The sequence below is a fragment of the Hyperolius riggenbachi genome, chromosome 2 (assembly GCF_040937935.1).
Source record: "Hyperolius riggenbachi isolate aHypRig1 chromosome 2, aHypRig1.pri, whole genome shotgun sequence".
NCBI lineage: Eukaryota > Metazoa > Chordata > Amphibia > Anura > Hyperoliidae > Hyperolius > Hyperolius riggenbachi.
The window spans coordinates 534,139,871-534,211,959 of NC_090647.1; the positions used below are offsets into that span (position 1 = coordinate 534,139,871).

At 45.2% G+C, this 72,089-nt stretch overlaps 2 protein-coding genes across 6 annotated transcripts in view; both read right to left on the reverse strand.

Annotated features, from left to right (window-relative positions):
- Positions 1–12,220: 12,220 nt before the first annotated feature.
- LOC137545058 (cell cycle control protein 50C-like) lies at positions 12,221–39,894 on the reverse strand. Of its 2 annotated transcripts, XM_068266161.1 has the most exons (7): positions 39,602–39,894; positions 36,557–36,667; positions 30,052–30,162; positions 26,225–26,321; positions 21,263–21,406; positions 13,989–14,198; positions 12,221–13,104 (listed from the first exon to the last, which is right to left on the reverse strand). In XM_068266161.1, exons 1-7 carry the CDS (start codon positions 39,803–39,805, stop codon positions 12,905–12,907), a joined length of 1,077 nt encoding a protein of 358 aa, XP_068122262.1. In that variant the 5' UTR covers positions 39,806–39,894; the 3' UTR covers positions 12,221–12,904. The 2 variants fall into 2 exon arrangements, with proteins under 2 accessions (XP_068122262.1, XP_068122263.1); XM_068266162.1 differs by lacking the exon at positions 30,052–30,162.
- Positions 39,895–64,375: 24,481 nt separating this feature from the next.
- CMSS1 (cms1 ribosomal small subunit homolog) overlaps positions 64,376–72,089 on the reverse strand; it is a 426,354-nt gene continuing 418,640 nt past the window's right edge. For all 4 annotated transcript variants that reach the window (XM_068270691.1, XM_068270694.1, XM_068270693.1 and 1 more), the window contains exons 7-10: positions 71,009–71,069; positions 68,203–68,290; positions 66,184–66,272; positions 64,376–64,590 (exon numbers count right to left, since the gene is read on the reverse strand). In XM_068270691.1, the coding sequence (XP_068126792.1) occupies positions 64,507–64,590; positions 66,184–66,272; positions 68,203–68,290; positions 71,009–71,069 (322 nt within the window). In that variant the 3' untranslated portion in view covers positions 64,376–64,506. The remainder of the gene's footprint in view (positions 64,591–66,183; positions 66,273–68,202; positions 68,291–71,008; positions 71,070–72,089) is intronic.

The window sequence follows — 72,089 nt, forward strand, 5'->3', positions numbered from 1 at the left end:
TGTGCATGTCACTGTTAACCACACTACCATTCGCCCTACCTCTCAAGCCCGCTGTCTGGGTGTCACCCTGGACTCCGCACTCTCCTTCACTTCCCACATCCAAAACCTCACAAAGTCCTGCAACTTCCACCTTCGTAACATATGTAAGATTCGCCCTTTCCTGACCTCTGCCACCACCAAACTCCTCATCCATGCCCTCATAATTTCCCGCCTTGACTACTGCAATGCCCTGCTGTCTGGTCTCCCTGTGACCCGAACAGCCCCACTGCAGTCCATCATGAATGCGGCAGCCAGAATTATCCACTGCTCCCATCGCTCCACCACAGCAGATCCCCTCCTAGAATCCCTCCACTGGCTTCCTATCCAGTCCAGAATCAGATTCAAGATACTGTGTCTGACCTACAAATCTGTCCACAAAACCTGTCCAACCTACATTTCCGATCTTACTCAGAGGTACACACCTAGCCGCTCACTCCGCTCTTCCAATGAACTTCGCCTAACCGCCCCCCGCATCACCCAGTCCCATGCACGCCTCCAGGACTTCTCAAGAGCTGCTCCAACACTATGGAACTCCCTACCTCCACCCATTAGGGCAGCCCCCTCCTTCAACATCTTCAAGAAAGCCCTCAAAACTCACCTTTTCACTCTGGCCTACTACCCCTCACAAGTGCTCTAAACCTACAGCCGAACTCTGGTCCCCTACCATTCGTGTCCTTACCTCTCCCTCTAGATTGTAAGCCTTTGGGCAGGGTCCTCCTCCTTTTGTGTCCTACCTGATCTTGCACCTCCATTACTGTGAACCCATGCTATGCATCTGAGTGAACCTAACTTGCCTAATCTCCATGCTCCATCCAGTGACTGACTAAGCATTACCTTGTACTAATACTGTGCTGTGTGATCTGGTTTTCTTGTATTCCTGTATTGTCATATTGCTGTATGTCACCCCTAAATATTGTCTGTAACCTAAATTAATGTTCAGCGCTGCGTAATATGTTGGCGCTTTATAAATACAATAAATAAATAAATAAAAAAATCAGTGAGGGTCACACTGTAGTCACTTCCTGCCTGAGTCAGGACTGAGACAGCCACTTGCATACCTGATATTTAACTCTTCCAGACAAAGAAAGAAAAAAAGGAACACAGCATAGTTATTTGTGTGCTAGGCACTGTACATACACATGTCTATCTCATCATGTCACATGTCAGTTCGGGTATCCTTTAAGGCCTCTTTTCCATGAACTGTTCACAGGCAGTGAAATGCCTCTCAAACTCTCACAACTGCTCACTGCTGCCTGGTAACTGCTTGTTGCTGCCTGGTAACTGCTTGCTGAGCACACAGTTCAACAGTTCGTGAAAAAAAAAGGCCTTACCGATTTCAAACTAGCAGCTTTCCCTGGTGCCCAAATGACCAGGGTGCCCTTTTTACATGAATGTGAATCAGGTATGCCCACCTTCCGATAAATTGATTCCGTGGCTACCGACTCCGCGGCCGGGAGTGCGCGTGCACGCGCGCGATAGGCCGCGGGAGCGCGCGGGAGCGCGCCTGTCCTCCTTGACGTTTTTATACGTCAAGGAGGACAAAGTGGTTAATGTTTTATTTCTTAGCTGTGCTACACATACAAATCATAATATCATCATTTTTTTTTTTCGCTTCAGTGTCTCTTTAAGGGCTGTGCTTGCTGGACTTTAACTTTTTTTTTTAAACACTTTTTCATGCGACCTTTTTACCACATGATTCCCGCATGAATAATGGCTGTTTCCGCATCTTTTTTCCCGCATGCGGAAAATATTAGTGAATGTGGAAAAAATGCGGAGTTTACCGCTGGCGGGAATATAGCGGTAACATTTTGCGAAAAATTTGGCTCTTTGAGAATAGAGCCCATTGTCAAATCTGATAAGATTAGCTGCGTGCTTGTTTCTGGTGTGATTCAGACGCTACTGCTGCCAAATAGATCGTCAGGGCCGCCAGGAAACCAGTATTGTTTAACAGTAAATACATATGGCAGCCTCCATATACTTCTCAGGTTCTTTTTAAGTCTAGTACACACTTTTAATTATGATTGGCCAATCACTGACCAATTTTACCACCTCCATAAAGTATGAGGGCTCGTTTCCACTATAGCGAATCCGCATGCAGATTCGCATAGGCAATACAAGTGGATGGGATGGTTTCCACTTGTGCGTCGTGCGGGTGCGTTTTGGTGTGCGGGGGAAATCTGCACGGCAGAGCGAATCGCCTGCAATGCTTTTAACTTAGAGCGCATACACACATTCAGTTTTGATTGGCCAATCACTGACCAATTTTACCATCTCCATGTACTATGAGGGTCAACAGATTTTGAATACTAGGAACAGATTGTGCAAGTAAATGGTAACATTGGCCAATCAAAATTGGATGTGTGTTTGCACCCCAAGGCCTCTTTTCCACGGACTGTTGAGCTGTGTGCTCAGCAAGCAGTTGCCAGGCAGCAGTGAACGGTTATCAGGCAGTAGAGAGCAGTTGCTAAGCAGCAGTGAACAGTTATCAAGCAGCAGCAAGCAGTTGTTTTGAGAGGCATTTCACTGCTTATCAACTGTCAGTCGAAAAGAGGCCTAAAGCCTGGTACACACTTTCAATGATGGTTGGCCAATAAATTTCCAATTTTACCAGCTCCGTGTAGTGTGAGGGTCATCAGATATTAAATATTATAAACAGATGTGTAGGTAAACCATCATACTACATGGAGGTGGTAAAATTGGTCAGTGTTTGGCCAATCATCATTGAAAGTGTGTACCAGACTTAAGTACTGTCCTGCTGATCCTCTGCTTAAAGCAGGGGTGTCAAACTCCGATACAAAGTGGGCCGGAATTGAACATGGGGACTTAGCCGCGGGCCAACCTCAAAGTCTACTGGCCACCTTATAAAGTTCCCTGGTGTCTAATTGCCCCCTCCAACTCCTATACAGTTACTTGGTGGCTAGTGGTCATCCTCCCTTCCTTATACAGTTTCCTGGTGTCTAGTGGTCATCTCTCCCCTATACGGTTCCCTGTTGTTTAGTGGCCCCCACACTCCAGTATACAGTTCCCTGGTGTCTAGTGGTCCCCTCCATATACAGCTCCCAGGTGTGAAGTGGCCCCCTCCCTCTCCTATACAGTTCCCTGGTGTTTAGTGCTTTCCCCCTTCCTTTCCCCATATGGCTTCCCTGGTGATCTAGGGCTTCACATCTTGGTGGTCTAGAGGGGACCAAACATAATGCAAAGTGAGGAAACCCCTTGAGGGCCAAATTGAATGGCTCTGAGGGCCAGATTTGGCCCGCGGGCCGGAGTTTGACATGTATGGCTTAAAGGATACCCGAACTGACATGTAACATGATGAGATAGACATGTGTATGTACAGTGCCTAGCACACAAATAACTATGCTGTGTTCCTTTTTTTCTTTCTCTGCCTGAAAGAGTTAAATATCAGGTATGCAAGTGGCTGACTAAGTCCTGACTCAGACAGGAAGTGACTACATTGTGACCCTCACTGATAAGAAATTCCCCTTTTTTTACCTCTTTCTTGCTCTCAGAAGCCATTTTCTGCTAGGAAAGTGTTTTATAGTTGGAATGTCTTATCAAAGCTGAAGGTAAATACTCCATTCTCCTCCTCCTTGACCTGTCAGCAGCTTTTGACACAGTAGATCATCCCCTACTCCTCCAGTCCCTCCAGTCCTTGGCCATTCACGATCTCGCCCTGTCCTGGCTTTCATCCTACCTCTCCAACCGCTCCTTCACGACCACCTTCAATGAGTCCTCATCCACCCCCAACCACCTCTCGGTGGGAGTCCCCCAAGGTTCGGTCCTTGGCCCACTACTGTTCACCCTATACACATCCTCCATTGGCAAGGTTATCTCCTCCATGGGTTTTAACTATCATCTGTATGCAGATGACACCCAGATCTACCTCCACACCCCTGACATATCCACCACTACCATGGACAAGGTCTCCTCCTGCCTATCTGCCATCTCCTCCTGGATGTCTGCTAGGTTCCTGAAACTAAATCTAGACAAAACGGAATTTATGATCTTCCCACCCCGGCCATCCACGAACCTCCCAGATGTGCATGTCACTGTTAACCACACTACCATTCGCCCTACCTCTCAAGCCCGCTGTCTGGGTGTCACCCTGGACTCCGCACTCTCCTTCACTTCCCACATCCAAAACCTCACAAAGTCCTGCAACTTCCACCTTCGTAACATATGTAAGATTCGCCCTTTCCTGACCTCTGCCACCACCAAACTCCTCATCCATGCCCTCATAATTTCCCGCCTTGACTACTGCAATGCCCTGCTGTCTGGTCTCCCTGTGACCCGAACAGCCCCACTGCAGTCCATCATGAATGCGGCAGCCAGAATTATCCACTGCTCCCATCGCTCCACCACAGCAGATCCCCTCCTAGAATCCCTCCACTGGCTTCCTATCCAGTCCAGAATCAGATTCAAGATACTGTGTCTGACCTACAAATCTGTCCACAAAACCTGTCCAACCTACATTTCCGATCTTACTCAGAGGTACACACCTAGCCGCTCACTCCGCTCTTCCAATGAACTTCGCCTAACCGCCCCCCGCATCACCCAGTCCCATGCACGCCTCCAGGACTTCTCAAGAGCTGCTCCAACACTATGGAACTCCCTACCTCCACCCATTAGGGCAGCCCCCTCCTTCAACATCTTCAAGAAAGCCCTCAAAACTCACCTTTTCACTCTGGCCTACTACCCCTCACAAGTGCTCTAAACCTACAGCCGAACTCTGGTCCCCTACCATTCGTGTCCTTACCTCTCCCTCTAGATTGTAAGCCTTTGGGCAGGGTCCTCCTCCTTTTGTGTCCTACCTGATCTTGCACCTCCATTACTGTGAACCCATGCTATGCATCTGAGTGAACCTAACTTGCCTAATCTCCATGCTCCATCCAGTGACTGACTAAGCATTACCTTGTACTAATACTGTGCTGTGTGATCTGGTTTTCTTGTATTCCTGTATTGTCATATTGCTGTATGTCACCCCTAAATATTGTCTGTAACCTAAATTAATGTTCAGCGCTGCGTAATATGTTGGCGCTTTATAAATACAATAAATAAATAAATAAAAAAATCAGTGAGGGTCACACTGTAGTCACTTCCTGCCTGAGTCAGGACTGAGACAGCCACTTGCATACCTGATATTTAACTCTTCCAGACAAAGAAAGAAAAAAAGGAACACAGCATAGTTATTTGTGTGCTAGGCACTGTACATACACATGTCTATCTCATCATGTCACATGTCAGTTCGGGTATCCTTTAAGGCCTCTTTTCCATGAACTGTTCACAGGCAGTGAAATGCCTCTCAAACTCTCACAACTGCTCACTGCTGCCTGGTAACTGCTTGTTGCTGCCTGGTAACTGCTTGCTGAGCACACAGTTCAACAGTTCGTGAAAAAAAAAGGCCTTACCGATTTCAAACTAGCAGCTTTCCCTGGTGCCCAAATGACCAGGGTGCCCTTTTTACATGAATGTGAATCAGGTATGCCCACCTTCCAGCCAGATGCACTGTCGCTCGCTGTCTGTCCTCGGGGGTCTGCCTGTGTTCTGAAGTGTGGGCTGCTGGCCTAATGAAAGGGGGTGTTGGGATGTTGGAGTTGCCCCGGACTGTCTCAGATCCGAGCGACGCCCCCAAATCAAAATCTTGGTAACTGTATGTGGTTCCTGAGCTAAAAAACCACCCGCCTGAACTAGGACTGAGGCCTTGTTCTCATTGCGTTCCGTTCGCGTGCCTGTCCACGTTTGCCAGTTTTTGAAGAATTTTTTTTTTCGGTTCCCGGCGATTACCTGCGCGCTGTTTTTTTTTTGTGGACCGCTTTTCTAAGCAGTTTTGCCGAACGATTGCGTTTTTCACTTCCTGACGTCAGTCAGGAAGTGAACTCTTCGATCCGAAAAAGAATAAATACAACATATTTATTCTTAAAAACGCGAACGCAATCGCTGCACAAAGCGTTTTTGTGAGCGTTTGCGTTTTTCCTATAACTTCCATTGAGGCAAAATCGCCTCAAAAATGGCCCAAGCACCGCTTTTCTGAGCAGATCGGAAAAGAACCGCTCAGATGTGAACTCTCTCATAGAGAAGCATGGTGTAGCTGCTTTCAGGGCGTTTTTGAAAAAAACCTCTGCGCTTAAATTTTGACAAAAACGCCTTTAGTGTGAACGATTTCCATTGGGCATGGATCCAGGCTAATTCTTCAGCTTTATCTTGTCAGTGGCTTGCCGTTCAGATCACACTGCGGTGCTCATCTGGATGGCATGCTTCAGATTTCTTGTAGCTCCCAACTGTCCCTCTTTCGGAGGGACAGTCCCTCTTTGGGAGCCCTGTCCTTCTTTCCTCCTCATTTGTCCCTCTTTCAGGACTTTGTCCCTCTTAAAGGGAACTTAAACTCAGAGGGATATGAATGTTTCCTTTTAAACAATACCAATTGCCTGGCAGTCCTGCTGATCTCTTTGGCTGCAGTAGTGGCTGAATCACACAGCTGAAACAAGCATGCAGCTAATCCAGTCTGACTTCTGACCTGATCTGCATGCTTGTTCAGGGGCTGTGGCTGAAAGTATTAGAGACACAGGATCAGCAGGAGAGTCAGGCAACTGGTATTATTTTAAAAGGAAAAATCCATATCCTTCTCAGTTTAGGTTCCCTTTAATATGTAAATATAAATATTACTCTATTAAAAATGTGCTTGATTGACTTTAAACTTTATTCCCATCCTTTAAATTGATATATTACTAATTTTAAAATGTTGATATGAAGGAAAATGAACCAGGATAGAAAGGACCAGTGTGGTTTGAATTATAAAACAACATATTTTTCTTATGAAATCTTTATGGTATGTGTGACTAGAGGTGTGACGGGGGAGTGATCAGGGGCGTGGCTTAAGTGTCCCTTTTTCTCATTTTAAAAAGTTGGGAGGTATGGTGCAGCACGCAGCCAAAACCCTATAGCTGTTCATGGCATGGCTGAGCGATTCAGGCTGCCGCTTAGCAGCAGAATGGGAGCCATAGCCGAATCGGAAACAGCTACCCCTCCTAGTGGAAACCGGCCCTTAGGGTCTGTTTCAGCACTGGGCAAACTATGACCCCTGCGGGCCGGATACAGCCTGTGTGCAGGGCCGGATTACCGACCAGGCAACAAAAGCAGTCGCTTGGGGCCCCATTCAGAGTCAAAGGGGCCCCATTAGCACATAAACCAGCCCTTGCCATCCTGTCAGCGGTGGCCGGATGGTATAATGGTTAAAGGGACTCTGAGCAGTGCAGTAACTATGGAAAGATTCATATCATTTTAAAGCTCTCTTTCTCCTCTTTCCAATGATATATAAACAGCTGCTCTATGCCTTTTAGTTTTCGATATTTTCGTGATCGAAATCACAGCCACAGGACGACTTTTCTCCAAAGTCAGCGGTGGCTGGATGGTATAATGGTTAAAGGGACTCTGAGCAGTGCAGTAACTATGGAAAGATGCATATCATTTTAAAGCTCTCTTTCTCCTCTTTCCAATGATATATAAACGGCTGCTCTATTTTGATATTTTCACGATCGAAATCACAGCCACAGGACGACTTTTCTCCAAAGTTGGCAGCTCGATTCAGCACAATGCAATGAAATATAAGGAACCCAGGGGGATATAATTACAAACATCATGCTGGTAGGTGTGAGGATGTAATGAATTAGTTGTGGGTATGCTTAAAGGCATATCCACAGGCACTGCTTGGAGTCCCTTTAAGGGCTCTGCCGCTGACACAGGAGACCAGGGTTCGAATCTCAGCTCTGCCTGTTCAGTAAGCCAGCACCTATTCAGTAGGAGACCGTAGGCAAGTCTCTCTAACACTGCTACTGCCTATAGGGCGCGTCCTAGTGGCTGCAGCTCTGGAGCTTTGAGTCCACCAGGAGAAAAGCGCGATATAAATGTTATTTGTCTTGTCTTGTCAAATGATGCCGTGCGCTGCTGATTGTCTTCAGAGCCAGGCTCTCCTCCTAGGTCCCCCTCCTGCTACTGTGCGCTCTGCCGCTGCCCACTCCATCCTCCCTTCCCACAGAGAACCACAGCTGCAGCAAGAATGATAGCAGCAGATGGCAAACGCTCACTCACCTATCCATGATCCAAGCAATAGAGATCCCGTCATCTGAAACCCATCTGTCTCTTCTACAGTGCAGCCACTCGCTCTGAACTTCCTGATTCTCAGATCAGACATGAAGTAGGAAGTAGTAATAGTAGTAGTAACAGAGCGGCAGCACTCTAGAGGAGACAGGTCGGCTCCGGATGACGGGCCCTCTATTGCTTGGAACGCAATAGGTGAATGTGATTCATCTGGTGCTGTCATTCTCCCCCACTGCGGCTGCCTTCTCTGCTGGACTATCGTATTCACTGGGATGGAGGCTGCATGGTGGCTGTCTAGTTTGGGAGGAAATTGGTTGTTCGGTGGTGGGAGTGGTTATGTAATTCTGTCTGGGGAACGGCTTCCGGTTTGGCGGTGTCCAGAGCTTTCTGCTATTGCCAGGCTGGAGATGCAGGGGGAAAGTGCTGCTGCTGTGATATCTGGCGCCCTCTTCACAGGGGTGCCCCAGCCCCTGAGTGCAAATGTCCCAGCCATTCATCTCTCACTCTGCATTGTGCACCCACAGAGGAAAGCGTGTTGTTGCCCATAGCAACCAGTAGCTCGGCTGCCCGGTGTGTGCGACATATTGCTGTGCAACTGCATCTTCTGATTCTATTACGACATGATGGGGGGGGCCCAAATCAGTTACTTTGCTTAGGGCCCCATTTAGCCTTAATCCGGCTCTGCCTGTGTGCAGTGTAAATCCATCCCGCCGATAGCTGGCAGTGTATCATGTGACGTCATGGGGATGTGACGGTGGAATCGGCGATCAGGTGAGTTTTAACCCACTCTTATTACTCTGCAGGGAGGGAGGAGGGAAAGTATTTTAGGAATGCGGCATGCGGCCCGGCCCGCGTAAAGTTTGCCTAGGCATGGTCTATTTCCACTAGCATATTGCATTCCGCATACATATTTCTGCATGCGGATTTCCACATTTTTTCCACGCATGTTAATGCAGAAATCCGTATAAGAATACCCATGATTATTTGGTAAATAGGAGACACACACTGGCCCCTTATGTAAGCGCTCCTGCTCCCGGGCTGGCCGCTATCAATTACATTGTAACCGGCAACTCTGACATAAAGTCACGCTGTGACCCAGCACAGGAAGTCTGCGGGTCGTCCCTGCGCATGCACAGAGAAGCTCCGTACACTTCCTGTTCTGGGTTACAGCGTGACTTTATGTCAGAGCCGCCGGCTACAATGTAATTGATAGCGGCCAGCCCGGGAGCAGGAGCGCTTACATAAGGGGCCAGTGTGTGTCTCCTCTTTATCAAATAGTCGCGGGTATGCTTATATGGTGTCTGCTCAGGGTCCCTTTAGGTCCCGCTAATCGCCGAAGCACCAGCGCTTCTTAAAGCGCTAACACAATTATAACTATATGGCAGTGATCTCACTGCCGCAATTGCCGTTCCGAGATTAATGGCAATCGCGAAATGTGTTGCCTGCAGCATTTTGCCGTGATTCTGGAGTGATCGCGGTACAGTGCTTAAACAAGCGCTGATTGCGATCGCTCTGAATCGCAGGGGTATATAGTGATCTTACCAAGCTAATCACAGTAAAAATCACCCGCGCAAAACGGTACTGCTAAGTGCTACCGTTTTGCACTTTTAAGTGTAAATGGGCTCTTAAAGGAATCATCAGCCAAATTACCTGAAACCCTTGTACTTACTTGGGGCTTTCGCCAGCCCCTTGCAGCCGACTGTTCCACGCTGACAGCTCCATTCACAGCCACCGGCCCGGGGTCCCCGCACGGTGCAGAGGACGACCTCGAGGTCGTCCTTACTTGCCTGCGTGAAGTGCCGCTGTCAATCAAGCAAACATTGTACACGACGTACAGCGCAGGCGCAGAAGTTCTGCACCTGCACGGTAAGGACAACGTGGCCTTGATTGACAGTGGCGCTGGCGCAGGCACAGTAGAGGACGCCTGGCGAGACCCCGTGTGGGGACCCCAAGCCGGCGGCAGAGAGCGGAGCTGCGGCGTGGGACAGTCGGCTGCAAGGGGCTGGAGAAAGCCCCAGGTAAGTAAATGGGTTTTCAGGTAATTTGGCTGATGATTCATTTAAAGAGGAACACCAGTGAAAATAATGTAATAAAAAAGTGCTTAATTTTTACAATAATTATATATAAATGATTTAGTCAGTGTTTGCCCATTGTAAAACTTTCCTCTCCCTGATTTACATTCTGACATTTATCACATGGTGACATTTTTACTGCTTGCAGGTGATGTCAGTGGAAGGAGATGCTGCTTGCTTTTTTAGCAGTTGTAAACAGCTGTTATATCCCACAATGCAATGAGGTTCACAGACAGGAAACAGTCAGGAACATGGTCCTGACATTACACTGTGGGAGGGGTTTCACCAAAATATTAGCCACACAGACCCCCTGATGATCTGTTTGTGAAAAGGAATAGATTTCTCATGGGAAAGGGGGTATCAGCTACTGATTGGGATGAAGTTCAATTCTTGGTCACGGTTTCTCTTTAAGCTTTCGGTAGTAGTGTTTTCTGTTTATTGCAACAACCAAGCAATGTACAGTTATCAGCAGAGATAATACAGGTCAAAATCCAGCAACATCTTCAAGTCCAAACCATGGGCAGTGCAGAGATGATACTGTGGCTAGTCACACCCCAGATACAGTCTATGCAGGTCATACCATACTAACAACCAATGGGAATGAAGCCTCCTATACTTGCTAGAGGCAGGGGCGTAGCAATAGGGGTTGCAGAGGTAGCGCCCGCATCGGGGCCCTTGGGCCAGAGGGGCCCCGGAGGGCCCTCCCTCAACTACAGTATTAGCTCTCTATTGCTCCTGTGCTCATAATAATCACTTCTATAGATACTTTGAATAGTAGTGATCACGAGCAAACAGTTCCCCATCCCCTTCTTGCATCTCTGACTCTGTAGTTGCCATTGGCAGGTTTTGGTGCGCCGTATCAATTGTTATGTATAGAGTGCTTGGGGGGGCCCATGTGAAACTTGCACCGGGGCCCACAGCTCCTTAGCTACGCCACTGGCTAGAGGGCTCTTGGCCAAGGTAGCCGGTCCTGGCTATTGCTGTCGAGTATCAAACGTGGGTACAGCCTTCACGATGCATCACTGAGAGAAGATCGAGTGCTGGATCATCTATTCATCTTACAGCATTGTTGTGTTCCTTACCCCTCTTACTGGAAGCTGCTCCATTGTGTAAAGTGCTACCCTGCCTCCTCCTCCGTCCATAGCAACAGAATGCGCCACAAGGCTGTAGCCCTGTGACGCGTCTGTACAGTACTCAGCCCCAAACTGCCCTCAAGGAATTAAAGGGGAACGTTAACCCTGAATTTAACTTCATCCTAATCAGTACCTAATCTGATACCCCCTTTCCCTCTCCTAGTGCCTAAAACTACCCCCCTTCACGCACATACACATGCCTAAAACTACCCCTTCCCCCCTTCAAGTGCCTAAAACTATCCCCCCCCCCCCTCCTGATTCCTAACACTCACCCCGGCCCCCAACAACCATAGGCAAACGCAGGGGGGATTACAGCTGCCAGGAATCCCCCCTCAGACCAGGGCCGGTGCAGTGTCTGGAGACAGGCATAAGTTGAGACACCAGAATGTCTGCATCCTGCATCTCAAAGCACTGCCCCTTTTCTTTCCCTGTTACAGTTGACTTTGGATGGAGCAGCAATGGATACAGAGCATGGAGCATCTCTGAGGAACTTTATAGAGCACAGAGCCAGGTATGAGCACAGCCCTGTGCCCCTGCTGTGTGAATGCTTCACTTTCCCTTCATTAGCAATGTCGGCTGTCCTCATTATTATCTGTATCCACTGCTCCTGATCGATCCCGTTGTCGGTCGGCCAGTTGGACGGAAAATTGCATTATGTGTACCGATCATGATGTCCTTCCATATTATTATACTGTATTGTGCGTGGCTGAGGGAGACTTTTTAGGAATCCCCCCCCCCTTTGAAAATCCTGGGTTTGCCCCGACCATTGTTAGTTGTAGCCGATCATCTACGACAACAGTATTAACCCTTTACACATCTTTATGAGACCATATCAATGTCCTCACGATCCAGAACAGAGACTGAGAAATATGAGACTACTGCCAGAGGGTATCAAATGTCTTAGTTTTATGGTTTTATAGCAATGAACAAGAAAATGTAAACACAGACAGGATCAAACAACCATAGCCTCATGGCTGCCACATGGACAGCCCGTTAAATTATCAGTGCACTGTAGAGTTGAGTACGTGACATCTCACCACACACCCATGTAGTCGGTTAATCTAGCAGATCTCACAGACTGAAGATAATGTTACCAGAACAACTCCACCCAAAACTGCCATTTAATTGTTCTCCGGCAGTTGACAAGTCGAGTCACATGTTTGTCTCTTACATTTGGTGACTCTAGAACAGCATATGTATTTGTACGCCGCCGGTGAGCTGGCGCAAGGTGAGCCGAATGACGGCTCTCCCTGCTACCGCTCAAAGTCCCGCAGTCGCAATAAAAAGAATTTCCACTGCATCGGTCAATTCAAGGGGTTATAAGCGATCAATACTACGATCATTCATAAACAGCATTACCCCTCCCTCCATCTGCAAAAAAAAAAAAAAAAAGATAAAGACACCAATGACATTTTCTGCTATAACCCCATTGTTTCAACTGTAAGCTTGAGCTGCTTTCTTTACTGGATGCCTCTCAAATACCAAATTTTGGGTGGAGCTGAAGTCTAGTCAAGGTGTGAAAATTGTCTTCACATAATAAAGGACATTCTGGCGTCCTGCACATTTCTATCTCTTTGAAAAGGGATTCTTCTTCTTCTTTTTTTCTCTTTTTTTCAGGTGGATGGCCAGCATGATAATCGCGGTCACTATGATGGCGCCTCCGGTCACAGCATAGGCGATTCCAAGGAACATGTTCTTTCCTCCGCACCAAGCCGTTGTTGTGAGAATGATGTGTTTCTTTCCGCCAAATTTCGATACAGGAAAATCTGAGTGTGCAGGTCAAGGATACAATCCAGGCTATGTGGGTGACTACACAAATGCAGTGTAATTGTATACTCACCTGTTACGCCTGTGCAATGCGGCTGCACTTGTCTGCTTATGTGAGTGCGGCTGTGAATTTTGGCGGTGGTCAGGAGGAGAACATGGGAAGCCTCTGGGGGATCCAAATTCTTCTACCTCTAAGGTAAGTATCTACATTTTAGACCTGTGCATCTCAAAAATGTGTTTTAACTTTTATAAGTGAAAGAAAAAGGATGGAACCGTGCATTGATAATAAATAAATAGCATGTCAGTGACCAGGGTCGGATTTACCATAAGGCACTGTAGGCACATGCCTTTAGGCGCTTGATGGTGGAAAAGCAGCTCACTCCCTAGTTCCTCCCTCCTTCGCAGAGTCCCGAGCAGAGCGTAAATGAGAGGTTACTTACCATGCTCTCGGCATTCCACTAATGTGCTCTCCCTTCATTTGGGGGCACTAATAGCTACTTAATATTGAGGGTACCTCTGGCTACCTAATGCTAAAGGACACCTGTAGCTACCTATGATGGGCAAGGGAAGTATAGAAGAAGTGACTGTTGGGACAGCCAGTACACTTGCGGTGTGGTTCAGCAGGGGTTTGTAGGTTAATGGGGGGGAAGTCTAGGGTGCGAGGACGTCTGTGTCTATAGGCTCCTGTGATGTTAATCCGGGCCTGTCAGTGACCCTCTTCCCCATAGCATGGTAGAAGGAAGGTGGAACAAGCTGGTGGAAGGAACCTTTCATGTTCTCCCAAAGGCCAGAGAAGTCTTCTTAAACAATCAACTGGGAAATGTTTTCTTTATGTTTGGTTTTATGAAGCTCACTCATAAACTCTCCATCACTGAAAGGATACTATACTGGATTTCATATGTATAATTGCCAGCAGGGAGCCCATCATCGAATGGCTGCACGCGATACAGGCGTCTGTAGAGCTTCCGGAAGGACGGTAGGGCAGCCACTCTCATCCAGTTGATAAAGTCATCGTTTATGTAGCCGTTGTTATTGGGGTCCTGGGGATCGAGTTCATATGCTGGCTTCTGCCAATATGGAGGTCTGGCACTTCCTGCAAACAAAGGACAGCATATTTTATATTGTTTCAGCTCTGTAAGGGGTCAAATACAACAACTTGTCATCAGGGCCGGTTCGCCCATGAGGCGGGGTGAGGCAGGTTCCTCAGGCGGCAAAGAGCATGGGGTTGGCATCCACCTGGCCGTGGGTGTGGGGGGCCGCCGAGCTGGAGGGGGTAGCGGGCAGGAAGGGGGTATTTGGCACAGCGGTGGGGAGGGGGGGGGGTCGGACCCCCCTCCCTCACCTGGGTCCCCCGATCTGCGCTCCCCCTCTAGCTTTTAACTGCAGCAGCGAGCGTTGTAATAGGAGGCAGCGGGCGAGGATGATTCACCTCTTCCGCGTTCCAGTCTCGTCACTTCCTGCAATGCCGCCCACTGGATTGTAAGTGGACGGCATTGCAGGAAGTGACGAGACTGGAATGCGTCATCTTTGCCCGCTGCTTCCTATTACAACGCTCGCTGCTGCAGTTAAAAGCTAGAGGGGGAGCGCAGATCAGGGGACCCAGGTGAGGGAGAGGGGGTGTCCGACCCCCCTCGCCGCCACTGTGCCCAATACCTCCTTTCTGCCCGCTACCCCCTCTAGTTCGGCGGCCCCCATACCCACAGCTTGGGGGTGGGGACGGACGGCGGTTTCTAAAAAGTTTGCCTCAGGCGGCAAAAAGTCTAGAACCGGCCCTGCTTGTCATTTCATTAATCAGCAACGCAGCTCAGAAATATGTTTGAGAATTTTGAAGTTTTGACCCAGGTTTAGTAGAAAAGGTATGCAGAGAAAATAGTCCATCAAGAGGCAAACATGAAAATAGACACAGGGCCAGTGATGAGTAGGGATGATCAATGAGATCCAAAAACTTCCAAAATTCTGCAAATGTTTATGCAAATATATTCAGCTTGAAAAAGGACCAATCAAGTTAAACCTACCCGAGTTTAAATTGATTGGTCCTTTTTTAAACTGCCTACATTTGCATACAAATTTGCATAAATTAGCATCAACTCGGAAGGATTCACTTATCTTTGACCATCCCTATGCTACGTACACACATGCGACAACGATCGTTCATTGTTAACGACGAACGATCTTTTAATTGACGAAAGAACGACCGGAGTAAAGTTAGTTCTAAAAAGTGTGTAACGATCACATCGTTAGAACGAACGTTACACCACGTAAAAGCACTCAATGCGCCTGCGCATAAAATTGTAAAGTTCCCTGGAGAAAAAGTGAAATGCGCATGTCCAGCCTGGTACAAACGATCGTTTCCAACGATGTACTACTTTTGCAAACGATCGTCGTTGGTTAAAATCCGCCGAGACAGAACTTTCTTTTGTAGCGATTTGGCTCGTTCGTCGTTAGACTTAATAGTCGGTGGTTCGTTTTTTGTAACGATCGTCGTTGGTAAAGATCGGGGAACGATCGTTACAAAGGACTATAGTCGCATGTGTGTACGCACCTCTAGAGATGAGAGTTCAGCATTGCTCTGCCTGCCTTTTCTACGAGTGGTATATGTTATATGTGGAAGAAAGTTCCTTTTACATTAAAAAAAAGGCAAAAAACATGTAGCCTTAGTGGGGTGGTCCACTACACCCATCTTGAACACTTGGTACACTTAGAAGAATATTATGGTTCATAAAGTGGACCTGAACTCTTGCACGGGGCAGAAGGAAAACTGTGTGTATTTAGAGAGTTTAGCCTGTTTTATTCCCCCTCATTTGTGTCTAATCACAAGTTGTCATTTGATCTCTCAGCTGTGTCAGCTGACTGTTAGGGCAGATAAGCTCCTTTGAAATGGGCTTATCTGCCGTAGGCAGTCATGTGACACAGGGGGAGGATCAAATTACAACTAGTGATTAGACACAAATGAGGGGGAATTAGGGCTGGTGCACACCGAGCGGCTTTTTCAGCGTTTCTGCAGCCGCTTGCGGCTGCGGATACGCTTGGTCAATGTATCTCAATGGAGTGGGTCACACCAGAGCGGGAGGCGTTTTGCAGAAACGCATACTCCCGGGGTGAGGCATTTTTTGGATTGTTTCTGCCTCAATGTTAAGTATAGGAAAAACGCAAACCGCTCTGAAAAACGCTAGATCAGAGCGGTTTGCCAGGCGTTTTTTGTTACAGTAGCTGTTCAGTAACAGCTTTACTGTAACAATATCTGAAATCTACTACACCAAAACCGCTACACAAAACCGCAAAATGCTAGCTGAAACGCTACAGAAAAAGAAGAAAAAGCGTTTCAAAATCTGCTAGCATTTTGCGGATCTGCTATCGGTTTTTGGGGTGCACTAGGCCTTAGACAGGCTAAACTCTCTAAATACATACATGGTGCATTTCTCTATGTTTTCCTTGTGCCCTGTGCAAGAGTTCAGGTCCACTTTAAGACAACACAAGCGTATGTTGCAGTTCAAAAATAGTTTCAACTTTTTTTGGCACCAAAATACAAAAACTAGTTTCAATAAATCCATCAAATCAATCGATCTTCATGAATATCATAGACTAGGTCATTAATGAAGATTGATTCACACTGACCAATTCTTCATGAAGATAATATGCGATTTGGCTTTTTCTGTCTAGATGCGCCCTTCATTCTGTAGTAAAAAAGATTATCCTAAAACCTTTTACAACCATCTGGACATGGGAGAGGGGTGGAAAAAAAGGGTTGATGAATAGAGATGTCGCGAACCTCCGATTTTCCGCGGAAGGTTCGGTTCGCGTAAAAGTTTGCGAACTGCAATAGACTTCAATGGGAAGGCGAACTTTGCAAAATAGAAAAAATTATGCTGGCCACAAAAGTGATGGAAAAGATGTTTCAAGGGGTCTAACACCTGGAGGGGGGCATGGCGGAGTGGGATACACGCCCAAAGTCCCGGGGAGAAATCTGGATGTGACGCAAAGCAGCGTTTTAAGGGCAGAAATCACATTGAATGCTAAATTGCAGGCCTAAAGTGCTTTCAAACATCTTGCATGTGTATACATCAATCAGGGAGTGTGAAGTACTGCTTCACACTGACACACCAAACTCACTGTGTAACGCACCGCAAACAGCTGTTTGCGTAGTGACGGCCGTGCTGGACTGGTGTGCAACATGGCCAGAGTGCAGGCCGTGGCAGTTTTCCAGCCCATATAGTCGCCGGGCTGTGGTAGCTCAATGATAGAACAACAGTGACTGTCAAGCTGATCAAATTTGGTCTGTCCACAATGAAGCAACGACCTTATTATCTTCTTGTATGTAGGTAGTCATAGGTAGGAGTCCCAGTATAGGTAGGTAGGTAGGTAGGCATAGGTAGGAGTTCCAGTATAGGTAGGTAGGCATAGCTAGGTGTCCCAGTAGTTAGCTAGGGATAGGTAGGAGACCCAGTATAGGTAGGTAAGCATAGGTAGGAGTCCCAGTATAGGTAGGTAGGTGCCTCAGTAGTTAGCTAGGCATAGGTAGGAGACCCAGTATAGGTAGGTAAGCATAGGTAGGTGTCCCAGTAGTCAGCTAAGCATAGGTAGGAGTCCCAGTATAGGTAGGTAGGCATAGGTAGGTGTCTCAGTAGTTAGCTAGACATAGGTAGGAGACCCAGTAGTTAGCTAGGCATAGGTAGGAGTCCCAGTATAGGTAGGTAGGCATAGGTACGTCCCCTAGTATAGGTAGGTAGGTAGGTGTCCCCGTATAGGTAAGTAGGTGCCCCAGTAGTTAGGTAGGAATAGGTAGGTGTCCCAGTATAGATAGTTAGGCAGGGCCTGGCTGGCACAGTAATAACAATTACCAAGGTCCAGCTGCAACAGATAGGGCTGTATAATGTCAGTGTCAGTGAGATACACACAAAAAATAAGCACATCAGGAAAACATTAGCTCTCAAAAGAGAGCTAAGGGGTGCTATTTTAGCAATAACAATCAGCCAGGAGCAAGCCAAGAGCCTAACTAATCTTTCCTTAGGAGAAAAAATCTGCAGCAGCTCTCCCTAGTCTGTCTATTTGCAGCAGGCAGACGAGTGAGTGTCATGGCCGGCAAACCTGCCTTATATAAGGGGGGGTGGGGCTCCAGGGCTTAGTGTAGCCTGAATGGCTACAATGTGCCTGCTGACTGTGATGCAGAGGGTCAAAGTTGACCCTCATAGTGCATTATGGGGCGAATCGAACTTCTGCAAAAGTTCGCATGGTCCAGGCGAACGCGAACCACCAAAGTTCGCCTGGAACCGTTCGCCGGCGAACCGTTCGTGACATCTTTATTGATGAATATGGAAGAAAAATCTGCAAATTCAAAAGAGAAGCTGAAAATGGTGAGAAACATATAGAAGAGGAGATGTGCTGCTCAAGGGAGTTGAAACATGAAAAAGAGGGGCTGCAGTACATGAAGATTTGGGATGACTCCTGGTGGTTGCGCTTTGAACCGCCAAGATTTTGTGATGGGAGAGACCAGGAGCACAATGGTGCAGTATCGTTAGGTATATGAATAAAAACATAGTAACGAAATATACTCACAGAGGTGGGTTTCACACCTGCAACCACCGACAGAGCCTACGGGAATGTAACCGTTCCCGTTCCCAGGTCTGGTAGGCAGGTGCTGGTTGGTTGCTCTCCTTGGGCAATTGAAAAGCATAGTGTCCAATACTTTACCCCGAAGGGTTAAACTACTTTTTAAAGGAACTGTAGGAGGTGCCCTAAGAAATTCTAATCTCTGAATCATAAAATATAGGAGTACATTTGTCTTAACTCCACAAAAGAATCAACCACCTTGGTAGAAATAAATTGTAATGATGCACAAAAGACATTGGGCTTGATTCACAAAGCGGTGCTAACAGTGCTAACCCCCTTAGCACGTCTAAACGAGCTTTTCGCACGCAAAACTTTACGCGCGCACTGCACAGAGCGCAGGGTGCTCCGTGCTCATTAAAGCCTATGGGACTTAGCGCGCATAGGACTTTGCGCGTGCAAAGTTAGCGCGCGATCTGATTGAGAAATCCGGTGCTAACCTACTTAGCACCCTGGTTAGCACGTCTAAAGACTTAAGACGTGCTAAGTAGGTTAGCTCCGCTTTGTGAATCAAGCCCCATGCGTTTCATGAACACTGGCCCGCTTCCTCAGCTCAATAACAAGTGCCCAAGTCTGCAGTAGTCGCGCGAGTGGGCGAAATTGTTATTGGCCTGAGGAAGCGGGCCAGTACCCGTGAAACGCGTTGTCTTTTGTGCATCATTAAAATTTATTTCTACCAAAGTGGTTGATTCTTTTATGGAGGTAAGACAAATGTAGTCCTATATTTTGTGGTTTGGAGATTAGAATATCTTTGGGCACCTCCTACAATTCCTTATGCCTGCAGTACATGGAATAGGGGGATGCACATAGAATAGGAGGAGCTTTATAAGCAAGTTGCTCATTTAACCTCTTGAGGACCATGGTGGTAGACCCCCTAGTGACCAGCCTAATTTTTCCTTAATTGGCCACTGCAGCTTTAAGGCCAAGCTGCAGGGCCGTATACCTCTGCACACAAGTGATCCCCCCCCCCCCTTTTCTCCCCACCAACAGAGCTCTCTGTTGGTGAGGTCTGATCGCCCCCCCCTGTGTTTATTTTTTTTTTTTTATAAATATTTGTTTTGGTTTTTTTTAAATATTTTTTACTATTTTCTTTTTTTTTTTTTTTTCTAAATCCCCTCCCTCCCCCCAGCCGGCCAATCACGGCGATCGGCTGTCATAGGCTTCTGCCTATGAGAGCCGATCGCTCTCTTGTCCCCCAGAGGGACAGCCGTGTCACACGGCTGTCCCCAGTGCAGCGCTGCTGCTGATTGCAGCGCTGCACATGTAAATACACGGCGGTTCACAGTCTCCCGAGCGGCGATCGCCGCTCGGAGACTGAAGGCAGAGCTCAGCTCCGCCCACCAGGCGGGAGATGCGCGCGCAGCGTGCGCGCGATCTCCCGTAAACTGCTGCCCCAGGACTTTCCGCCAATTGGCGTTAGCTGGTCCTGGGGCTGCTGCCGCGGCCACGCCCAGTGGCGTGACGTGGGCGGCAAGCGGTTAAAACTATAACATTCAGGCACTACAGTTAGTCTAGTTTATACTTTTGCTGCTTCATAGCACCATCATTAAGGCATCTTCCTCCTATTACACAAACTTTCTTAACTCTCATAGGCCCAGTGCACACCAAAACCGCTAGCAGATCCTCAAAACACTAGAGGTTTTTTGAGCAGATTTCAGAGCGATTCTAGGCATGTATAGAGACGTTTTCTAAACATGCCTAGCGTTTTTTAGAGCGGTTTTGTGTAGCAGATTACAAATATTGATACAGTAAAAGCTGTTACTGAACAGCTTCTGTAACAAAAACGCCTGGAAAACCGCTCTGATCTAGCGTTTTCCAGAGCGGTTTGAGCTTTTCCTATACTTTACATTGAGGCAGAAACACTTCTACAAACCGCAAAAGTGCTGCAGGACCCACGTTTGCGGTTTGATAAAAAACCTCAAACCGCTGGTGTGCACCATCCCATTGAGATACATTAGCCAAGCGTTTTTCAAGGCAGAAGCAGTTTGCGGATCACTTCAAAAACCGCTCGGTGTGCACCAGGCCTAAATTTGAGTGTCCTGTAGACCTACATAGGACATGAAAGGTAACATTTCTGCAGCAGTGAAATAATTCACTAAGGCCTGGTACACACCAAAACCGCTAGCAGATCCGCAATACGCTAGTGGTTTTGGGAGCTGATTTCAGAGCGATTCTAGGTATGTTTAGAGAGGTTTTCTAAACATACCTAGCGGTTTTGGGTGCGTTTTTGTGTAGCAGATTACACATATTGTTACAGTAAAGCTGTTACTGAACAGCTACTGTAACAAAAATGCCTGGCAAACCGCTCTGAAGTAGCGTTTTTCAGAGCGGTTTGCGTTTTTCCTATACTTTACATTGAGGACAAAACGCTTCCGAAATCCGCAAACGCGCAGCAGGAGGCGCGTTTGCGGCTTGGCAAAAACCGCAAACCGCCGGTGTGCACAATCCCATTGCAATACATTAGACAAGCGTTTTTGTAGGCAGATGCGGCCGGCGGATCGCTCCAAAAACCGCTCGGTGTGCACTGGGCCTCACTGTTATACACCATATTACCTGCGAATGCTTGGACGAGGTTGTCCTTTGGTTTGGGGTTACTGAACTTCACGTTCTTGTCAGACCACCACGTGTTGCCCGTGTTCAGCAGGGGGACCGGGATACTGATGGTGGGGTTTGGATTATAAAACAGCGATATGGTGTCTGGGGAGGGAAACACAAACTTTTCAACACTGTTCAGACATTTCATAGAAAATAATTTTCTATACTGAAATTTGAATTCAGAAATAAAATCTAGCAAAGGGTCTAATCAGGCTCAGCGCACACGGAAAGCGATAGAGACAGAAACAACTTGTGAGCATAGCTCTCAACTGTCCCCTTTTTTGGAGGGACATTCCCTCTTTGGGAGCCCTGTCCCTCTGTCCCTCTTTCCTCCTCATCTGTCCCTCTTTCAGGACTTTGTCCCTTTTTCTATGTAAATATATATATATATTTATCTACTAAAAATCTTTTCTAATTTTAAAATGTTAATATGAAGGAAAATGAACCAGGATAGAAGGGATCAGTGTGGTTTAAATTATAAAACAACATACTTTTACTATGAAATCTTTATAGTATGCGTGGCTAGGGTTGTGATGGGGGCGTGGCCAGGGGTGTGGCATGGGCGTGATCAGCGGTGTGGCATGGGCGTGGCTTTAGTGTCCCTCTTTCTCACCTCAAAAAGTTGTGAGGTCTGATGTGAGGTGACGTCTATAGAAGAAAAGGAGGGCAAGACTACATATATATGAGGTCTGATTGGCCAGGGTATTTTTAGAGATCTCCAAACATCTTCAGAGGGTGGAACACAACAAGTCATGCAACATGGGAAATTTTAGCGCACCAGGCGCTGCCATAGGCCATAATGTGAATTACGGCAATATTGGCGCTCAGTCAGTAATTTGAGCGTCAAAAGATGGAGCCCAAATTAATATAAAAACAGCGTAATTCGGCCGACAGCAATAGCTGGCATCTGCATTATCTCTTACCCCTGAGTCCACAGTGGCCATTAACATCGCCAGGACTTTTGCAGGAGTAGGGTGAGCTGTTTTTCGGCTTTACCCTGCGCCACAATTTCCCAGCGCCCATGCAAACGAAACAGAGGGGATTCAACAAACCTACACCGATTGAAACATGTCGGTTATTATTTAGTAACAGCGGCAGCCCTTGTCTGAGTCATATTAAAAATAGAGCGGCATACTGAAAGATCAGTATCAGATCAGATCCGCATGGAGGGCCGGGCAGTTTAATAAACCCCGTCTTTTCCGAATGTATTTCAAACATTAAAAAAAAACCCTCTCGTTGTGAATGCTGCATGCAAGCTCAAGCGCTCAGCCTCTAGTTCAAAAACCTCTAAGCAGAGCTTACTAGGTTTTGATATGATCCAGTTAAGAGAGGCAAATCTTAACCACTTAAAGCAAACCTGAAGCAAAAAACAAAACAAAACATAAAAAACATGATATAAAGAATTGTATGTGTAGTACGGATGATGAATAGAACATTAGTAGCATAGAAAAGTCTCATATTTTTATTTTCAGTTATATAGCAGTACTGTATTTGACTCAAGTTGGGTGGAAGAGCTCAGAGAAGCTCTTTTGCATAGATAACAACTGAATTTATTTTTTTTGTTTTTTTTTTAACTCTTCCTGTACTCAAAAATGACATGAGACTTTTTTATTTGCTACTGATGTTCTATTTTGTACCTTTACTACACATACATTGGGCTAGATTCACTAAGACAAATAGCATGCCTTACCAAAGTTAGTACGCCTTATAAAAGTCAACACACCTTATCAGAGTAGCATAGCGAACTTATGCCTGCTAATTGGCAATGATGAGAGTTTAACTCGTCCTGCCCTGAGCCCCTGCGGGTTCGTAGTGCTCGCTGTGGTACTCTGATAAGGTGTGTTAACTTTGATAAGGCGTGCTATTCGTCTTAGTGAACCAAGCCCATTATCTCATGAGTTTATTGTTGCTTCATCTTTGCTCTACCAGACAATTGTATTGCATCCCATTCAGGTTTTTTGATCCTCTTATTATATACCCATCGGGAACAGCTTAGAGGGCCGGATCTGGGTAATATAGAGGCTATGGCAAGCACTTAAATTGCGTCCATCCCCCCGCCCCGGCCTCAGTCAGAGCCCACCTCCCCTCTAAAAACCGCATCCTTTCTCATTTACCTCCGCTATGGTTGCAGGTGTTTTTGGTTCTGGATATTGCAGTAGTTACTTTTTTGGGAGATATGTCTACTTATTCCCTCTCAGGCCTGGAACCCACTACAAATCGCAATTGCTAGCTTTTTGTAGGAGCGTTTTGTATGCGATTTCATGAGCGTTTTTGGTAGCGATTTTGAAAAGTGTAAGGTTTTTGCCAGCGATTAGCGCTTTTAATTCTGATTGGTCCTTTCAATTTTCATTTTTTTACAGTGTGCAGTAACTTCAAAACTCTAGCAAAATCGCTCTGTGCAGGTTTTGATGAGTGATTACGCCAGCGTTTATATACTTTACATTGTAGAAACGCTAACGCTAAATATGCTGCATGTCCTGCGTTTGCGATTTTGGTAATCGCAATCGCTCCAGTGGAATTTGGCCCATCCATTAACATTAGCTGAGCATTTTGGGAAATCACTAGCAGTTTGAATCGCTCCCTAAACGCTCAGAAAATCGCTCTAGTGGGCTCCAGCCCTCGGTCCTATTAAACTGAAGGCTCATACACACGCTCAACAAAAGTCTTTTAAATGAACAATTCTCAAACAACTTTTGTTGAAACAAACCAAAAAAGTTGTTTGCTATTGTTCAAACTAATGCTGGGAATACACAATGAGATTTTTCAGTCGATTGACTGTCCGATTTCATTTCCGATCGATTTTCCGATCGATTTTCTTATCTTTTCTTATCAATTTCCAATTAACTTCCATGAGAAATCGATCAGAAAAACGATCGTAAATAAAATCGGACATGTCGGAAATTATCTGTTGAACCATCTACCTGCTGAAACAGTTGGATTGACTTGAGCTGCACCTTATCAGTTGTTTGAACAAATAGCAAACAACTTTTTTGGTTTGTTTCAACAACAAAAGTTGTTTGATAATTCTGCATTTTAAAGACTTTTGTTGAGCGTGTGTATGAGGCTTGTGATTCTGGGCATGTTTAGAGACGTTTTCTAAACATGCCTAGGATTTTTGGAGCATTTTTTTGTAGCAGATTACAAATATTGTTACAGTAAAGCTGTTAGTGAACAGCTTCTGTAACAAAAACTCCTGGAAAACCGCTCTGATCTAGCGTTTTTCAGAGCGGTTTGAGCTTTTCCTAGAATTTACACTGAGGCAGAAACGCATCTGCAAACCGCAAAAGTGCTGCAGGACCCATGTTTGCGGTTTGCTAAAAAACTCTCTCCACAGCCAGATGTGCCCCAAGGATGATACAGCTGTGTCTTACGATGCCATAGATATGAGAGACAGCGATTGCCACACAGGAAGAATCCCCGATCATTGTACCGCTGACATGTTGCTTGCACACTCCACTCCACAAGCCAGAGGACACAGGTAGTCTTGAGCAGCGCACTCTGCACACCATGTTGCGGGCATACGGGGCCCAGACACAGCAGGGAGCCAGCTGGCAGGAGCAGAATCACTAGTGCACAATCCTTACACTCCTCTGCCAGTAACAAATCCTGCTCCACCATCTGTTCGGCTCCACTGACTCGCATATAAACCGAGGGGGTAACTTTTCAGCAAATGTGCTGAAAAATTAGGCTTATACGCGAGTCTATACAGTATATGAATTAAGAAGCCATGTTCCCCAGATAACAGAAATAATCTGATCTGAGGTCTGAATGACAGGGAGGCATAGGGGCAGGCATGGCAGCGCAGCACAGAGGCGGGCATGGCAGCACAGCACAGGGGCTGGCATGGCAGCACAGCACAGGGGCTGGCATGGCAGCACAGCACAGGGGCAGGCATGGCAGCGCAGCACAGGAGCAGGCATGGCAGTGCAGCACAGAAGCAGGCATGGCAGTGCAGCACACGGTCATGCATGGTGCCCATGGTGCTAGGGCGCCCATGGCACAAGCCATACCTGCATCCCTCTAGATTTGCCACTGCACCTTAATAGATTAGGCCCTAAATCCTGAGATTGTTTTTCACTGAGTCAGTACCAGTTGTGCAGAGTGTAGCAGTAATTATAGAACTAGCAGACTTATATGGCTTGCATACCATGGGGATGATTGACAAAGCCGTGCTAACTTGTACACAGCCGCACTATGCGCCGCATAAAACTTTACGCGCGCTATAAAAAACGTTTGCGTGCGTTCACGCGGCACAATGCATGCAAAAGTACGCGTTGTGCCGCATGAACTTGCGCAAACGTTTGCTATAGCGCATGTAAAGTTTTATGCGCAAAGCATAGGGCGGCGGTGCTATGAGTTAGCACGGCTTTGTGAATCAACCCCCATGTGACCAGGGGCATAACTAGAAATCACTGGGCACCCCTGCAAAAATTTGGATGCCCCTCTCCCTCTGGCCCACTCAGGGCCGTTTTGGGGGGCAGGAGGGGTCGCAGCATGAGGGGAGAGCATAGCCACACATCAGCGGGGAGGGGAGGCAGTCCCTCCCCTCCCTCACCTCGGGCTCTCCCCTCCAGCATTATTCATTGGCAGCAGGCGGCGGGCAGGAACACATACCTCCATCCACCGCGGAGGTCCGATCTCTAAGTGCCTCATGCGACTTCCTGTTTAAACAGGAAGTAGCGTCAGACACTTAGAGAGAGGAACCTCTGTTGCGTGGAACGCATGAAGGTCTGTGTACCTGCTGCCTGCCGCCACTGATTGATGCTGAGGGGAGAGCCCAATGTGTGGCCATGCTCTCCCCTCATGCTGCGACCCCTCATGCCCCCCAAAACGGCCCTGGGCCGCTTCCCCCCCCCCCCCCCCCGCGGGTGTAGGGGCTACAGCCCCTATTGTTATGCAACTGTATGTGACCACTCTTACCGTTAAACATGCTGTTCGCAATCGCTCCACAGGGGGCCATTGGGGTCCCATTTTTGTAAGTAGAAAACGGAGCACAATAACTTTGCTTCTGGATGCTCTGGGGAGAAATGTAACAAAATGTTCAGGATCAGAATCAAAATATTTCCAGTAGATAAAAGGAAAACGGAAGTACAAGACCTTACCACAATATGTGCCTTTATTCCAAAGCTGGATATATACAATGTGGCATAGCAGTGGGGGGTGACTAGGTCTGACAGCCGTTTCACAGTCGGCCGCTTCCTCAGAGACCGCCCCCTCAGAGACCGCTCCCTCACTGCTGACATGCCAATAACCACTGGTAAACAAGCTGGAGGGGGCACCCACATAATTTCCAGCAGATCTTTAGCAATCTCTATGGCTTAGGAAAGGGTAGCTGCTGTGCGTACCTATGAAATCGCCGCTGGGAGACTTGGGGGCAGGATAAAGCTGATATATGGCTTATCCTGCTCCTGCACAAGTCCCGGCGGTGTTAATTACTATTCCCCCTCCTGGTGGACGTGGATGTGGGGGAATTATGTAATTCCACTACCAGCTATTGCTGACGGCCAGATTACAATGTTTTAAAAGTAAGCTCTGTCTGCTGACGGTGCCGAAGTTACTCACTGTGCACCGGTATGGGCGTAATTCCTATTACGGCCTATGGTGGCGCCAGCTGCACCCAAAAACAGCGCTGCATAATATGTTTGTGCTTTATAAATGCAATAAATAAATAAATCTCCTGCGCTGTTTTAACAGCGCTCGGCTGCTATGACTCTCAGGCCTGGGACCCACTAGCAGCGCTTTTCTAAGCTTTTCTAAGTTCTTGCTAATGCAATGCTATGGGGGATTTTTTTTTTTTTTCAAATTTTTTCAAATTTTTTTTTATTGAATTTTCATTTTTGAAAGATACATTAAGGCTAACAGAATGGCCAAGTAGTATCATAACAGACAACAAAACATTGATCAAATGTCATACAGTAAAAGGGATGATAAATGTAACATTGGTCAAATATCATGCGGCAGGAGGGATGATGACATGATCATGACGTAGACAAGGGAATAATGCATAATTAGAGAACTTTATGAGAGTGTGACCCAGAGGACCATGTCCAGCTATCTGGGATCAGTATATGGATGGGGAAAGGGGGAAGTCCCAGCTTCGGGCTGGGGAAAACTGTGAACCCTAGTACCCGTCGTCCAGCGATAGACGGGCGACCCAGGGGTCGCTATGGTAAGCTCAGCTGGAGAGTGTGAGTAGAAGAGGAAGAATCAGTAGGAAGAGAGTGGAAAGGGAAAGGAGAAAGGAAAAGAGAAAAGAAAGGGAAGAGAAAGAAGAGGGCTGTCCCGCCTCATAGCCTCCTGATCAAAGAACTCTCCATGAGGGGGTGTTCTAGTTGAATCCAGGGGTCCCAGGTCTTCTCGAATTTTTTATGGGTGTCCCTCAAGATGCTAGTCAGTTTCTCATTAATCATGAAAGAATTGATTCTAGATTTCACCTCACCAATAGTGACAGAGGGTTTTTTCCAGTTTTTGGCGATTGTCATTGTAGCTGCTGAGAAAACAAATGAAGCCAATTTGTTCTGGGATGAAGTTAGCAGGTCTATTTTTTCATGTAAAGGGGCTTGCCAGGGATTTCTGGGGATGGTTACATGGAAGAGGGTTGAGAGTAGCCTATAGACTTGGCACCAGAATCTAGTGAGCCTAGGGCAGGTCCACCAAGGGGATTTTTTAAAAAAAATCACATCCCTCAAGTGGGATCGCACCCATAGCATTACACTAGCAAGAGATTTTCAAATCACAACTGCTTACAAAAGGCTTAGAAAAGTGCTGCTAGTGGGTTCCAGGACTTAGGGCTCATTCACACTAAGGGCGGTTTTGCCCTTTTTTTCAAGCGCAGGCGATCTTTCAAAATCTCCCTAAAAACGCTTGTGCAATGATTCCCTACGAGAGAGTTTACGTCTGAGCAGTTTGTTTCCGATCCGCTCAGCAAAGTGCTGCCTGTATCTTGTTTGGGGCGATTCCGCCTCAATGGAAGGTATAGGAAAAACCGCTGCTTTGTGCAGCGATTGCGTTCACGTTTTTAAGAATAAATACATTGTATTTATTATTTTCCGGGTCAAAGAGTTCACTTCCTGACTTGCGTCAGGGAGTAAATTAAAAAACCGCTCTGGAAAAGTGCTTTTAACAAAAACGCACCGCCTACCCAAGCGCCGGGGATCGTAAAAAAAAAAAATAGCGTCAAAGAACGCCCAATGCGAACGCTAATGCGTTCGGAACGCAATGTGAACAAGGCCTTACGGAGCTTTTTTAGGTTTTTTAATTATTCACTGATGTAGTTAATAATCTATGCGTTATTTTGTAAATACAGTTATTTTATAGCAAGTCATTTTGATGCAAAATCTTTCCCACAGGTGTTTAACGTCATTAAACCACAGGTTGGATTGAATTCAGCAAAAACTTAGAAATATATTAAAACAGGCCTTTATAGCCAGTAGATGCTCATTTTTCTTTGTTTTTCTTTTGGGGAGGGCACTGACTATGCACAATTGTATGCATTGTTCCTGCATGTCTTTTGGCCACTAACAATGTATTTGCCTTCTAAAACACAAAGGGCTTGATTCACAAAGCGGTGCTAACTGTTAGCACGCCTGTGAAAAGTCCCTTAGCACGTCTAAAAGACCTTTTCACGCGCTAATTTGTGCGCGAAACGCATCGCGCGCAAAGTTTTACATGCGCACTGCACAGAGTGCAGGGCGCTCCATGCGAAGTGCCCATTAAAGCCTATGGGACTTAGCGCGTATAGAACTTTGCGCGCGCAAAACTTAGCGCACGATCTGATTGAGAAATCCGGTGCTAACCTACTTAGCACCCTGGTTAGCATGTCTAAAGATTTTAGACATGCTAAGTAGGTTAGCACTGCTTTGTGAATCAAGCCCAAAGAGATTTGAGGAAAAAAAGTGTGCAGTGTGTTGATGCAATGTTATGTATTTTTGTTTACTTTAATACATTTAAATTTAAAGGGCACCTGAAGTCATAGTAACATGAAGGCTGTCATTATTTCCTTTCAAACAATGCACATTGCCTGGCTGACCTGCTGATCCTCTGTCTCCAAGACTTTTAGCCATAGATCCCGAATAAGCATGCAGGTCAGATGTTAGACTGGATTTGACACATTCTTGTTTCAGGTGTGTGATTCAGACACTACTGATGCATGAAAGAGCAGCAGCCAACTGCCAGGTAACTGGTATTGTTTACAAGGAAATAAATATGGCAGCCTCCATACCCCTCTCACGTCAGGTGTTGTTTAGGCCAGATTTACACTTTTGGCATGCATTTGCGGTACGGTGTCCCGACTCAGCACCGCAACGCACAAAACCACAAACATGACCCTGCGGCAGAGTGTGCCAAAAGGGTCATATGCATAGCGCAGAGCTAAAATCTATGAACTATTGTCCCTTTTTATCTATTTTCTGCGCTCAAAAGACATTTTCTGCCAGGAAAGTGTTTTATGGCTGTAATTCCTTACCAGTGGGTCCTTACCCGACCCAGACAGAAACTGATGTTAAACTCTTTCAGACAGAGAAAGAAAAAAAGGAACACAGCCTAGTTATTTGTGTGCTTGGCACTGTACATACACATGTCTATCTCATCATGTCACATGTCACCTCGGGTGTCCTTAAAGAGGAAGTAGGCCAGAAAAAAATCCAAATACTGTGAATAGCCTTTCAGTCAGCACAGTTCAGTTTGCTGCACGCTGATTACAGTGGTCACATGATGTCACACCCCCATGGCACGCCCACATCACTCACCTCAGCATTGGTCACATTTCTGCCAAGTAACTGGGTGTCATATTTGGATATTACGTAGCGGCGGTGATTCTGGAAAAAATTGCTGAGCTTATAATACATGTAGACATCCCCCTGGTGGAAACAAACATATCCATAGTGTAAGAATGATGAGAATTTATTAGGTAAAGCATGAAAAATAAACTAATAAACGTTTCATTTGTCCTGACTGTGGTATGTGGAGCGTAAAACTCATCCATGAGGCTATGAGGGAACGTTCTCAGGGGCTCGATGCATTGCTAAGTAACGGCCGTATTATAACACTGAAAGTTACACTGCAATGCAAAACCTATGCAAAGACTACAGTGCGTTTGTTGCGGTGCAATCTAACGTAGTGAGGCATCCCAACGTACTGCATGCAGTGTGTTTCCCGCCTAACGGACACGGTAACAGTGACAGTGAAGCATACTTTTCATTGACTGTATGCTTCACTGTATGCAATTCAACGGTCGTACAGTGAGACTTTTCCATCCCGTTGCATTCCTGTTTTTACAGGGAACGCAATTCCCACTGTGAATAAAGCCTAAAAGAGTACTGCTGTCTGACCTTTCTCTAAAGCTAGCCACAGTTATACACAGGGAATTCTTATGCTATATATTTACTCCATTTTGTGCGGCATTTACACTCTGCAATTTCTGGCTGCAGTTTTCTGAATGTATTCCTAAATAGATGTGTAGATTGTAGTTTCTCCCTATGACCTTTTCTGAGGATTTAGTTTTTGGTATATCTCTTTCCTTATGTCACTAAGGTGGCCATCTCTCACTCATTATCATTGGTTCCAGATGATGTTTATATATATAAAAAACATTGTACCGTCCTCTGTGATGTCCTTCCATGCTTTTGAGACTCAGCCTGCTTGGTTATTGCTCCCCCTGGTAAATCCGAAACCGGGAGACATCCGGATAGTTGCTATCCGGATATCTCCCAGTAAACCTGTGGGGGGGAGGGGGGGGGGGTGTAGCAACTATCTGGATGTCTCCCAGTTTTGGATTTGAGCAGCCCTAGTGGCAAGAATCTTGCCAATTGGTCTAGCAGCATAATAGGTCCCATGTGAGTGAACGAGCACCCAGAAGTGCTTTAAAAGGAAGTCTTGGTGGTGGTGGGCCCCGTTCCTCGCCGCCGAGATTACCAATGGTCCAAGAGGATGCATCTTTGATGCAAAATAATTGTCGACCGAGGGGTCTCTATGCTGGGTGCACCTGGATGGAGTGAAGTATTGCCTTTCTGTGAGAATCCGCTTAGCTGCCTGTGCAGGCAGGCAGCTTTTTGACCATTGTGTAGGTTTGCATGCTGCTGGACTCTGGAAAGAAGAGCTTCTGTCAGTTTTGCAGCTTGTGCTTGCAGAGGAATTTGCATACGTTGTCATGCAAATTGCCTGGCCACATTCATTGGAGGCGTGTACTATAAGTACTATGTCTTTCCCACAATGCTGGGCTGTTCATAAGGAGTCTTCCTGTGAAACACTCTGGAGAGTGTCAGCCATGCTCTTTGTTTGAAGATCAGCTTAGAGTAATTCCTGGAAAACTGCACTAGGCAGGTTTCCCTAGTGCAGTTAGGATTGCTTATCTGTTTGTTTGTTCTGTTGCTATTGTCCTGTCCCAGCGTTGTTCGACAGGAAATGGTTCTGATCTCTGTTCTTGGAGTATAGCTGGTACAGCGGTTGCTACCAGCTATCTCTTCTGATCTGTCTCACTTGGATCGCGCTAGCATCTTGCGCTAGCGCTGTGGATCCTTCTGTTCTGTCTCCTTGGATCGCGCTAGCCACTTTCCGCTAGTGCTGTGGATCCTTCTGTTCTGTCTCCTTGGATCGTGCTAGCCACTTTCCGCTAGTGCTGTGGATCCTTCTGTTCTGCTACTCTGTACCTGGATCGCGCTAGCCACTTTCGCTAGTGCTGTGGATCCTATCTCTCGCTTGTCTCTGTTTTCGTGTGTCTGTCTTGTCTGCTACGACCGCTTGCTGGAGGCTCGGTGAGGTAACCGTTAAGCAAGCGTTCGCGTCCTCTGTTTCATGTTTGTCTGTCGATGGTTAGTTAGGCGTGCTTGTCTCTATTGTGCTTATCACGTGGAGACCGCGCATAACCGCGTGCACTGTTGCGAATGAGTGCGGTGTTCACGGTTAGCTAGCGTTTGTTGTTTTCCGCATCTCCTCATTGTATGATTTGCTGTGCCTTTGCTATCCTCGTATTCTGTTCTGATCTGCCTTGTGTCACGTCTGGCGATCGCACCTCTCGTCGCGATCGCGTTCCTATTTCATATCTGCTGTTGTGTGTGCGCGGTCGCGGGGTGGCGACTAGATTGGCGCACACACATACAATCTGTCCCTTTGCTCGTTCTCATTCGCTTCTCTTGCGATTGCGTTCTGCGCTTCGTACAATTCCTGTCTGGCATTTGTGGAGGTACAGAGGATTGGTTCCTCTGCACTCCCCAGCGCCATCTGCCGACAGGAATTTCCCTCTACGGGTGCGTATCACCTTTTGCTGGGTGCCTGCAATTATACGCTTGTGGAGGAAATCCGCCGCGTCAGCGCACATCTGGTGCGCTGACCACGGAGAAAGTTCCACAATCGTTACACTTTCATTGTCATATCTGTTGGAAATGTTTGCTGAACGCAACAATAAACACAGAGGTGTTCTCTCGGATATAAGCCAAGGTACCCGCTTTTCCCTCAGAAACCAGGAAAAAGTTACTGACTCGTGTATAAGCCCCACCCAGTATAGCCTCCTCCACAGTAGCCAGATGTTCCCCTAGTACAAGAGTACAAGTCAGCCCCCCTCCCCATAGCCAGATGTCCCCAAAGGACGATACAGCTGTAATACAAGAAGCCACTAGATAGCATCATAGTTATTAGACACAGCAATTGCCACACAGGAAGAATCTGACACGTTGCTTGAACACTCCACTCCACAAGCCAGGGGACACAGGTAGTCTTGAGCAGTGCACTCTGCACACCATGTTGCAGGGGATAGGGGGGCACAGATTAGCAGGGTGCAAGCTGGTAAGAGCAGGATCACTGGTGCAAGATGCTTACGCTCCTCTGCCAGTAACAAAACCTGCTCCACCATCCCTTCAGCTCCACTGACTCGCATATAAGCCGAGGGGGTAACTTTTTAGCACATTTTTGTGTTGCAAAATCAGGCTTATGCGTGAGTATATAAGGTACATGAAAATGCATCTAACCGATTTTAAAGAACACATGTAAGGATAAAAACTACCCCTGGGGTGTACTTACCTCGGGAGGGGGAAGCCTCTGGATCTTAATGAGCCTTGCTCTGTCCTATTCAGCCTCCAGGATCCAGCGCTGGCATCCCCCGAGCAGCACACAGCAATATTTACCATCTGCGCTCCTGCGCAGGCGCAGTATAAGCTTCCCCTCGGCCACTGGTGGAAATAGCTGAGCCCGACTGGATGTGCTCTATGGCGCAGGCGGCTTGCGCATGTGCAGTAGAGAGGACCCGGTGAGGCTCAGCTGATCCCGCCAGAGGCCGAGGGGAACATTATACTGCGCCTGCGCGGGAGCACAGATGGTAAATATTGCTGTGTGCTGCCACCGCTACTGTGCTTGCGCTGGATCCGGGAAGGTAAATATTGCAGTCGCTACTGTGCCTGCGCTTTCGGAGGGCTACCAGCACTAGATCCCTGAGGCTGAAGAGGACGGGAAAGCCTCATTAGGATCCCGAGACTTCTCCCTCCAGAGGTTAGTGCCCCCCAGAAACACTTTTTTCATTGCAGGTTTACTTTAAATATGCATGCATTCTTCACATTCCTAATGCGAAAATTGGCAATTCCAATTGGCTTCCATCGATATGCGAATCCCATGTCCATTGCAAATGAAAATTTTACTTTCACAGCAATGAAAGTCCAATGTGGTGCCCTTGACTGACATTAGATGTGTGCCAAACATGAATTCAATCAAGGGGAGATCGGCCGATAAATATGCCATTCCCTAAACCCGTATGTGAGTGACACTATTTGACATCTATTTTGCACTGCCTATACACCCTGGTGAAAACACCCACCCAGCTACCTTCTATGAAGGCATTTATATCCCCTATGGGGATTCTAATCTAAATACATTTAATGACCTGCGTATCTACTATTGAGCAGGCCATTTTTTGTGATATTTAAATTGAACTACTTGTTGCAGATCATACATCCATATGGCCCAAGATAATTAAGCAGCAATACTGTGGGATAGCTACACCCCAGGTCATTAGCACGAGTGTGACCGTGGGGGGGATCAGCAAAGACCCCTGCAGGAGACATCTGCTTCTGACCATGTGGAGTATTAATTGCACCTGTAGTTACATGTGAGAATGTTGCTCTGAAACACTGTTTTAATAATAAAAATTGTGCAGCAAAGCCCCACAGCGATCAAAAATCCTAAGACCGCTCCGTGGGGAGTTGGTTTCAAATAAACCATTATAGTGCTAATAGGTTAAGCCGTTGTTGGCAAAGTGTGATTCCAAACATGAATTCGCAAAGTCGCAAATCACATGCAAATTGCGTTATTTGTGAAAGGGGCCATTTCAAAATTACAGTCTGCCAGGAAAAAACAAACATTATACTTGATTTTCACTAACTGTTTTAAATGACAGGTCACTCAGGTGTGAAACTGATATGTAGAGAGAGTCAATAATGCTCAAGGCATGAAGGGCTGCCCTGTGAACTTCCAGTGCTTTACTGTGTTTATAGAGATTCACTGAGATTTGGTGCTCTACAGAGAATCAGTGAGATATGATGACCCACAGAAATTCACTGAGATTTGGTGCTCTACAGCGATTCACTGAAAATGTAGTGCTCTGCAGAGATTCATTGAGATTTGATGCTCCAGAGAGGATCACTGAGATTTGTTTCTCTACAGAGGTTCACTGAGATTTGATGCCACACAGAAATTCACTGAGATTTGGTGCTCTACAGAGATTCACTAAAATTTAGTTCTCTGCAGAGATTCATTGAGATTTGGTCCTCTGCAGAGATTCATTGATATTTGATGCTCTACAGAGGTACACTGAGATTTGATGCTCCTACAGAGGATCATTGAGATTTGATGCTCTACAGAGGTTCATTGAGATTTGGTGCTCTACAGAGGTACATTGAGATTTGATGCTCTACAGAGGTACATTGAGATTTGATGCTCTACAGAGGTTCATTGAGATTTGATGCTCTACAGAGGTACATTGAGATTTGATGCTCTACAGAGGTTCGCTGAGATTTGATGCTCTACAGAGGTTCACTGAGATTTTTTGCTCTACGAGGTTCACTGAGATTTGGTCGTCTACAAAGGTTCACTGAGATTTGGTCGTCTACAGAGGTTCACTGAGATTTGATGCTCTACAAAGATTGGCTGAGCTTTGGTGCTCTACACAGATTATCACACTGCAAGAGCTTTTTCCAAGTGCTTGTGATTATAAAAGCTCCTGCAAATGTCATGCTATAGGTTTGTTTTTCACTAGAGCAATTTTATTTCATAAATCCCCCATAGCATTGCATTAGCAAGAGCTTTTCAAATCACTAGTTCTAAAAAGAAAAAAAGCTCTTGCAGTGTGAACCTGGCCTCACTGAGATTTGGTGGTCTACAGGCCTTGTTCACATTGCGTTCCATTCTCGTTTCCGTCTGCGTTTGGCAGTTTTATTTCTATTTCCAATTCCCGGCGATTACCTGCGCGCTGTGTTTTTTTTTGTGAACCGCTTTTCTAAGCGGTTTTGCTGAGCGATTACGTTTTTGTCCTGACGTCAGGAAGTGAACTCTTTGATCCGGATAAGAATAAATACAACGTAAAAACGCGAACGCAATCGCTGCACAAAGCAATTTTGTGAGCGCTTTACGTTCTCCTATACCTTCCATTGAGGCAAAATCACCCCAAAAATGGCCCATGCACCGCTTTTCTGAGTGGATCGTAAACGAACCGCTCAGATGTGAACTCTCTCATAGAAAATAATGGTGTAAGCACTTTCAGGGCGATTTTGAAAAATCGCCAGCACGATTTTGAAAAATCGCGATTTCGGCAAAACGCTCTAACGCTAGCGCTTTTGAAAGCTCTAGTGTAATAAAACCATATGGGCCCGTTCTTACTTAAGCGATTTGCGCAAATCACCACATATCGCCCCAAATCGCGAAACACAAACGCGTAGCATGCACTATTTTCAGGCGATTTCCCAGCGGTCGTGTTTCAGTGCTATAGAAGTGCTAAACGCGATCGCAGAGAAATCGCTGCACTGAAAAAAAATCGCTGCATTGAAATTGCGGAAAAATCACTCCCGCAAAACGTTTTGCGCTTCTAAGTGTGAATGGGGCCTTATAGAGTTTCTCTGAGCTTTGGTGCACTATAGAGATTCATTGAGAGTTGTTACAGAGATTCTCATAAATTAACAGAGGTGTGCTGATTGTGGGGGGGGGGGGGGGGGGGATGGAGAGGGGGAAGGGGATTGGCCAAATCTAGCAAAAATCGCGTACAGTATTTGTACTCACTTGGAGTTTGTCGTTCACATTGAAGCTCACACTACAGCTGCACGGCTTCTCAGAGTTAGATGTATTTTCTCTTAGCTTTGTGCATTCCTGACAATGTTCGGAATAAGTGACCTGTGAACAGAGAAAAGCAGGAACATAGCTAAGAGTTACGGAGCTTGGATATGGAGTTTAGTAGGGATGATCATTAACCTATTTTGGTTCCTGGACGTACAAACTACGTCCAGGAACTGCCGCGCGCTCCCGCAGCCGATCGCGCGCGTGCACGCGCGCTCCTGGCCCGCGGTTCGTTAGCCAGGCAATTAGTGAATCGGGCTATGGTGCCCGATCACTGATTCCTCTCCCCCGCTGAAAAAGCGACAGCTTCTCTCGGAAGCTTCGCTTTTTCTGGCTGTTCCCTCCCCGATGCGTCACTCTAAGCGTGTGTTACGCTTAGCGTTACGTCATGTAAACAAACTCATGGCCGCCATCTTGTGGCCAAAAAGTAAAACTACAACAAAAAGTAAAAAAATTTAAAATCAAACACACAATTACATTAAAAAACTATGGTTTACATCCCACCCTCCCAAAAATACCCAAATAAATTGTTTAATATAAAAAAAAAAAACCATTACAATAAAAAACAAACAAACATATAAATATTTACCTAAGGGTCTAAACTTTTTAAATACCAATGTAAAGATGAAATATTTCTATTTTTTTTTATTTTAAATTTGTAAATAGTGATAGATGCAAAATAGTGATAGATGCAAAACGGAAAAAATGCACCTTTATTTCCAAATAAAATACATTGTGATAGGGACATAATTTTAACGGTGTAATAACCGGGACATATGGGCAAATACAATACGTGAGTTTTAATTATGGAGGCATGTATTATTTTAAAACTATAATGGCTGATAACTGAGAAATAATTTTTTTCCGTTTTTTTCTTATTCTTCCTGTTAAAATGCATTTACAGTAAAGTGCCTCTTAGCAAAATGTACCCCCCAAAGAAAGCCTAATTGGTGGCGGAAAAAACAAGATATAGATCAATTCATTGTGATAAGTAGTGATAAAGTTATAGGCTAATCAATGGGAGGTGAACATTGCTCAAGTGAAAACGACGGAACGCAAATGGGTTAAGATGCAAATTCTTCCATATTTATGCAATTTTTTTATGCAAATGTATGCAGTTTGAAAATGGACCAATCAATTTAAACCCATTTTCAAGCTGCATATATTTACATAAAAATTTCCATAAATTTGCATCAACTCGGCAGAATTTGAATAACTTTAATCATCCCTAGTGATGAGCAGAAACTATGCCTTTGCGTAATTACGCATCGTATTTCGCAATTACGAAACGTAATCGTAATGTGAATTCCCTGGGAAAATCGTAATGAATTTCATGTGTAATTGTAATCATCTGTAATTTCGCATAATTTTTTGCATCATTTTTGCATAATGTTGTGCCTACTTTAGCATTAAACAGCAAAAACCCCAAATATGCTATTGCTACCAAAATTGCTACATATGTTAAGAAGAACAGTGGGTCAAAAGTCAAAGATTTTTTTTTTCTTTTTTTTAGAAAATCGATTTTTAAAATGCAAAGATGAATGGTATTTAAATAGTTTTTTCTGAGTTTAAAAAAACATACACAAACATACACACTAAGGGCACCGAGAGATAAAGCTTTCTGCTCTCTGCACAATTGTTCTAATGACTGCATCTATTCAGCCACTGATAAGGAATCATAGGAAGTTTTGTAGAAAAAGATTTGTAGACAGTCAGTGTGCAGCAGGTTCATGTGTACAGCGCCCTGTCCCCAGTCTCTCCATCTCCTTCCCAAGTGCTGCTGGAAGAGTCTGCAGAGCCAGTTCTGCTCCATCGGAGGACAGAGTGAGTGTAATAAGACGCTGAGGCTTTGAGCACACTCATCTGCCATTTTTTTGTATGCGTTTTCTGCATACCAGGGGCTTGATTCACTAAACCATGATCACTCAAATATCACACCTTATCAACAATATCACACCTTATCAAAGGTAACACGCCTTATCAGAGTAGCATAGCGAGCGCTAAAAACGTTTGCCTGCTAATTAGCAATGGTACTCGTCCTGCCCTGAGCCCCTGCGGGTTTGTAGCACTTGCTATGCTACTCTGATAAGGCGTGTTAACGTTGATAAGGTGTGATATCTTTGATAAGGTGTGATATTTGAGTTATCACGGGTTTAGTGTATCAAGCCCCATGTGTGTCTGTATGTGTGAAAACATGCACGTTTTATCACAGAAGCTAATGTAATTGATAGAGAAAATGCTGCAGTGCTTCACTGCTGTCTGTTGTTATCTGCATGGGGAAAACACATTCAAGTGTGCACTAGCCAATTGAATAACATTGGTTCTCAGTTTACCTGTGCAGAAAGAAAGGGGGGAGGGGGGATCCCAAGTTCCGCAGGGGTGCCCAGTGATTTCTAGTTACACCCCTGCTTGGTAAGTGTTTAATGCCCAACACCCGCACCTGGAAACACCTTAAAGGGGAACTGAAGTGAGAGTTATATGGTGGCTGCCATATTTATCTCCTTTTAAACAATACCAGTTGCCTGGCTGTCCTGCTGGTCGATTTGGCTAGAATAGTGTCTGGATCACACCAGAAACAAGCATGCAGCTAATCTTGTCAGATCTGACAATAATGTCAGAAACACCTGATCTGCTGCATGCTTGTTCAGGGGCTATGGCTAAAAGTATTAGAGGCAGAGGATCAGCAGGACAGCCAGGCAACTGGTATTGCTTAAAAGTAAATAAATATGGCAGCCTCCGTATCCCTCTCTCTTCAATTGTCCTTTAAAACACAGTCCCGTTAACCACTTAGACATGCTGGTTAGTTGAGACTTCCGGTTGCCTGTGTTCCGGATAACAGGCACTTTGCTGTAGAAAGGCAGCTAAAGGAACATGCAACGCAACTAGAACCGATAAAAGTACCACGATATAAGTTAAAACAAAAGTTATTCTTATTCACTGCCCAATACAATGAATCTGAATGAGGTTCTTCTGTAATTGTCCTACACTCACCCATATTTCTTTAACGTTGGTGGTTGCCACAATCCAGCTGACTCCCACGGCCAGGCAGAAGAGGCCGATGATGAAGAATGTGCTGATCACGGAGTCGGCCGTCAGTAGAGGTCTGGAGGCCGGCAGCCTCTGCTGCTTGAAGGCCGTGTTATCTGGACACTTGGACACGGGGAGGTCCTCTTTAGTCTTCGCCTTTTTTCCCATGGTGCAGCTCTGTTAGGGTCTGAGACTTTGTTCCTTTGGAATCAGGAGGTTATACGCCTTGTCTGGCAGCCATGGTCCATTCATACTGGAGAGGTGAATCTGCTGCTCTACTTCCTGGGATTACTGATTAACTCGGGAGACTTGGCAGTGATCTCACTGTTTGCTTAGATACCCGCCCGTGTCAGTTTGCCACCTGAACTTTGCCCATGAGCAGGCCAGCTTCACGGCAGTGTTTGTTCAATAAAGCTATTTATGACTCCAGCCGTACACTTTTTATGCCACTTTGAATCCAGACCTTATTTTCCCCTTATGGACCAGAGCAGTTTTGACATTTTAGCTATGTCCCAATTTAACCACTTCAGCCCTCAGTCGTTTTCACTTTATGCATCCGAGCAATGTTCACCGCCCATTCATTAGCCTATAACTTTATCACTACTTATCACAATGAACTGAACTATATCTTGTTTTTTCCGCCACCAATTAGGCTTTCTTTGCGTGGTACATTTTGCTAAGAGCCACTTTACTGTAAATGCATTTTAACAAGAAAAATAAGAAAAAAAAATTCATTATTTTTCAGTTTTCGTCCATTATAGTTTTAAAATAATATATGCGCAATTTTCAATTTTCGATTTTACTTGATTAGCCGCACCCAGGCTATGCATATACATAGGTTAGGATTTAGTTAGTGTTAGGCACCTCCCATAGAGGATTGACTTCTTCGCAGTGGGAGGGACGAGTACTTAATAGGTTGCATGCAAGCTGTTACAGGAAACCAACATCCTCCAGTGGTAGACAGGTCATGTGTATGCTCGGTGTGTATTATATCCCACAAGTGGGGCTTGCACTCTTTTGCAGGTAGGCACTTGCCTGTTTTTAAGTAGTGCTGTTCATTTCCTTGCTATGTATTAAAATAATATATGCCTCCATAATTAAAACTCATGTATTGTATTTGCCCATTTGTCCCGGTTATTACACCATTTATGTATGTCCCTATCACAATGTATGGCGACAATATTTTGTTTGGAAATAAAAGTGCATCTTTTCCCTTTTGCATCCATCACTATTTACAAGCTTATAATTTAAAAAATGTCATCTTTACATTGATATTTAAAAAGTTTAGACCCTTAGGTAAATATTTACATTTTTTTTGTAATTTTTTTTTTTTATTAAACATTTTATTTGGGTATTTTCGGGAGGGTGGGATGTAAATAGTAATATTTTTATGTAAATATGTGTTGATTTTTTTTTTTTACATTTAGTTGTAGTTTTACTTTTTGCCCACAAGATGGCAGCCATGAGTTTGTTTACATGACGTCTTCTACCATTTATCACAAAAAATAGCTTATGTTCCCATCACAATTTCTGGTGAAGATATTTGATTACGAAATAATGCTACAGTGTTATTTTTCACTATGAACTGAGAAAATAACAGTATTTTTAATGGTAAAAAATAAATCTCATTGGCTCAGGGAACACGTATTCCCTTTCACCAATTAGTGCTGTAGCAGAGCTGCACTGGAGCAAGCCTGATCATGCACAGCTGTGCTTCAGCTACGTATATCTACGTCCTCGTGGCTTAGATGAAGTCATACAGGACATAGATATACTGTAGTGGTGGATAAAGTGGTTAAAGGAAACACACAATGTTAACACTTTAGAGTACAGGTGAACCATTATGGGAGCCACATCACGTTATTGGAAACCTTATCGAATCATGAAGACCCTCCAAAACACATACATACATTTCATTTCATTTCCTTCCCAGCAGAGATGAATTAAGATGTAATGGCGCCCTAGGCAAGGTAGTAGATTTGGTGCCCCTTTGTGGTACTTTTGGTAAGCTGAAGCGGAGAGAGGTCAGAGAAGGTGGCAGGTAGGCCACTTGACACCCCTTGACACCCACTAGGCCCCAGGCACCCGCCTTGGTTGCCTGGAGGATGATCCTGCACTGCTGGTGAGTCATATTTCACATGTAAAGTTATTGTTCTTGCAGCAGTCCGCCAACACGTGTATATGTAAAGCTTTATACATATTGAGGATCTTGTGTCTAATTGTTCTTTGTTTTATTGCCACATTATTAGTAATTTTTTGACCCGAGGAAGCGGAAAAACACGCAAAACGCACCTACTATGTGCAATGAACCTTTAAAAAGAACATTGAGTCACTCTGACTACTTTTGAGACTTCAGGAGGGATAAGCAAACCATAGTTCTCTTTCTTAAAGTGGAGCTTTAACCAAGGCTTAAACTTCATCCCAATCAGTAGCTAATACCCCCTTTCCCATGAGAAATCTTTACCTTTTCTGGAATAAATCATCAAGGGGTCTGTATGGCTGATATTGTGGTGAAACCCCTCCCACAGTGTGATGTCAGGACCATGGTCCTGACAGTTTGCTGTCTGTGAACCTTGTTGCAAGCAGCATCTCCCTCTGTGCATAGAACTCTCAGTAATGAACATTCTGCACAGATCACCTGGCAAACCTAACGATGTCATCACCAGTGATACATTTCAGAATGTAAATCAAGGAGAGGAAAGATTTTACAATGGGCAAACACTGACTAAATAATTTATAAATGAATATTATAAAACATAACCATTTTTATTCATAACATTATTTTCACTGCAGTTCCTCTTTAAACTGTTTTTAATGGTTTTACATTTTTTTGGCGCCTCCACCCTCAGGTTTTATTCATAAATACACTAGGTGGTCGGCCGAGATACCAATGTGAGTACAGCAGCCCCCGACTCCCCTCGATGCCTTGGCCAGCGATCCAAGGACATTATTATCTCCCTAGCCCTCTGTCATGTGCTGCTCTGTCAGCCCTCCCTCCCCCTCCTCATAGCAACAGAATGTGTCGCTGGAAGGGAGGCTAGCAATGTGTCGGCCACATACTGTCGCTGGAGGGATCTAGTCCTAATACCTATGGCGACATACCTCATACATGTGCACGAGGCTTAATACTGTGGGGGTAAAGTTTAGGCCTCGTAGCCATCCCCAATGCTGATTGTGTTTTCAGGAACCCACAGTGTACGCAATCTGCAAGGACGTTAAAAGTGAATAGACTGCACTGTCTAATGTTTACACCTAAGTTTTGCCATACAGTGCAGACCCGAAATTGCATGCATTTTTGCACAACTCAGTGCGTAACTCCGCATAAGAGAGTTGGCCTCTGGAGGAGATAGTATAAATCTGGCCTGGACATGGACCCTGACACCATGTAATCACACTCAACAACAACTGAGTGTGAGTGCTATGGAGGCTGCCATATTTATTTCCTTTTAGGCCTCATTCACACCTAATATCGAAAATGCAAATGCAAGCGATTTGCATTTTTGTGCGCTTTGTTTTCCTCCCCTCCCTGCAGTCCGCTGCGCGCTGCGTTTCTGGTAAATGCACTTTTCTAAGCGCTTTTCCAGAGCGGTTTTGAGATTCACTCCCTGACGCTAGTCAGGAAGTGAACTCTTTGACCCGGAAAAGAATAAATACAATGGCCTCGATTCATAAACAGCAGTGCGATAACAAAAATCTTGTCGGGAAAATACCGCACTCGGTATTTTCCCGGTCTGTGTGCTAATTCATAAAGATTTCCCCAGCTGCCCTTGGAGGTCGGTAAATTACCGCAGCCCATTGAGCGGTAGAGTAGAGCAGTGTCCCGATTCCCTCTTTGCCCTGCAGAAATGAATCACACAGACGGCTCTCTCTTGCTCTCCCACTGATGACTCAGACAGATGAGTCACACAGTCTTTCCCTGCCTGCAGAAATTACTCTCACAGCCGGCTCTTTCCACTGATGACTCAGACAGATGAGTCACACAGTCTTTCCCTGCCTGCTGAAATGATTCACACAGACGGCTTCTGGCTCTCTCCACAGATGAATCAAACAGACTTTCGGATCTCTGCACTTTGCATTAATCAGAGCTGTCAGAGCTGTCGGTAACTTGTTAAGACCTCACCAGAGGTGTCGGTAACTACCGCCTGGCTTACCGCATGTTCAAGGCTTTATGAATTGACATTTGCTGACAATTTACTGACATGTGTTGTCGGTAACTGCAGCCAAGTCGGTAATTTAGCTCCCTGGTCGGTAATGTCAGCTTTTCATGCGGTAACAGCCTTTATGAATTGACATTTTGCTAAGTGGTCGGTAAAGTCTGCTGTTTTCAGCATTACCGCATGAGGTAATGCTTTATGAATCGAGGCCAATGTGTTTATTCTAAAAAACGTGAACGCAATCGCCGCATAAAGCGGTTTTGTGAGCATTTAGCGCTCTTCCTATACCTTCCATTATAGTAAAAGCGCCCGAAAATGGTCCAGGCACCGCTTTGCTGAACGCACAGCGCACGAACCGCGCTGATATGAACCTTCTCGTAGAGATTCATTGCACAAGCGTTTTGTGGGCGATTTTAAAAATGCCTGTGCTTGACAAAAGGCTGAAAACGCCCCTAATGTGAATGAGCCCTCAAGCAATACCAGTTACCTGGCTGTCCTGCCGATCCTCTGCCTCTTATACTTTTACCCATAGACCCTGAACAAGCATGCAGCAGATCAGGTACTCTGATACACATGGAACAGTCACATGGTTGTTTCAGATGTGGGATTCCTACGCTACTGCAGCATGAAGGGTCAACAGGACAGCCAGGCAACTAGTATTGTTTAAAGGAGAACTATCAAACCAAGTGTTCTAAAATGAGAATGTAAAAATAATGTCTAAGTAGGCGTGTAAACATTTTCCTACTTTTCATGTTAAATATCAGAGGCAAAAGTTGTAATACATTGTGTGTAAATTTTAGTTTGGTTGGAATGGCTCATTTGCAGAGGTGGATCTCTGCAGTCTGACATGCTAAGAGCAGTGTAATATTGAAGCAGAGCTATATGAAATGCTTCTGGTTTCACACACTATTACAAATGTTTATGTTGCACATAAGATACATTTCCTCTGCTTTCTGCAGATAGCTCTCAGAGACACAGGCAGCTGCGGTGAGAGCTTTCTCACACACACAGGATTAACAGATGCAGTGTGAGGGAATCCCCCTCCTCTCATGATTTAGTCCGTCAGATTTTGGTGTCACTGAAGTGTGAAAGGAATTTGATAACAGTAAACAAAGAGATAAGCATTGAAATGTATACACCGGTACTTAAAAGAACTTCCCAAACTATTCCTATCTCAATTGAAAAAAACATGTTAATCGATAGTGTTTCTTTAGAAGGAAATAAATATGGCGGCCTCCGTATCCCTCTCAGTGCAGGTGTGCTCTAACACTGCATCCTTCTCTGTGGGTCACGCTTTACCTCTTTTCATTAGGTCCCTTTTACTCTAAACCTGCGTGGCGTTACCCTATTTTGCCACAAGGGAACGCAAAAGCAGTAAAAGTCCATGGAAACGTTCACACTTTGTGGTGTGGCAGAAGTATCAGAGCTGAAGCAAGGGCAACAGCGCATTAACACAAGCACTGCACTTAAAGGATACCCGAACTGACATGTGACATGATGAGATAGACATGTGTATGTACAGTGCCAAACACACAAATAACTATGCTGTGTTCCTTTTTTTCTTTCTCTGTCTGAAAGAGTTAAATATCAGGTATGTAAGTGGCTAACTCAGTCCTGACTTAGACAGGAAGTGACTACAGTGTAACCTTTACTGATAAGAAATTCCAACTATAAAACACTTTCCTAGCAGAAAATGGCTTCTGAGAGCAAGAAAGACGTAAAAAGGGGAATTTCTTATCAGTGAGGGTCACAATGTAGTCACTTCCTGTCTGAGTCAGGACTGAGTCAGCCACTTACATACCTGATATCTATCTTCTATATATATAAAATCGGATGTATGTATGTGTGTGTGTGTGTGTGTGTGTGTGTGTGTATGTGCCGCGATCACGCAAAAACGGCTTGACCGATTTGAACGAAACTTGGTACACAGATCCCTTACTACCTGGGATGATATGTTCTGGGGGTCTCGCGGCCCCCCTGCACATGTGGGCGGAGCTACCAACGGCTAATCAGATTCCACCCATTCAAGTCAATGGAAAAAATGTAAAAGGCTGCCATTCTCACAGAAATCAAGCCAGAGTCCCCACACTTGGCACAGTTGGTCACTTGGTGACCGAGGTTACAAATCCAGGAAAAGTGGGCGGAGCATAAAACAGCAAATCAAATTTCAGCCGTTCATTTTACATGGGAAAATGTAAACTGCAGCCATTCTTAGACTGTTAATCACAGGGTTCTCAAACTTGGCACACTTGGTCACTGGGTGAATGCGATTAAGATTCAAGAAAATGGGTGGAGCCTACAACATCCAATCAAAATTCACCTATTGATTTTCAAGAGGAATATTTAAACTGCTGCTATTCTTACACTTTTAATGGCAGAGACTTCAAACTTGCTACAGTCAGTCAGTGGGTGACTGGGGGTCCAAATTCACTAAAGGGGCGGGGCCACATACAGCCAATCAGATTTCCTTGGTGGATAAACTGCTTAAAATCAAGTAAAGTGTGAAGTGTTGCGCCACTGGGAATAGCTGCTAAATCTGATTGAAGGTGTCCCAATTCCTGAGAGTAAGATTGGCATAAAATATCAGATTGCGCTTAGGGGATTCTCACTGACATTAACATACAACTAATATCTAAAAGTGTGCAAATAGCTTTTATAAGCCTGTCTACCCACAATGGTGACATGCAAATGTAATACTCCTAAAATGATCAGTAAAAACAATAAAAATAAATAAAAATAAAATAAACATCAGTAGAACTGTGTATAGGAAGGGCTCCACTGATCACTTTCACAGGCAAGCTAAATGAATGGATAAGGTGCTTACTCTTAATATATCCTCCCAATGCGTGGATTTACAGTACATGTGGAGTTCACCCTTCATATAGGGATAAATGAATAATGCTCCTGGTAACTGAACAATTGTGTAGCAAGTATAAAGGTTCCAATTTGAAGGAATCCTATTGATTTGTATATCACATGTGAATAAGTCCTCTTCACTAAGCTTAGCGTGCTGTTTGATCCCTTAATGCAGCATCCAAGTGAATGCACTGATGTACTCACGGACTTCCGTTAAATGAAGGCAGGAACCACAGGATATGCACGGATCTTGAACGGGAGCCGCTCGATCTCACTGGCCCCCCTCACCGCTCACGCAGCGGTGAGGGATCTACCATCCAAACCTCTCACCAGTAACCATCCTCCGGGAGCAGGGCTTGCTGCCCGACCCTGCAGCGAACACCTTGCAGCCGGTCTAGACTCTCTCGCTGTGTCGCCGGCCGGGGCCAGTGAGATCGAGCGGCTCCCGTTCAAGATCCGTGCATATCCTGTGGTTCCTGCTTAAAATCACACATTTTTGATGCCAGGAACCTGAAAACTCACACACTTGGTCACTGGGTGACTGTGTGTCAAGGTTACACAAAGTGGGCGGAGCTAAAAACAAATTTCACTGGAAATTATAAACTGCAGCCATTCTTACACCGTTAATAGCAGGGTTCTCAAACTTTGCACAGTTGGTCATTGGGTGACAGATTAGGATTTTGGAAGGTGGGTGGAGCCTACAACAGCCAATAAAAATTCACCTTTTGATTTTCAAAGGGAATGTTTCATCTGCTACCATTCTTTTATACTGGTAATAGCAGATGCCTCAAACCTGGTACAGTTGGTCACTGGGTGACTAGGGTCCAAATTCAGGAAGGGGGCGGAGCCACAAACAGCCAGATTTGTTTATTTTTCAATGGGAATATACAAAGTATTGATACTAAGGACCCCAAAGCTGATAAACTTGATGATTGAGTGACTGTATGTCAAGGTTAGAAAAAGTGGGCGGTGCCAACAACTTCATTTTTTACATTGCAGGGTTCCCAAACTTTACACAATTGGCCACTGGGTGACTGGGATGAATATTCAGAAATGTGGGTGGAGCCTACAACAGCCAATCAAAATGTACCTATTGATTTTCAAGGGGAATATTCACATTGCTACCATTCTTACACTGTTAGTGGCAGAGGCCTCAAACCTGATACAGTCAGTCATTGGGTGACTGGGGTCCAAATTCACTAAAGGGGTGGGGCCACAAACAGCCAATCAGATTTGTTAGATTGATTTCAGCCATTCTGTTATTGGCAGGGTTCTCAAACGTGACACAGTTGGCCACTGGGTGACTGGGACTAATAGTCAGAAAAGTGGGTGGAGCCTACAGCAGCCAATCAAAATTCACCTTTTGATTTTCAAGGGGAATATTTACATTGCTGCCATTCATGCACTCTTTTTTTTTTAACAAATCAATTTTTATTGACTTTCATTAGAAAACACGTACAAACAAGTACACGCAGGTACTCAAGGAACGTTAGATGAGAAGGAAAAACAGTGGTACACATGCTGAATATACAAGAGGTAAATCTTACAGGAGCAATAGCATCAAGTATCTTATGCAGTATGAAAATACAGTTTTATAGTATTACATACATAACAGTTGAGTATGTCAAAACCGGTGCATATTCCTCAATTTGGACAGCATAATCGTGACTGTAACATCTGTTGGGAGAAGTTAGGAAAGGAAAGAAACGAGACGGAAGAAAGGAAAGGAAGGAAGAGATAGAGTGTAATGGATGGAAGGGAGTGAGGGTCCAGTGCTTACCTCCATAGACCAAGACTAAGGAAGGTATTGCAGAGTATAAATCAGGAATTAGCTAAGTTAGTACTGTAGTTCAGTCCTCTGGGCCTGCAGGAAGAGCTTCTACGTTGTTATACCAGGGGGCCCATATTTTATCAAATCTACTGGGGCAGTTACGGCTTTTGTACGTCAATCGGTATAACGGTAGGCTTTTCATAATAGTGTATTTCCAGTGATTAAAAGAGGGGGGCTTATCTGATTTCCAGGTGTGGAGTATTTCTTTACGGCCATAGAAACATAATATTCTAATTAGGTATTGAGGGTGTTTGCCCGGTGGAGTATCATCCAGTAGTCCCAGTAAAAATGCCCTAGGGGAGAGTATCAGTCGTGTTTGCAGAATTTCATTAATTAAGTCGTTAATCTTAGACCAAAAGGAAAGCACATGAGGGCATTCCCAGAACATGTGAAAGAAAGTTCCTGGATCAGCAGTACATCTGGGGCAATTGAGGGTATTGGAAGTGGAGATTTTATGCATACGTACGGGTGTAAGATAGGTACGATGAAGAAATTTAAATTGTATTAAGCGATCTCTGGCCGAGATAGGAACTTTAACAAAATTCTCTAGGATTTCTTCCCAATCCTTAGTGTCCAATCCAGGAACTTCCTCATTCCACCTACCCTGACATCTAGCGAGACTATGAGTGGTACTGTTCATGAGGGCAAAGTATATTACCGAGAGAGGTTTTTCTAGGCCATCCACCATTAGTGTTTGTTCTAAGTCGCAAGAAACCAGTGTTGGACTGCCATCTTTAAATTGGGCATTGTAAGCGTGCCTGATTTGTATATATCTGAAAAACATTTTATTGGGCAAATCAAAAGTATTTTTGAGAGTGTTAAAAGATAGTAATCCTGCATTCCCTGTAATATGCTGTATGGCTTTTATGCCCTGACGGGACCACAGACCGGGGTCTGGTATTTGTGAGAAGTGAAGCAAATAAGGATTGTCCCAAAGTGGTGTATGAGGAGAGAGTTTATCAGCGTTCCTGGTATAAGCAAGCATGTCTTTCCATACTTTAGTTGTAGTGAACATGAGGCTTGTGCATCTAAAATCCCCCCTGGTGCCTCTGAAAGCCAGCAAAGTGAGCCTCTCATAAGAACCCAATATGGCTGCCTCCACCGAGACCGCAGCGTTATATTTATCTTGCGAGAACCACCATCTTATAGTAACTAAAACAGCAGCACAGTAATAGAGATACATATTGGGGAGAGCTAGGCCACCTTGATCTGCTGGAAGCTGTAAAGTGGCAAGGGATACCCTTGGTATGCTACCACCCCATATAAAACTAGAGATCAGGGAATGTAATTTATTAAAGAAGGTTTTGGGGATAAGTATAGGCGTCTGGCGAAAAATATACAGAAATTTAGGTAGGAATATCATCTTGAACATATTAATTCTGCCAATTAACGAGAGAGGAAGAGCTTTCCATACTAAGGCTTTTTGTTGAAATTTATCAACTACTGGTTGTATATTAAGTTTATGAAAAAAACATTCATGCACTCTTAATGGCAGAGGCCTAACATCTGCTACAGTCAGTCACTGGGAGACTGTGGTTTAAATTCTGAAGGTAGCGGGCCAAAAACAGCCAATCAGATTTGTTTAATTTCAATGGTAAAATGCAACTTATTGATGCCAAAGACCCCAAAGCTCATAAACTTGGTCATTAAGTGACTGTATGTCAAGATTAGAAATAGTGGGGGGAGCCAAAAACAACTAACTTTTTACATGGGAAAATGTAAACTGCAGCTTTTCTTACACTGTTAATGGCAGGGTTCTCAAACTTCACACAGTTGGTCACTGGGTGACTAGGATTAATATTTGGAAAAGTAGGTGGAGCCTACAAGAGCCAATCAAAATTCACCTTTTGATTTTCAAGGGGAATATTGAAACTGCAGCCATTCTCACACTGTTAATGGCAGAGGCCTCAAACCTGCGGGCGGGCGTTAAGTGTTTGGGGTTCAAATTCAGTAAAGGGGCGGGGCCAAAAACAGCCAGATTTCTTTGCTGGATAAACTGCTTCCATTAGCACAATTTTGATGCCAAGAACCCAAAAGCTCACAAACTTGGTCATTGAGTAGTGACTGTGTGTCAAGGTTACAAAAAGTGGGTGGAGTTAAAAACAGATTTTTCTGGGAAATTGTAAACTGCAGCCCTTCTTCACTGTTAATGGCAGGGTTCTCAAACTTAGCATAGCTGGTTACTGGGTGACTGGGATTAATATTCAGAAAAGTGGGTGGAGCCTAAAAATGCCAATCAAAAATCACATGTCACTTTTCAAGGAGAATATTAAAATTGCTGCCATTCTTGCACTGTTAATGGCACAAGCCTCAAACCTGGTACAGTTGGTCATTGGGTCACTGAGGTTCAAATTCAGAAAAGGGACAGAACCACAAACAGTTAATCAGATTTGTTTCATTTCATGGGAAAATACAAATTATTGATGCCAAGGATCCCAAAACTCACAAACTTGGGCATTGAGTAGTGACTTTGTGTCCAGGTTACAAAAAGTGGGCGGAGCCAAAACAAATTTCACTGGGAAAGTGTAAACTGCAGCCATTCTTACACTGTTTATTTCAGGGTTCCCAATCTTTGCCCAGATGGTCACTGAGTGACTGAGATTAATATTCAGGGAAGTGGGTGGAGCCTATAATAGCCAATGAAAATTCACCTGTTGATTTTCAAGTGGAATATTTAAATTGCTGCCATTTTTACACTGTTAATAGCAGATGCCTCAAACCTGCTACAGTTGGTCATTGGGTGACTGGGGTTCAAATGCTGGAGAGGGGTGGAGCCACAAACAGCCTATCTGATTTGTTTAATTTCTATGTGAATATACAAATTATTGATGCCAAGGACCCCAAAGCTCACAAACTTGGTCATTGAGTGTTTGTGTGTTAGGGTTAGAAAGTGGGCGGAGCCAACACCAGTCAAATACATACACAGGCAACGCCGGGTCATCAGTGGCTGGAGACAAATACAAATTTCACTGTGAAAATGTAAACTGCAGCAATTCTGTTAATGGCAGGATTTTTAAACGTTGCACAGTTGGTCACTGGGTGACTGGGATTAATATTCAGAAAAGTGGGTGGAGCCTACAAAAGTGAATCAAACTTCACCTATTGCTTTTCAAGGGGAATATTTAATTGCTACGATTCTTGCACTCTTAATGGCACAGGCCTCAAACCTGGTACAGTTGGTTATTGGGTGACTGGGGTTCAAATTCAGAAAAGGGGGTGGAGCCACACACAGCCAATTAGATTTGTTTCATTTCAATGCAAATTATTGGTGCCAAACAATGCAAAGCTCACAAACTTGGTCAGTGAGTAATTGTGTGTTAGGGTTATAAAAAGTAGGTGGAGCCAACACCAGCCAAATACATTCCCGGGCAACGCCGGGCAATCAGCTAGTTTAATATATTTAGTGAATCAAGCCCTATGAGTGAACGACTAGGTGCGTCGCAGGAGGAGCATCGCAGCCCTACCGCAACGCAAAAATGAGGTGTAAGACTGACCTAAATGTCTTATTATTTCTAACATATCACAGCCATATGGTGCTTTTTGCAATACAAAGTCCTGTGGCTGTGTGTTATACAGGATGCTAGTGTGATGTGTGTCCCCTGCACATACCACACTGTACAAGAGCTCATTCAGGTGACATCTGAGCTCTGCTCCAGTGCTGCTGACAACTAATATACAGCTCTGCTGACCTATTACTGACTGCTACATAACACCAGCCAGGGAAAAAGCTAACGGATCAAGCAGTACACAACCGACACCCGGCACAATAAATGTCTACTGATGAGCAGAAGGTATTTTTCATTTCAATTTTTAATCTTTTTTAAATTTTTTTGGGTGATGTAATCCATTTAAAGAGGAACTGTAGAGATCTGTATGGAATGTTCATTACTGAGTTCTATGCACAGAGGGAGATATTGCTTGCTTGGCAGTTGGAAAAAGCTGTTATTTCCCACAAGGCAACGAGGTTCACAGACAGCAAACTGTCAGGACCATGGTCATGACATCACACTGTGGGAGGGGTTTCACCACAATATTAGCCACACAGGCTGCTTTCACAGTGGGACATTACAGGCGCACGTTAGAGCAGCCAGTAACGCAGCCCACCGCACAGTAATGAAAAATCAATAGGATGTTCACAGTGCCCACCTTGCGTTACAGTGTAACGCTGGACGTTCAAAGAAAGTGCAGCATGCTGTGCGTTATAGGTGGTTTTAGCTGCGTAAAGGTCCGTACACACGCCGGACTTTAGGCAACGACGGGTCCGTCGTTGCCTCCCGCTGGGTGGGCGTGCCAGCGACAGTCCGGCGTGTGTACGCTCTGTCGTCAGACTGATACGGCTGTTTCTCCGCCGGGCGGATCGCTCAGAAACAGCCGTATCAGTCTGACGACAGAGCGTACACACGCCGGACTGTCGCTGGCACGCCCACCCAGCGGGAGGCAACGACGGACCCGTCGTTGCCTAAAGTCCGGCGTGTGTACGGACCTTTAGACTGTTTGCACATGCTCAGTAAGGGGAGAGTCCGCTATTGTTCCTAGCCACATGGCTAATTAATATTCACTGCACTGTAGTGTTGTCCGGATCATAAACAATTCGGATCTTTGGATCTTTTTTGTGAGTCGAATCATCCGTATCATCACAATGAAGGATTCGGTTCACATTGGATGTCTGGAAGAAACAGGAACTGCAGCTTCTGTGCACAAGCACAATCTTCCTGCTGCATCTCTCCCTTCCCCATTAGCACCCTCAATGTGCCCTCATTCTCCTGCACCTCTCACTCTGCTGTACCCCTGCTTCCTGCTTCTCTAGTAAATGATTCAAAGATCCGGATCTTTTCAATGATCCGATTCGAATCATCTGAATCATTGAAAAGATCCGGACTTCCCAGGATCGCACCAAGAGCCTCATAACGCGGCTCAATCTGACGTACAACTTCAACACCACCATGCGTTGCGTTAGGGGCACGTTATGCGACCTTAACGTCCCCTAAAACGCAATGCCCAAGTGTGAAAGAGGCGTTACTGTGACTTGGGCTGCGTTACAGGCTGCTCTAACGTGCGCCTGTAACGTCCCACTGTGAAAGCAGCCTTATGGTAATTTTCTTCCTATGTCTATATATTCTGTATATTGGTATGTAGTCAGCCCCGTTAATTAAAAAATGTATTTGGGTAATTTTTGGTGTGGGAGGGTAACAGCTAATTTTAAATGTAAAATAATGTAATTGTTTAATAAAAAATGTATGTGGGTGTAGTTTACTATTTGGCCACAAGATGGCCACAGTCAAAAAAGTCCTGGATGCGAACGAACTTGCATCCAGGAACTAGAAAGAGGACGGGAATTTTATTTTTTATTTTTTTTGCAGAAAGACGGCGGTCTCTGATAAGAGATTGTCATTTTTTCTGCGGGGGACTTACATCGGTGAATGGGAACTATATTCCCATTCACTGATCGGGGGAACTATATTCCCATTCACTGATTGGGGGGCTAACTGCAGGTGGCAGGAGCGTGCGCGGCACCGCTGCAGCACCACAGCCTATCTGGACGAACACGCTCGTCCAGATAGGCTGAACTGGTTAATGATCGTTTCTTTACCCGATTGTCGGCAGACCGATCGTTAAGCTGCTGTTTAAAACGACCATAGTCGCAAGTGTGTACGTACCATAATACTTAAGCCTGGTACACACATCCAATTTTGATTGGCCAATTTTACCACTTCCATATAGTATGAGAGCTTACCTACACAAACTGTTCAGTCTTCTAAGTGTATTGGCCCTCATACTACATGAAGGTTGTAAAATTGGTCAATGATTGGCCAATCAAAATGTAAAGTGTGTATGCACCTTTAGCCACAGATCTGAACAAGAATGCAGATGAGATGTTTCTGACTGAAGTCTGAATTAATTGGACTCCAGTTGTAAACTGCATGCTTGTTTCAGCTGATCCAGATACTACTGCAACCAAAGAGATCAGCAGGACTGCCAGGCAACTGGAAAGGGTTATAAGGAAATAAATATGGCAGCCTTCATATTCCTCTCAGTTCAGGTGTCCTTTAAAGCGGGATTATCATTCAGCCATAAAATAAAATAAAATTCCTATTACCCACTGCACTGTGTTTATTATGTAATCTACAACCTAACCCTGCATTGCAGGCATTTTAATATAATCATAAATGTTTCTGCTGTAATGAATTTTATCGCAGTCAGCCTGGCTCTTTTCTGGTGCATTGCCGGGGAGAGGGAAGCTAAAAGAAAAAAGCTATGTTATCTCCCCTTCTTCCCCTACAACATTCCTGTTCCTCGCTGATTGGCTGAGGGCAGTTCAGTGTGACACGAGGCTGAGAAGGGAAATAGAAGATACTGTAAATCACCTCACCCCTCTGCAGAAGCTGCTGAAATCCGATCTCTGTTTTGCTCACGTGTTTACAAAGCAAACTAGATATGACAGTGCAGCATACACAATTTCACAAAGGAAGAAAGGAGACTGCTACACTCACGTGTAATACACAAATGGGAGCAGGGAAGTCAAACGCCAAAAGTTCGTAGGTAACCAAGGAAGTCCCGCTGCACCAAATGGTAGGGTGAATTAGAAAATCTTTTATTCTTTAATCCATCTTCAGTGTCACAATAAAAAGCTCACGCGTATCGGAGCATAAGGTGGCTCCTTAATCATAGCTCTAATTAAGGATACACCTTATTCTCCGATACGCGTGAGCTTTTTATTGTGACACTGATGATGGATTAAAGCAGGGGTCTCAAACTCGCGGCCCGCGGGCCATTTGCGGCCCTCGATACAATATTTTGTGGCCCTCGCCGGCAAAAGCTTCCTTATAGCTTGCTTCAGAGCTCCCAAGTAATCCGCCGCATCCCCGGGGGGCAATCCGCCTGCATTTCCTGGAAGGGGCAGAGCTTTCAGCTTCAGCTCTGCCCCTCCTGACGTCAATCTCCGCACGGATCGCCGCCTCTCCCCGCCCCTCTCTGTGAAGGAAGAGTGAGAGGGGCGGGCAGAGGCGGCGATGCACCGCGATTGTGAAATTCCTTATGCGGCCCAGTCTCATCTTGACTTTGCCTCCTGCGGCCCCCCAGGTAAATTGAGTTTGAGACCCCTAGATTAAAGAATAAAAGATTTTCTACTTCACCCTACCATTTGGTGCAGCGGGACTTCCTTGGTTACCTACATACACAATTTCAAGCAGAGGAGAAAAAAAAAAAGGAGTAAGGGAGGACATGACATCAGAATTGGCTTCAGTCAGAGGCAGTAAAGATGGAAAATTCCTGGTGCAGTTTTCTCTTTATTTACTATATAAAATTCACTGAAATTAAAATGTGGACAGACAAATTCAGGGCCGTTTCTTGGGCAGTGCGGGCGGGGCGACCGCCCTGGGCACAGAGCGGCAAGTAGAAGAAGCGGGTGCAGGCAGAAGGACATAACCGCTAGGCGGTAGGGAGCTGGTGACGCACGGTCAGCTGAATGGAAGAAGAAAGAAGAACACCAGCACAATCACCTTCCTTGACTCCTCCTGGGTGGCCTCAGTCCGACCTCAAGTCATCATCACCTCACCACCGCCTGATGACACCTGGTGTTCTGTAGCGGTATTGCAGGCTGTCAGTGCGCGGCACCCATGGAGGAGCCGGCTTTCCGGGCTCTCTTTGTCTGTGTGTTTTCCTGGTCCTTGCTTCCTCCTGCATGAGCGGCTGGTCACTAATAAGTAGGAAAATCTACTTGTGACCTGTAGCTGTGTGACTGTCCCTAAAGAGTAAGGGTTCGTGAGTCCACAGGGGCCTGCCCTGTACATATTATATGTTAGTAGAACAAGTATTTATCTACTTTTACAGTACATGTGTTTTTTTCCTAGGATAGTATCAATGACCCTCATGCTTTAAAAAAAAAAAAAAGTGTATTGTAACTTTGAAAGAGAAAGAACATTAGGATTCCTCTGAAACCCTGAGCCTGGATTGATGGAGGGGCTTTGTACCATGACTGAGCGAGTGTGAGGTTAGTGAAGAGCGGGAGGTCCTCACCACATCTCCATAAAGCTGACAATCGGTAAACACAGGCCCAGGCCCGTCACCCCAGAAGCACTCTGTCATATTTTCACAGCCCTCCCTAGAAAGAAACTTCTCATTTCTGGACGATTAGACCCCGGCTGTTTCTTTTTTCCTTCCAGAAGAGTTGTGGTTTGTGAGGGGAAATTTTTTGGGGTTTCTCCGTTAAATGTCTCTCGTATCTGGCCATCATGTCACAGAAGAAGGCTTCTCCTGACAGCTTCATCACCGAACCATTAACGTAATACTTGTGGTTGCCGTTCCCGCCCCCCTCGGCTCACCATTAAAGCAAATTCTTAATGTAAAAGCCTTTCACTGTCCAGGTTAGACATCTCCATAGCCCCGGTTTGTTTTCACTGGTTTGTCGTGTTTCACAAACGAAGATCTGGTTTCACATCGTCTTGCCAAAATCTCAGGATCGCTCGGCCATGACTTCATTACACCACGCTGTTGCTGCCTTCTTTGTTGTTGAACGCTCCACAATCTGGCAGCGCTAACGTCTTTGTCTTGGTGGTTTTGTTAAACTGAAAGGAAATATCGGTTCCACCTTGGTGATATTTTTATATATGGTTCTCAGTCTAGGTAAGTATTGGTTTGGGGCTCACGGGTTTAAGAAAATATTGGTCTGTCCTGTAGAAATGATTTATTGCTGTGGCCAGCCTGAAGATACGTTACTCTGAAAGTTCACAGTTTGGATATAAGGCACTTATAGCATTACAATGGCGTGCATTTATTAACCTTGGAGAACAGAAGATGATTTATTGTTGTGGGCATGTGCACGGGACTGTAACAATGCTGACAGGAGTCGCTAGTAATTAGTCCAGCAACAAGTCACTAGTCGTAGGCAGGGATGCTCATCACGAGGTCGTGATCATGAGTAACTTGTGACCACGAACCGATTTTTGCGATCACAAGGTCGTAATCGGCATTAGTGATGGGCTGTCGATCACAGATGCACTGGTTACCCGACTCGTAATCACAAGTTACTCGTGATCTCTAGACGGTATACCTGATTAAAAACCGGGTGACAGCAAAGCCCCCTTACATGCTAGAAATACCAAATTTGCCGGATATGTTAAGAAGAACAGTGGGAACAAGAGGTCAAATATCTTTTTTCAAAAAGACCTTATAGTTTTTGAGAAAATAGATTTTAAAATTTCAAAGGAAAAAAGTATACATTTAAATGCTGTAAATGACAGTTAATTTATTTAACGCATTTAAATATATAATTTTTCCTTTGAAACTTTAAAATTGATTTTCTCAAAAACTATGTTCCTTTTGAAAAAATTCTTCTTGTTCCAACTGTTCTTCTTAACATATCCGGCAAATTTGGTGTTTCTAGCATGTAAGGGGGCTTTGCTATTAACCATTAAAGTCGCAGGGTTTCTAATCACGAATACCGACTCGTGATTACCGTATTTTTCGGAACTATAAGACGCTCCGGACCATAAGACGCACCTAGGTTTAGAGGACAAAAAACAAGCAAAAAAAAATTATATTAATCTTGGTGCGTCCATGATGCAGGGGCATCTTATGGACCTTCTCCCCCCGATTATTATGTCCCCCTTGGGCCCTCCTTGTACCTCTTGTGTCCCCTGCCCCCCTTTGTTCAGTGTCCCCGTGTTCTCATCCCGAGGCCTATGCCTTGTCTCTGTACCCATGTGCCCATCTATGTCTGCCTCCCTGTCTCTGTTCTCCTGTGTCTTTCTCCCCACCTTTGTCCTTGTCCCTCCTGTCTTCCGGTGTCCCCCTTCCTTTGCCTTGTCTCTGTCCCCGTGTGCTTCTCCATGTCTGCCTCACTTTGTTCCCCTGAATCTTCCGTCTGGTTGCATCCTTTTCCCTCCTATCCTCAATGTCCTGTCCCCCTTCCTATGCCCGTCTCTGTCCATGTCTGCCTCCCTGTATCTTCCGTTCCCGTGTGTTGTGTCATGTCCCTCCTGTCCTCGATGTCCTATCTCCCTTCCTATGCCGTCTCTTTACCGATGCGCATACATGCCTAGCAGCCGGGCGCTCACCTCTGATGCGTACCACTGTGTCTTCAGTCCTCCCATGTCCACGTCCCTCCTGTCAGTGTCGCCCTTTCTATGCCATCTCTTTCCTGAAGCGCATACACATCCAGCAGCCTCATGTTTGCATCCGATGTAATGACGAAAGCTTTCAGAGCAAACTACCAATCAGGCGGGGGGCGCTGCCCCAGACCGCCAATCACAGCACTCACTGCTCCCTGCTTTGTCCAGTCGTCGAGACTATCGCGTCCTATTAAATAGGGAGCAGGGAGCAGTGAGGGCTGTGATTGGCGGTCTGGGGCAGCGCCTCCCGCCTGATTGGTAGTTAGCTCTGAAAGCTTTGGTCATTACATCGGATGTAAGCACGTGGCTGCTGGATGTGTATGCGCTTCAGGAAAGAGATGGCATAGAAAGGGGGACACGGACAGGAGGGACGTGGACACGGGAGGACTGAAGACACAGTGGGATGCATCAGAGGTGAGCGCCCGGCTGCTAGGCATGTATGCCCATCGGTAAAGAGACGGCATAGGAAGGGCGACAGGACACAACACACAGGACGGAAGATACAGGGAGGCAGACATGGAGGGCACAGGGACAGAGACGGGTAAAGAAAGAGGGACACGGACATCAGAGGAATGGAGACTGAAGACCCCAACGAAGTGAGACAGACACACGGGGACAGGCGCTGATGGAGGACACAGGGGAACAGATTCGGGACATTCGGACTATAAGACGCACTGACTTTCTCCTAATTTTTAGCGGAGAAAAAGTACGTCTTATAGTCTGAAAAATACGGTACATGCAATTATTCGACTCAAAACGGCACTCAAGTCGGATATCACTTTCTATTTGTGATTGGGATCAGGAATCAATTGGTAATAAGTGGGCGGAGTCGAATTCATGATTAGGGCTATCCGAGCACCGCTGGTCGTAGGTACTACCATATTTTCTGCCGTATAAGATGCTCCAGAATATTAGATGCACCTAGGTTTAGAGTGCTAAAACCAAGGAAAAAAATATATATACTAAACCTGGTGCGTCCATGTTCCAGGAGCATCATGCAGATGTTCTTCCCCAATTGGTGTCATCATGTGTCCCCTTCTGTCCCCAGTGTGTTCCCTTCAGTCCCCAGTGTGTGCCCTTCTGATTCCTCTGTTCCCTGTGTGTCTCTGGCTCCCCATGTGTCTGCTCCCCCCACGCTGTGTCTCCTGCTCCCCTTGTATAAGTAGCAGTGTCAGGAGCATGTTTCACCCAATCCATGGCTTCCTCGGCAATCGCAGACCTCTGAAACACCTGATCTGCTGCATGCTTGTTCAGGGTCTATGGCTAAAAGTATTAGAGGCAGAGAATCAGCTGGATAGCCAGGCAACTGGTATTTCACTACTATATGTATACTTTACCTTACATGTATGAAAGCTGTCTGCTGAATCATTTTTAGGTTTTTTTTGTTTTGAAACACTTTACGCCAAGCACTTCTGAAGTGGATATATTATTAGCTGGCCTAATTTAGCAATAACTAATACCAACCAATCAGATTCAAATGTACTATACTCGGAACAGAGAGCAACAGTGTAACTGCTATTTGTCTACTTTGTGAAATCATTTTAGCTAAAGCCCACATCCAGGAAAAAAAAAACTATTTTACTTTTAGTTTGCTAAGGGATTTCTACATTGTATTTTGTTCTCTCTTCTGCATTCCCATTAGTGATGGGTCGTTCGCGAACGAGCCGGCTCTAAGAGCCGGCTCTTTGCTGCGAACGACAAGAGCCAATTCTCAGTTTTGAAAGAGCCGATGCCTCAGCCGCCCCACACAGCTCTGATTTGCTGTGTAATAAAGGGCACTGAGGCATGCTGGGAGATGTAGTCCTCCTCTTGCAGCTTGTAGGAGTGTATGGGGCGGAGCAGAGCAGTAGCAGGAGGGATTGCCCCAGTCAGAGAAGCAGTCTGGAGTTGTCATGGAGATGGGGGCGGGGCTTTTACTCCGATTCTGAGTGGTGTCTAGTGATATTTACTGAAGAGCCGATTCAGAGCTATAAGAGCCGGCTCTTTAATGGGAGCCGATTAAGAATCGCCGATTCTCCGAGAAGAGCCGGAATTCCCATCACTAATTCCCATCTTTGATAACTTACATCACATCCTGTCCAGACAGGAAGTTGGAAAATCTCTCCCCTAGTGGTGGAGACAGCAACAAATAAAAATCGTAGCATGAGGAAGGTTTAGAACCCCCAACTAGATTTTACTACTATAAAAAAAAGTGATTTGCACAATGGCAACGCGTTACGTGAGTACCAAAACGCATTGCTATTGTGCAAATAACATGTTCTGTTCTTATTACTAGATTCTGCATCATCCTTGAATTGACATTTTATTGATTTTAATGTATGTTATTGATTCTGGTTGCCTGTATACCATGTTGTATCCTATACCCTCCTTCTGGTTACGGTAATCTCCACAGAGCTGGTGGGTTGATTCCCTGTTTTACAAGAGAGCTACTGAAGTGTACAGATGAGACCCTCACACCCCAGTGGAGTAACAACGGGAATTGAGGTGTTGTGGAGGTGCCCAATACGTATGGTTGGAGTGGTTAGATGAAATAAAGTTGTATAAAGGGGTGTCTTTAACCAGCTTGGGGTGGCCCCTGCTTCATTCCCAGTTCTTGTAGTGCTCCCAAGTCATGTTCATTAGGCAGATTGTAAATGACACACATGGACGCAATGCGCAATACGGTAGGTACCTATCCTTTGGGAAGCGGGTGCGGGCCGCTCTTTCAGGCACTGGCCATGCTTGGGGGGGGGGGGGGGGGGGCTGCATTCCTCAGTCGCCTCCACGTGGAGCCCCTGGATAAGTGCTAATGTAGCATGAACTAATCCCTGCAGGGCAAAATTTTGCAGTGTAATTAGTTGTAAAACCCTGCATATTCTGGCAAACGAAAGCAAATTCAAGTTTACATGAGCTATGCCTCTTGATTAAACCAATTAGGCCAAACTTGCTAGGCTAGATATATCAGGTTTCACTTGGTGCTTGATGCACACACCCTTCTGTGTTGATAAAGAGGTGTCTTACCTCCTATGATGTCTCACACAAGGATTGGAAAAGGAGTCTTCATTGTAAAAAAAACAACAACAGTTATACCATAGACAATGTGTTTCACGGGTCTCTGCCCACTTCCTCAGGTCAAAAAAATAAACCATCTCTATGAATTGTGTGGGGCAGGAGCACCTTAGTCGCCCATGGTTCAGAGAGAAGATTTATCTGTTTGTACTGACCTGAGGAAGCAGACTAAGAACTGTGAAATGCGTTGTCTACAGTATAACTGTTTTTTGAACAATAAAGACTCCCTTTTCCAATCAATTCTTGTGTGAGTATTCCTAGCAGGTAAGACACCTCTTTATACAACTTTATTTTATATCTACCCACTCCAACCATACATATTGGGTGCCTCCCTAACACCCCAATTCCTATTTTGAGAGTACCATTCTTCATCCTTCATCTTATGTCTATACCACCTAACCTACAACATCTGGGCTCCCGTTGCCTCTGTGCTTATTTTTCAAGGTACAGATCCCTTTCATCTCTCAAGCTGTGTAGATTTTACTACTGCTCCTCACTTCCTGTTCCGGGTCAACCAGTTTTCACATGAAAGCCTCAGGGCTCCGAGGACAGGAAGTGAGTTAAAACCCCTTACATTTGGACACAGACAACAATAGAACCCTGAAGGGTTTCAAACTCCCTTTCTACACTATTTTAAAGTGACTCTGTAACAAAAATTACAACGTTTTTTCTACCATCCTACAAGTTCCTAAACCTATTCTAATGTGATCTGGCTTGCTGCAGCTCTTTCTACTATAACCATCTCTGTAATAAATCAATGTATCTTTCCCCTGTCAGACTTGTAGGCCTGTGTCTGGAAGGCTGCCAAGTTCTTCAGTGTTGAACTGTTCCTCTATGCACACTCCAGTGTGTGTTTTATTTACATAAGCCAGCAGCTTCTCTGCTATCTTATCAGTGATAGAAGAGAGCTGGATAAAAATCCTCCTCTGGAGGCTGTGAAAGGAGCTGGTCTGTCACATACTGAGGAATTAACGACATAGGTAGAGCTGTCTGCAGGAAGCCTGTAATGTTCAGTGCATGAGAGAAGCTGGGGACAGAAGGTAAACACACACAAGTGATCTTTTGAGATTCAGAAGTAAAGGTGCCCATACACTCGTCAGATTGGCAGAAGATAGATAAGAAATGCATCTGATGATCTATCTGATGCGTTTTTAGAACATTTTTTACCAGGATAGAATTCCAATAGATTTCAGTTTGAAATCTGTTGAAATTCGATCTGATGGCATTTTTTTGCCATCAGATTTCCATTAAGGCCAATGCAAACTGATAAGCAATCTCATCAGATCGACCTAAATTTTCCACCCTGCAAGTTCGATGGAAATCCATCGAAATCGATCGAAATCGGCCGTCGATCGGTCGATTGGCCAACCGATTTGCGATCGATGGATCGATCGATCGATCGCGATCGATCGGTCGGCCAGAAAATCGGCTGAGTGTATGGGCTGCTTTAGGCTGTATACAGCCTGCTTGTGTATGAATGTATTTTCTATGTGTGGACATACTGTAAATCAACCTACTTCCTATTTTGGTGGCCATTTTGTTTGTTTATAAACAAACTTTTAAAAACTGTTTTTAACCACTTTTAATGCGGCGAGGAGCGGCGAAATTGTGACAGAGGGTAATAGGAGATGTCCCCTAACGCACTGGTATGTTTACTTTTGTGTGATTTTAACAATACAGATTCTCTTTAAGCTAAAATTATTAAAACGGCAATTTTTATTACAAGTTATTAAAAATGAATATTATATTCCTATTTGCACCCCTTATTTTATAAAATGATGTACCAGGAAATTGTAATTGGAAGCCTTCGCTCTCCCGTCTTCTCACATATGCCAAAATAATAATAAGAGGCCCTGTAGTGACATATAGTAGAATGCAGTAAATTATTCAGGATACCCACTTTTACTGTAATTATCTTGGCTTTAGCATCAGAAACACTTCCTTTATCTATATATTGTATGTAGCCCTGCCCACCCGGTGATGTCACAGCCTAGGCTGTTTAGCTATGCGGAATTCTCCTCCCAGAGCATTCTGGGAGACGAGGCATCATTTTCACTGGCTTCTCAGGAACAAACTTTCTGCAGAGTTGCACCAGCCAGGACTAAAGATGTCCCCTCCTGAGATACATTTCATGTAAATCAGGGAGCGGAAAGATCTTACAATGGGAAAACACTGACTAAATTATCTACAAATGAATATTGAAAAAAGCCATTTTATTCATTACGTTTACTACAGTTCCTTTTTAAAGGACAGGTCCGAGGACAAAAAAAAAATCAACTTATTTGGGGCTTTCTCCAGTCTGGCTGGTGATATGTCCCTCGTGGCAGCTCCGGTGTCCAACGGACCACTCCGTTGCTGATTCCGACCTCGCCAGGTTGGCATTTACTGCGCCTGCATGAGCACGTGGCTACGCCTCTTGCTGTCGTGCTCACGTGGCCTGGAGCATTCTGCACAGAACACTCCTGGCCACTGGAGCGCAACCACGAGCCGCAGAAGATGCCGACCTGGCGAGGTCTCAATCTGCAACAGAGGGGACACCAGAGCTGCTGCGAGGGACATATCGGCTTCCAGGGCTGGAGGAAGCCCCGGTAAGTGGATTATTTTTTCCTCGGATGTGTCCTATAATGATGGGAGGATAAAAATGTGACTATGATTGGATGGTGTGAGGCAATGCCGACCATGACAGTTCATGGACACTTTATTCATACTCAAAATACCAGATAAAAAAATGAAAGGCGTATTTTAAAAACATTTGCTTTATTATCCATGTTACAGTACAGTCTTTGCTGAGGTTCTTATAATGGCGTGCTCTTTTACAAAAAACATATTCAGACATTGGATACAAAATCCGTATTGCACATTACAGCAGAATTAAAACAACGCGATCTTCACAGCTCCTTCTCTGCAGGCCGCAATTACTCCCGACTCCAGCAGCTCCACCATCTCCTTCTTCACCTGCAATATACACACAGATGCGGTTATCAGAACTCAGCCTCATTATGTTTACTTTACACTCAAACGTGAACTGCTGTAGAGAGAGGTGTCCGTAGCAACCACCCTCTTATGTCATATTTGAACTGGATGCGTACAGACACACACACACACACACACACACACACACACACACACACACACACACACACACACACACACACACGTATGTTTATATTTGTTAAACGTACAATTTCAACATTTATCAATAAACCTATATTCTTGGGTTCTATTTTTTTGTGTGAAAAGGCCTCAGCAGTCACAATACTAACGGGGACATATCTGGGGACCATCTTTACAACCAAGGCTCTAATCTCCCGCCTGATGCACTGTACTTTTAGCCTCTGATGAAGCAGGTCTACCCCGCAAAACTCAGGCTGTTCACACTGTCTTGTTGTATCACTGATCTTGCTGTCTGGAGGCACAGTCGTACTCTCGATTCCCTCAGCTGTCTGAACATTAGCATCTAGGGCTGACTGTCTACTCTTCTATTTTGGTGATCCATGCAAAAGTCTTCTACCATCTGGAGGTTTGGTTGAGTCGTTGTCATTAGGACCCCAGAGCTATTGGACACTGGATCATGGAGGGCTGAATCTTTGGAGAGTAATGGAGGACCCATTGAGGTAGTACCTAGATACGTGAATTTGTGGGCAACATACTGGTGTAAGACCATACAGCTACACTTGGTTGTGCCCTCACAAACTGCACAGACTGGCCCTGATCCATTACATTTTTTACATGAGGTATTCCATTGATAAGCTGTGAATACTTCAGAGAAAGGTTTTATGAATCCATAGCAACAGCAATCTAGATAACCTACAAAAGTACAGGATCTTTTACTGGTGACATTCTTAAGGTGGCCACTAATGATCCAATTTCTAGCAAAAAATCGTTTGACCGATCAGAAATTCTGATTGGATTGGTTGTAAGTAATCTCTGTTAAAGGGCACAATCGATTACGAACGATTATAAAAACAGTCGTCCGACTGGATTTTCGTCGAACCAAAATTTGGATTTTCTTGTCAGTTGTGATAGATAGGAAGCAAAGATTAGTTCGTTGTTGGTGTAGTGAACGATTTTACTTCCGATCAGAATTATCTGAACGCTCAAACGATTTTTCACTAGACATTAGATCGTTAGTGGCCATGTTTATGGTCAAATTCTACAAATACATCATCTGAACACCCCTGTGCCCCAAGCCTTATAGTCCATTATCACAAAAAGAGAAACCATTTTACTGTGATAATTTATCCTGCAAGGGAAATTGATGGAGAAGCACGCCTGATTTATCAGATCTTTGGTTGGTTCTTCAGGTTCATGTGATGATGACTCACTTTTTTGTGTAGACTGATCATAAACAGCCAATCAGAGAATTGCAAATCCATCATGTGCTACAGCATGAATTGTACTTGCAGGAGAACCTTTCCCTGAACAGTTGATTATCTCATCACGGGCATTAGGAATACTATCATGAGTATAAAAAAGACATCAGAGCACTTCTATTATATCTGACTGAATTAACGACTCCAGTAATAATAAGCGAAGAGTTTTCAGTACCTCTGGAATATCAGCCATCCTCCTCAGCTTCTGATCCCTCCAGTTCCAATCCAACACAAGATACTTCAGAGACTGCAGGCTGAGACCCTCTATTGGGAGAAACACAGTGTGAACATACCAATTACAAGTACAGAACATGTTATTTTCATCTCTGTGCGACTTAACTTTGCATTTACATTGTTTTGTGTTGGTTATGTCATTGCTGACATAAGCTTAGTGGTGAGGGGACAAGGGTTGTGCCGGTTGCGGTTGTAATTAGGCTCTGGCTCTTAGTCTTAGGGGGACCAGAAGACTCGGTTTCAGGGCCAGATTTCTGGAGCTGCCACAAAGGTCCGAGTCTAGGGGAACACCTGGACATGAAATAGGGGTTACTACATATGAAAGAGAAGGCTGCAAATGGGGAACAGCACATGAAAATGGAAGCTGATGCCCAAGAGAGCTGTACAGCTGAAGGGGGCTGCAGTATGTAGAGGTTACATATGGAAGAGGGGGCTGCACATGGAATCGGAGTGGGGTTGCTGTACATGGATGTTACACATGGAAGAGGGGGCTGCACATGGAATGGGAGGAGCGCTGCTGCACATGGATTTGGGAGCCAGAACATACTTGGCCTAGGGGCAAAAAAAGTATAAAGCCTCCTCCTTATTATTGAATAGTACATTATAGGAAGGGCAGTTGACATTATTAATGCAAACAGCCCCTCAGGCACTACTGTACATGAAAAATGAATGTGAAATTACCCTCAATGCAATGTCTGAGGTTCTTGTGATGTGCAGTGATGGTGTCCCTGTAATGTCTCACAATGCCTGCAATGCCATAACAGTACACTGCATTCCCAATGATGAACTGCTCACACAAGAGAAACATGCTGTGTCGTGAAGTATTTCACAGTACTTGGAGGGTCCATAGGATTACATAGAAGTAGTGAAAATTCAAAATGGCTGCCAAATTTCTGTGAGGTATTTTTAAATGCCTGTTTGTGAACAGGGCTAAAATGGCTGGCATTATATAATGCCTGCAGGAAAAGTGCTATCCCAGACCATTATTGGGGTCAGACATCAGCGGACCAACAGACATGTAGGACGAGCACATGTTTTCCTATGAGCCCATTCACAAAGTTGATTTTCACCAGAAACAGGTGGAATCTAACTAAAGACAAAGCTCTGTGAACACTAGCAATTGCAGTCACCCCAGTATTAGGCTGCCAAAACGGAACATACCTGGATACCAAGCCCTAACAATAATCATTGTATGGACACACTGCTGGACCCCACTCTAGTAAAAAAAGAGAAAAAAAAGTTTCCAAACTTCCTACCCAGACAAGGTCAGTTGCTAAGACAGGAAATAGATTTCCGTGACAGCAGTTTCAAGCTTTCCTTGAAGTCATCAGAATGTCCTGTTAAGGTGGCCATACACTGGTCGATTTGCCATCAGATCCGTCAACTGATAGATCCCTCTCTGATCGAATCTGATCAGAGAGGGATCGTATGGCTGCCTTTACTGCAAACAGATTGTGAATCGGTTTCAGCATGAAACCGATCACAATCTGTGAAGCTGCAGCCGCCCCCCCCGCATATATTACCTGCTCCGGCCGGCGCGTGTCCCCTGGTCTTCGCTGTCCTTTCTCCGTGCTCGGCTCCTCCACTCCTCCAGCTTCACTGAACTTCCTGCCGGGGAAGTTTAAACAGTAGAGGGCGCTCTACTGTTTAAACTTCCTGCCGGGACAGGAAGTTCAGTGAAGCTGGAGGAGCCACGGAGACCAGGGGACACGTGCTGGCCGGAGCAGGTAATGCATTGCGTCGGTTGTCAGGCATTCGAAAGCCGCTATCGACGCACTCCTGACCCGCCGGCGATCGAGCGAAATCTTCCGCACGGACAGATCGAAGGGAACGATTGATTTTGGACGGAAATCGGTCGTTCTGTCAGCGTTCACAGTGATCGAATCTGCTGTATATCGGCTGGAAAATCGTTAGGCGTATGGGCCCCTTAGATTAGAATTCATATAACATAAGTTCTCACCCTGTTCTATGAGAGCTTTTATCCTCCCTGGTGTTCCTATTCCCAGATGAACAACGCTTTTCTCCAGAAGGTTTATCTGATCCTTAATCTGTGATAAAAGAGGACAAATAGTCATGACATGATCTGAAAGGAGCTTAAACCGAGGTGAAAATAAACTGATAAGATAAACAATTGTATTTCCTACTCCTAAAAATGATATTTTTAGAATACCAGAATTGTATTTTATGTTTTTAAACTAAAAAAATAGATTTAATGTATTATTGTCCCTGCTCACAGACACAGTCTTTCTGTGTCCCAGAGCTAAAATATATGAACTATTAAACTTTTTTAATCTATCCGCTGCAGTTGATCTGTGCCAGGCAAGAGTTTTATGGCTATAATTCCTTATCAGTGAGTTTTACTGACTGGGTCCTGACTGGAGAGAAACTGTCACATACCTGAATGGTTAACTCTTTCAGGCAGAAAAAGAAGGTGACATCGAGTCACATGTTACCTCCAGGACACTTTAAAGGACAACTGTAGGGAGGCTGCCATGTTTTTTTTTTCCTTTTGTGCAATACCAGTTGCCTGGCTGCCCTGCTGATCCTCTGCCTCTAATACTATTAGCCATAGCCCCTGAACAAGCATGCAGCAGATCAGGTGTTTCTGAAATTAATGTCGGAACTGACAAGATTAGCTGCATGCTTGTTTCTGGTGTTCTTCAAACACTACTGCAGCCGAATAGATCAGCAGGACTGCCAGGCAACAAGTATTGCTTAAGAAGGAATAAATATGGTAGCCTATATATATATATATATATATATATATATATATATATATATATATATATATATATATGTATATATATGTATATATATACAGTATATTATATGTCATGGCCAGAACCTGAAGTGTGGCCCCTTCGCGTTCTGGCCGGCCACTTCGCGTTCTGGCCGGCCACTTCGCGTTCTGGCCGGTCAATGTGCGAACTGGCCGCTGCGCTGCGGCCAATGTTAGAAATGGAATGTTTCCCTGTGAAGATTAACGTGTTTTTTGGCCGTCTCTGGCCAAATGTAGCAAAAAGTTAGTTAATTTAATGAAATGAAGCCGGCGGCTTCCGTTCTCTCCCCCCCCCCCCACCTCCTCTCCCTCTCCTCCCCAGTACTAGCAGCCTGGTGGGGATGGGGGGGAAGTGTCCCCCAGAGCCGTTTGTCGCGGCAGGCAATCCTGCCGTTCCTGCAGAGCGGGTGCTGGCCAAGGTCCTCCAGCACCCAAGGATGAGACACCAAAGTGCGCCCCTCCACCCCTCCCACCCCAGCCGTCACACACTGATTGCTATTAGACTAAGAGGCGCCACAGGGCCCACAACCTCCCCAACACCTTAATATCTAGTTGTCTGGCTTGCAGTCACTGCTATGTATCCCCTTTTCTTATTTTTTTCTGCTTTATACACAATTAGGAATGACAGCTGAATGAATTCTGCGTCCCTTCCTACACTGCACCGAGGCTAGAGCCTCTCCAGCCTATGCCTCGGCCCGGCCCTGGCTGGCAGAAGCGATGTCTGCAGCCTCCCCGCTCTGCTTCCCTGCAGCCACTAACGATTCTGGGCTCCCCCCCCCAGCGCCCATAGGAGAGAGGGAGAGAGAGAGAGGCAGGGGGAGGAGAGATAGCTGAAGCCGGTGGCTTCATCCGTTACATTGACGCCGGCTTCATTTCATTAAATTAACAAACTTTTTGCTACATTTGGCCAGAGACGGCCAGAAAACACATTAATCTTCACAGGGAAACATTCCATTTCTAACATCGGCCGCAGCGCAGCGGCCAGTTCGCACATTGGCCGGCCAGAACACGAAGTGGCCACACTTCAGGTTCTGGCAGTAACATATATATCTCTCGCTACAGTTATCCTTTAACCTCCCTAGCGTTCTGGAGGAGCTGAGCTCGTCCAGAGACGCCGGAGATCACCGCTCAGGCTGCTGGGCCTGCTGGCCCGATTTGATCGTGATGTCATAGGGAGTCCAGATCCACCCCTCGGTGCTGCCTGGCACTGATTGGGCAGGCTGCGCACGGGGTCTGCGGGGGGGGAGAGTGTCTTTAGCGCTGGGTAGCGGCGGATCGGCAGCGATCGCAGCAAACACATGTCTATCTCGTCACGTCACATGTCACCTTGGGTATCCTTTAATAAGTGTGAATGAGCCAAAACACTTGTTAACGTGAACCTGAGGTGAAAATAAACTGATGAGATAAACAATAGGATCTGTCCTCCTACACCTAACAATTACTTTTTTTGATATCCCATGGTTTTATTTTGTATTTAAACATTTACAAAGTAGATTGGATGTTTTGTTTTCTTTGCTCAGTGGCAGCCTATTAAGTGTCCAAGAGTTAAAATACATAAACTATTGATCTTTTTCTTTTCCCCCCGCCCCACCCTCAGAAGTTGTATTCTGCCAGGAAAACTTTTATGGCTGTAATTTCCTTATCAGTGATGTTTACTATATTTCCGGCAAGACAGAAGCTGTCACTTGCATGCATGAAAATTAACTCTTTCAGGCCGAAAAATAACAGCAGCCTGGTTAGTAATAGGTTTTGTACTGTACATACACATGTTTATCTCATCATGTCACATGTTGCCTCGGGTACACATTAAGAAAGTGCTTCTATTGCTCTTTATTATCAGTTATATTTTAAAATTCACCGACCACACAAATCCAGACGTCGGGTTGTACAGAAGAAGCCAAACAGTCAAAATCACACTAGAAAATACATCTCCCACAGTTATTCTTACATACGTGGCTCTGACCTGATTCATTTACACGTGACGTACCTTGATGTGCTTTGCGAATAGTTTCATCACCTTGGCATCACCTTTGAATGCATTTACCAGTCTGCAGAGGTGTGGAAAACAAGTCACACGTGATTAATAAAACACTATATATGAACATAACTTGCTAAAAATACTTCCCAAGGCACAGCTGGATATTTTATATAGTAAAGTTCACTATCATTAGTATTGAGGTACCCAGAGCTGTTTCTGGCATAAAGTACTTGTAGGCCTACATCTAAGGGAGAAGAGGAAAGTAATAAAATATCTATAATTTGTGTTTAAAGCTATTTTCTAGTGTATTGCTGTAAATGAAACTAGAGTACTACCAGGCCATTGGCATTGTTTAAAAAGAAACAAATATGGCAGCCTCCATGTTCCTCTCACTTTAATTGTCCTTTAAAAGGAAGGTTCACGCTGCACATAAAAAAAAAAACTGCACTCACCTGGGGCTTCTTCCAGCTGCTGGCAGTCGATCGGTGCCCTTGTAGCAGCTCCTCTCCCTCCCGGCGTCCAGCGGTGAAGAAGCCGGAGGACGTCCGATGATATTGGGAGGTGGGTGCGGACGGCTCTCCCTGGCACTGGCCACGCTTGGGGGGGTTGTCTGCGCCACCCAGCCTCCCCCTCTGGGGTGCCGCTGTGGTTCCCAGGCAGTGAGCGGTCCCCCCGGTTGTATGGGGCATTGGGAATCCTCCCCGTGGCGCTCCTGGATAGTGCTAATGTAGCATGTAGCAGGGTGACCGCTTTGCGGTATTGGTTTGTGCATGCATTTGCATGAGCATTGCCTCATGAATAGCCAATTAGGCCAGATTTGCAAAGCCAGACTTGCTAGGGTAAGGCCTCTTTTCCATGGACTGTTGATAGGCAGTGAAATGCCTCTCAAACTCTCACAACTGCTCACTGCTGCCTGGTAACTGCTTGTTGCTGCCTGGTATCTGCTCATTGCTGCCCGGTAACTGCTCGCTGCTGCCTGGTATCTGCTCATTGCTGCCCGGTAACTGCTTGCTGAGCACACAGCTCAACAGTCTGTGGAAAAGAGGCCTTAAACTTGGTGTTTGAGCACGCTTAAATTTTCTCATGCAAA

Bases quoted from the DNA above. Each gene is read 5' to 3' on its own strand.
- LOC137545058 (XM_068266161.1), bottom strand. From the start codon at position 39,805: ATGGGAAAAAAGGCGAAGACTAAAGAGGACCTCCCCGTGTCCAAGTGT. The intron at 26,322-30,051 runs GTGAGTGATGTG...ATTTCTCCCCAG, and splicing joins GAAATGTGACCAATGCTGAG to AGCATCCAGAAGCAAAGTTA. The intron at 21,407-26,224 runs GTAAGAGTGGTC...TTCCCTCCCCAG, and splicing joins TGCGAACAGCATGTTTAACG to ACACCATATCGCTGTTTTAT.